Source organism: Diadema antillarum, unplaced genomic scaffold (assembly GCF_040938485.1).
Source record: "Diadema antillarum isolate AM-2024a unplaced genomic scaffold, OU_Dant_1.0 seq00001097_RagTag, whole genome shotgun sequence".
Lineage (NCBI taxonomy): Eukaryota > Metazoa > Echinodermata > Echinoidea > Diadematoida > Diadematidae > Diadema > Diadema antillarum.
Genome location: NW_027271914.1, coordinates 481988 through 552335, shown reverse-complemented (window position 1 = coordinate 552335; position 70348 = coordinate 481988). Strand labels below are relative to the sequence as shown.

General features: G+C 38.7%; 4 protein-coding genes and 2 non-coding genes across 6 annotated transcripts; 4 read left to right on the top strand and 2 right to left on the bottom strand.

The window, feature by feature from the left end:
• Positions 1–11835: 11835 nt before the first annotated feature.
• LOC139743568 (protein DEK-like) lies at positions 11836–25279 on the bottom strand. The gene is made up of 11 exons (XM_071654049.1): positions 25223–25279; positions 23433–23562; positions 22562–22714; positions 20941–21017; positions 19405–19502; positions 17083–17219; positions 16310–16515; positions 14862–15084; positions 14054–14112; positions 13254–13406; positions 11836–12252 (listed from the first exon to the last, which is right to left on the bottom strand). The coding sequence occupies exons 1-11, from the start codon at positions 25277–25279 to the stop codon at positions 12241–12243; spliced, it is 1305 nt and encodes a 434-aa protein (XP_071510150.1). The 3' UTR covers positions 11836–12240.
• Positions 25280–28179: 2900 nt separating this feature from the next.
• Positions 28180–28298, top strand: LOC139743583 (U5 spliceosomal RNA). The gene has a single exon (XR_011711766.1). It is a non-coding gene; the product is annotated as a U5 spliceosomal RNA (small nuclear RNA).
• Positions 28299–31758: 3460 nt separating this feature from the next.
• Positions 31759–31878, top strand: LOC139743584 (U5 spliceosomal RNA). Its single transcript, XR_011711767.1, has one exon. It is a non-coding gene; the product is annotated as a U5 spliceosomal RNA (small nuclear RNA).
• Positions 31879–33144: 1266 nt separating this feature from the next.
• LOC139743567 (uncharacterized) lies at positions 33145–33540 on the top strand. Its single transcript, XM_071654048.1, has one exon. The coding sequence runs from the start codon at positions 33145–33147 to the stop codon at positions 33538–33540; it is 396 nt and encodes a 131-aa protein (XP_071510149.1).
• An 834-nt stretch (positions 33541–34374) lies between these two features.
• On the top strand, positions 34375–38671 carry LOC139743566 (cytochrome P450 2U1-like). The gene is made up of 4 exons (XM_071654047.1): positions 34375–35046; positions 36233–36412; positions 37087–37234; positions 38463–38671. Exons 1-4 carry the CDS (start codon positions 34375–34377, stop codon positions 38669–38671), a joined length of 1209 nt encoding a protein of 402 aa, XP_071510148.1.
• Positions 38672–41384: 2713 nt separating this feature from the next.
• On the bottom strand, positions 41385–63564 carry LOC139743581 (ornithine decarboxylase-like). Its single transcript, XM_071654060.1, has 13 exons — positions 63388–63564; positions 60711–60844; positions 59498–59712; positions 57949–58045; positions 57228–57304; positions 52821–52993; positions 50879–51013; positions 49930–50095; positions 48971–49148; positions 47170–47303; positions 45894–46020; positions 44786–44873; positions 41385–43975 (listed from the first exon to the last, which is right to left on the bottom strand). Exons 3-13 carry the CDS (start codon positions 59603–59605, stop codon positions 43822–43824), a joined length of 1437 nt encoding a protein of 478 aa, XP_071510161.1. The 5' UTR covers positions 59606–59712; positions 60711–60844; positions 63388–63564; the 3' UTR covers positions 41385–43821.
• Between the last annotated feature and the right edge of the window lie 6784 nt (positions 63565–70348).

Genomic DNA, 70348 nt, shown 5'->3' with positions numbered 1-70348 from the left:
GTGCAGCACGGAGACGAACGCAACACGCTACCTCCCCCATTCTGTATCAAATGTAGTGACCCCCGAATAAGAATAGCGCTGGCTCAATGGGTCAGCGAAAAAACGGTAGGCTACAAGAGAGCTCCCTGTGCTTATCTCCTAACCCAAAATGGCTGTCCCAGCGAGCCAAGAGAGCTTCCGAATGGACGCATACTCTCAGTGCGCATGCGCATGAAGAGAGGCCAAAAGAGCCACGCGTCTTCTGACCTCTCTCCTCCAATCACCGCAGCTCGCGGTGACAATATTTGTGTATGATGCATACACACACACACACACACGCCACAGCGTCTTCTGGCCTCTCTCCTCCAATCACCGCAGCTCGCGGTGACAATGTTTGTGTATGATGCGTACACACACACGCACACACACACACTTGTCTCAGTGGTAGCATTGTCCCACACGTTTATGGATATAGCACCGAGTCTGGCATTGCGCAATTGCATGCACAAACTTCGGTCGTTCGGAGTTTACGTACTATTAGGGATGGCGATCGGCTGCCTTTAAGTCGATCTTGCATAAGTCAAATAATCGCCCAAGTCGAAGGTCTTATTCAAGTCCTCTTCTCTTGATATTCATTATTGCATTGATTGTAATCCCCCATAAGTTGAATTTTCTGTTAAAACTATTTCTTCAGTCCACATAGATTCGACTTAGGCAAGGTTGACTGTATTGCCTTACATAATACAATGCGATTTTCATCATCAGCAATGTGGGAAACTGCCAGCTTTTCTCTCAAATAGGGACACTACCTATTTTAAATTCCGTTGCTCTGTTTCTCAAATCACAAATTCAACTTGCGAAGTTATCTTGCTGGTCCAAATTTGCAGAGGTAACGGGTGTGCCAAACACATTGCATATACTTGGCTGTGTTGATAAAAATGTTGAGATCAAACATAAGTCGGAAAATCAAATGCAAGCCTCTGCATACTCAAATCTGATTGGTTGATACCTGATTTACGGTTGATTTTCTGACTTATGTTTGATTGCATCCTTCTTATGCAACAAGGTGTGAGGCCTCAGTTCATGCACTTGAGGGCGGGAGGCAGAGCAAAGTGGTCTTTGGGAGATTTGTATAATGTATGCGTGATGGAATCAGAAAAAAAAAATGAGGGCAACTTGGCTTGTCACTGGCTGATGTGAAGTGATTCAATGTGATAATGTGTGTCTTGATGCCATTTTTTAAGGAGTGTGTACATTTTTGTTTGTTTGTTGGGTTTTGGTTTTTTTGTTGTTTTTTGTTCTTGCATTTTATCTGTTCATTTTTTGTACTATTATTATTTGTCCATTGCAACCGAGATACTGGGTTACCCTTATACCTTATGTGACCCTGCACCTCAAAACAAACAAAAAGTTGCCAGACATGAATTTTTAGTTAAGACCATATTCTGAAAGAGCAGACTCTAAGCTTTAAAATGATGTGTAACTCAAATCAAATGGACTTTCCTAACCTATCTAAATATTGGAAAGAAAGCACAAACTCAGGAAAAGTGTGAACTGAGAAAAGAGGCTCTGAAGTACAGTGTCTATTCAAGCGCTTAATCTTTACCAAACCGTGCTGGCTGTGCGATGAATGGGACAAAAAACAGGAAGTAAACCACCAGAGTAACAACAATGAAGGGATTATCAGATTAAACTGAAATTAAGCATGCCTCATTAACACATTCTGTCCATAATTAATGCCAACTTTCAAAGCAGTAGCACTATCCTTTCAAAAGTTATTAGAGTTGAAAGTGAAGAGTGTGGACAAGGTTTTTCAGAAATGAAAAAGGGATTCTAAAGACACACCTAATCACACTATTCTACCAAAAAATGTTCGAGATAAACTGCTAAAAAAACACACTTTCCTGCCCGTTTTATGATACCAAATTTTAGCATAATGTAAAAGAAGACCCGCTCTTTCAGAAAATATGAAAAAGTCAAGTTCGGCTAGGTTGACCCATTTCACTTTAATATATTCAGTCCTCACGCAAAATCAGTGTGTGCAACTTTATGTTCGTTTTGACACAAAAAAAAAAAATTACAACGGTACCTTCCGCAAGGATAACTTTAAAAATAGTGAATCAATCCAAATACAATTTCAGGGTATGAAACTATAACTCATTTCCCACATCTTACAGAAAACCCCATTCGATTTGCTTCAGAGCTCAAAGAGAAATGAGGGATTTTGCAGAGCATGTCAGGAATCTCTTCCCTCAAGTTCTGTCTATTGTGTTCACGCACTAATATGCAGTTCCAAGAGCATCCAAGAGCTAAACTTGGAAGAATCAGACTCGTGACATGCTTTACAACAATCCACATTTCTCTGTGACTGCTTAACCAAATTGAATGGGGTTTTCTGCAAAATAGAGATAAGATGTTATATTTTGAGATCCTGAAGTAGCTTTTAGACGGTTAAATCATATTGGGTGTTATCAATGCGAAAATCTGATTGTAATTTTTTTGGGGAAATACTGTATGGCAAGGTCATCAATTTCACCTCATCATAACGAATACCTTGTAGATCTACAGTGGAAACTTGGTATAACAAGATCCTTGGGACCAAGACAATTTGTTCTTTATGTCAGATACATGTATTTTATTATAACAGTAGTCGATAACCAATACAAAACAAAGGGAATAGATTCATTGGGATCTGTATATTGAGTTTCCACTGTACTGAGAAAGAGACCAGCCAAATACCCATAGAATGTAACAGAAATCAGTACTGCAAAACTCGGCCTACCTCATAAGCAAGCTAGTTAAACACGATTTCCCTGTAGCTAGATTTGTAGTGCCAAAGTCCTGCACTAGAATTTTACTGTATGTCCCCCCCCCCCCCCCAAAAAAAACAAAAACAAAAACAAAAACAAAAACAAAAATAAAACAAAAACAAAACCAAAATGATAATAAAGAAATAGATAAAACGAAAATTACAGTGGGACCCTCCGCAACGATAACCGTATAAATACTGAATTCAAATACAATTTCAGGGTATGAAACCATAACTTATTACCCACATCTTGCAGAAAATCCCATCCGATTTGCTTCAGTGGTCAAATAGAAATGAGGACCTTTGAAGAGCATGTCAGGAATACCAAGTTGTGTCCATTAAGTTCACACATTAATATGCTGTTCCAAGAGCATCCTACTGCTAAACTTGGAAGAAACAGACCCATGTCATGCTGTACAACGATCCACATTTCTTTGTGACTGCTTAACCAAATTGAATGGGGTTTTCTGCCAAATGCATGTACATGTATAGGCAAGATGTTATATTTTTAGACCCTGAAATAGCATTCAGACATTTTAATCATATTGAAAGTTATCAATGCGGAAATCTGATGGTAATTTTGGGGGACATACTGTAAGTTGCCTTTGTTTGTGTGTTGAGTGCTCTTTGCCCCAATGTGTGCATATATTTCTGTATATCTGATTTTACTTCCTCATTTGGCGAGAGACCATTGCTCATATGCCAAGTAGATGGTGTAAAGGTTGCACAAGACTAAAGCATTAGATAACTTGGCGGTAAGCAGTGTAGTTTCCTTAGAGAGCTAGTAGCTATTGTAATATATTAAGTACACAAAAACATAGAGACCCCTTATCAGAGGAAAAAATTAACCTTGTCATATGTGGCGATGAATAACCATCCAAACCCAATCACAGCTTCAAGAAAAAAATTGACCCACAAAATATTACAAAATGTTTAGTTATTAATACGGTTGTACACGTACGTTCCGGTTTCACCTTTGGGAAAAATCAAGAAACAACAACAACAACAACACATACAAAAAGACAGAGTATGCATTTACTGCCATACTTGTTTCAATTTATTTTATTAAAAAAAGGTAATGTACAAAGAGGACTAAAACTTCACATTCATTATTATCAGCATCACACAAACCTTCAATTAAAAAGACGTCCCAGTATTTCTCTGACATCTCGCGCAACGTGCCGATATTCCCTCATCAATCTTGGAGTCTCCATATTATCTTCACAAAATGAAAATTATTAAAAATGAAAATAGCCGCTATAATAGCTGAAATGTTGCAAGAGCAAATGTTTTGTGTATACAGCAGAGTGACATGAAGTACAATGTGTAGGACTATGAGCTAGAGGTCACTGAAAATGGCACTCGGCGTTGCAGAACTGTTTAAAATCAGTTACTATGATAGACAACATAATAGTATGTGATGTCGGTAGCATTTTGAGGTGGTGACTGCCTGAGAATTAATAATCATCAGGCCTCTGAACACAAGCTGAACAGTGTGTGATAGACTGTGGACATCACACATCCATTGAAAAACAAACAAACAAATGTGAAATGACTCAACACATTTACTACACAAATGTATCACATTGTGGAAAACAATGGATATAAGGCATACATCTGGTGCTGAACAATCCACACAACCACTACCTGCAGTTGCCACAGAATTCAATTGCAGAGCCTTTTTTTTTTCTTTTCTTTTTTTTTTTTTTTTTTGACGCACCTGCCAACAGCCAGGCAAAAAAAATGAGCTAGCCGAAAGGGACATTTCTTGGAATCGAAAATGGGGCACATCGTAGGTGTGGCCCTAGGGGCCCACCTGGGGACTAATGGTGTAAGTTCTAGGGTGTGGGGTGCCCCAAAACACCCCTGCATTGGAGGGCTTTTTAATAAGGAACCCTAGCTTCACCAACAAACTAAATCTTCGACTTACTAGATTGTGAAGACTTGATTTTTTTTTTTTAAGCAGAAATGCCTACATGGTAGCAGCATCTGAAAGCAGGCCTGTCTAAAAGCACTACCATTTTGCCGTATATCTTTACATCTAGAGAGAAAAAAAAAAAGCAAGACAAGCCTTTATGAAGTAATCTGTATGATATCAGCATTGGGTGTGTTGATAACAGTCCTCTAGTTAATCAGGGAGGCTCAGCAAAGCTCCCCATGCTTTCTTCTCAGAGCTGACTTGGCAAATATCTCAAACGGGTAGCAGAGGCACGGTAGGAAACATTACATGCAAGTTTACCACGCGAGTGCGGTGACAGAGAAACATTCTCAGAAATACACTTTCTCAAAATATACATTCATTTCAAGTGTATCCGTGCATTGAAGTATACATGTATTTCATGAAACCACAGAGGCAGATTAGCACATATATACGAGAACACAAAACACACTTTAGCTCCAAATGATATGATTATGGTAGCTTTGTCTCATACAATATGTACGTTGCAGTTTGCATTGTCACAGATAAAAACAAATACATATTCACTTGTCGTCAATGAGAGATAATGAAAGATACTGTAATACATCTGTACAATGAATGTCTACACCACAGAACACAACCCTTGAGTGCCAGTGAGATCACATGGTTGGCACGAGTCCTCAGATCTTTCTCAGAATATTTTTTAAATTATTCTTTCACTGAATTGACAGCAAAATCAGAGGGTATATACATACAATTAGTGTACTTTCATTGCAGATGTTACAATGCATCAGGCTTGCTGCAATACGTTTTCTTTTGTCCATTTTCGTCCTTTTATTTCTGATTCTTTTTTCTTTTCTTTTCTTTTTTTTTTGGGGGAGGGGGGAAGAGGTTAGGTTTGTTCCCGCATGGAGCAAAAGCTTAATCAAACCAGACCATGTATTCCTGTTCATTTTATTCAAGTTGCTTGAGTAGATCCATGGGTACCCAAAAATGAGCAGAAGATTTCCATCTCTGAACTATTTCTGGCAAACAAAAACAACCATTCTACACTAGTACTATGTCACACCAACTTTGTGGGCTATGTCTTGTTACATTAATTCTTTAACCTTTCATTCTTTAATCTTATACACTACCAGGTATACACTTCTACTCACACTGCAATGCAGCATATGTTTTTGCAGCAGCAACATTGGTATTCGCACAATTTCTGGCAAAACTGTTACAGTTGCACAGCAAAGTCTTGGGGGGAGGGGTGGGTAGAAAAAATGCTTCTGAAAGAGCTAGACGCCAAATACACTACACCAAATTGCGGTGCAATAGACGGCCTGGCATAGGAGTATGCTTGCAGTATGTATCGGTATGTGCCATGCTTTTATGCATAGAAGACCCAGGACTGCGTCTGAGGGCACACTGGTCCTCTGTGTCAGATGCGTGTGCAAGGTAAACTGCTCGCGAAAGCTAACTGCAGAGAGAAAATTTACACGTCACACTGCAGTTGCTCAGTAACAGGTAGGGCAATGTGGCACTATCAAGCACCCAGGCACAGCAGGTGGCAAAACAAAAAACAAAAAACAAAAGAAAATGCAACGTCACGACATGTAAGTACATTGTAATGCCAAACCCACACTGCAACATACAGGAATACTGAATAACAGATGGGTCATCCAGAGCAATAGGATAACATGAAGAAAACACTACAGTTAAGCTAAAAATCTCGGTATAAAGAGACCCATGGGACTGAAATACACCTATTTTTGCCATTTTGTCATATTTTGTTTCTTCAGAGGCTTTTAGCACAATAAAAGAACAAAAAACAAAATAACAAAAGGAAACAGGAATTTGTTTCACTAGGACCAAAAAAAAAAAAAATAGTTATACAACAAACTCACACTTACAACAAGCTCCTTGGGACTACAAAAATCATTTTGTTTCTTTAAAAGTTTATAACAAAGTCACAAAATTTAGGGGGGTGGAGAGAAACTACATCATCCTGATTACTCTTTATTATGTCTGTGTTATCATGACAGTTTGTTGACTTCAGATCCTTACATCAAGTCTCTTCATATCAAGTTTTTCACAGCATCTGTGTTACTACAGACTTGAAGCGGCATGGTACACTAGTGCTCACTGGTATACTCCACTCAGCCTTCTACAACAATTTTTTTTTTTCTTTTTCTTTTTTTTTGCTCCCCATTCCAAAGGTGTGTGGCAGTTTGCAATCAGCTCCCATGAGTACAGCCAAGTGTTCAAGCCAAAACACAGATCCTAATTCTCATATACATGTACCTGCCGAACTGTCAATTTTCGCTCCAAACTGTACACATAATATGCATAAGAAATGTGTGGAAAAATGCTGTAAGAACAAGATTTCAGTTGTGTAATGATGAAAATGCGAGATATTAACCAACTAGATATATCGCTACGGCGACTAATATGCCTCCGCCATAATGCATGGTTCTCCTAATAGGTCTATAGTACAATGTCTTGACAATGTGTGATGACAGTTTCACACAATTGGCAAAATATTAAAATGACAGGTTTGACACAAATGTGCCGAATGTTCACTTTCCTAGAACTAGGTTCAATTGGATGAATGATTAAAATGTCAGAGTGCAGGTATTTGGGGAACTGATGATTTTTACTTGACTTTGACCCTTTTATAAGTTTATGCATTGAGTGATTTTTCAAGGTATTGAGAAAAATTATAATTTCAGTATCAAATGGGAAAATAGCATTATCTAAACCTGGCCTTTGACCTTTGACCTCACAGTTCAAAAGAGAATCACAGTTAGGTTGAACATGCATAAATATGTAAGTTTCATGATGATACTTTGAGTTACTTTTGAGATATGGAGGAAAAAGTGCAATTCAGCACTTTCACTTGACCTTTGACCTTTTGGCAAGAAACTTCCCACAGAATATATATTGGGTAATACATGTATACATCAAGTTTAAAAAAACAACTTCATTCATTGCATAAATATAAGGAAAGTAGTGATATTTTGAGGAGTTGACCTTGACCTTTGACCCCTGACCTTTGACCCACGACCCCCAACTTCCCTAGATAATCACTGCCCATCGGTACAAGCATATATACTAAGTTCCATGAAGATACCTTGAACCATTTGTGAGATATGGAGAAAAACATGAAATTTCAAATTTTTTTCACAAAATAACCTGTGACCTTTGACCCTGTGACCCTAAAATCCACACAAAGTATTATCCCCCAAGGATATACCCTCATACCAAGTTTGATGTAAAACCACCACACGATTCTTGAGATATCGACAAAAACAAAACGGGACGGACGGACGGACGGACGGACGGACGGACGGACGGACGGACGGACGGACGACCCGAAAACATAATGCCTCCGGCCACTTCGTTGCGGAGGCATAAAAAGGTTCACCAGATGTCCACAATCCCAGAACTTGCCCAATAGTGGTTGCAACATAATTTTTTCATGATCGACTGTCGATAACAAATTGAGCCACACCAATCTTCCGAGCTAGAGTAAATCGCATGCAGCTTGTTGGAAAATGCCATTGCAAAGGCTTGATCGATCGTCATGTGATGTTCTACAGTCCCACAATACTGAACAGGGAAAGCTATTCTGGAATAAAAGTTGTGTACTACGATCGAAATCATTCTACACTTGTGATCTCAAAATACTCCACAACAACTCATCCTCTTGGCAAATCGCATCAGCTAGGTAAGTTTTTTAGTGGACCCTTTCGATATATTGCAAGCAAATATGAAATGATGCAAGACAGATTCTCCAACCCTTTAGAGAACAATGTTTTAGCTTTAGGACCGAGATGAAGGCACATTTATTCAGTGAATTAGCATGCCTCCATATCTGCTACCTGCCATACCTGCCCTTCCTATATACACAGTTATCTCAAAGCAGAAACGACCAAAGAAAAGAGCCTTTCAACTTCCAAAACTTCCAGTTTTTGCAGAGAAGGTTATCGTGAATTACTAAGTTTTGACTCTCGCGAGTCTGGTGCAATTTTCAGAAGACGGTGTGTGCGAGATAGAAATCTCTGCAGCTGGACAATCTGCAACCAAAGAGCAATTTGGAGAGAGAAAAGGTGGGAGGAAAAAAAGAAGAGGGTTATCGATGAGAGAATATTCCTGAGTATATCATGGATGTTATAGTAAGTTGGATGTGAAGTTTTTACATTCCAACATTCAATTACATGTAGACTACATGCCTGCTATCAAATAATCTAATTCAATGGGGCTGTATGGAACTTTGCATTGCAAGATGGTTGCAATATTTCTGGCAAAACAAACAACAACAAAAAAAAAGTGGTAGAAAAAGTCAAAATGCCCATGACAATCATATCAGAATGTCTCGAACATTTTTTGTTCTTTTGCATTTTCTTTTGCATTTTTGCATTTTCAAATGCTGAAGACCTCATTTTACATGTGTTATCAAAAAAAGTGCCAATTGAGCCCAAATCGTATACTGTCCTAGTTCTGTGTGCTGCGATCCAACTGAAATATCACATAAAAAAGGTAAAACAAAGTATTTTTTTATCAAGAGTCTTACAAGTGTTTCCATGTTTGCTGCAACTGTGGCAAATTTCCAAGACACTAGTGGTAGCAACATATATACACTGTTCCTCTTTCAGAAGATAAATTGGCTGACTTCTCTCACTTGGCACCGCAACTTTGAAAAACCAGCACTACAAGTTACTAAAATCTTACACACACAATACATACATACATACATTTTTTTTTTTTACGCTATATACAGGAATTAGGAATCATTTACTCACGTACATTTCATTCATCACACCAGTACAGTCATTCTCAGCTTTTGGGCGTTCTATCAACAGAGTACCAAAGTGATGATATCACAGTCTTTTGATACAGCTTAGTGCTGGCTCCACACGAAATACCCTTACACACGGCTTCGGACAGTGGGTTGGAACTGGCTTAGCAACCGATGTTGTCACAGATCTATATTCGGGCTATGTGAGGTTGTTTTAGAACCAGTTTCCATGGCAACGAATGGCTACGATATCACACTTCAGTACTCGACACCCTTCCCACTTTAGGACTTCACCACCCACTGTGCCACACAAGATGATTATATCTGCTGGACATGATTATCACTTTCACTACTGGAAAACCAGAAATATTCTCAGCATGAAATTTTTTGCGAATTGGAGCCAACAACCTTTTTCGCGGCATGAAGTTTTTGCAAATTTCCACTGCCATTCAATGCACACAGTGCAGACAAGAATTTTCATGTGCATTTTTATTTCACGAATCTTGGCTCTCAAGGTCACAAAGTTAAAATGCACACAAAAAATTTCTGGTTTTACAGAATATTCTCGGGTGAACTCTTGGTCCAGATATCCGGTATTAAACAGTCTCCCTGTCACGATTACCATACAGGTCAACCGTGATCCCCAGATTTTCCTTACTGGATAGAGGGTGATCGCAGTGCAGACATTGCTGGGAGTTGCCAATTTGAGGATGGGTATTGCATAAAGATTTTAAACTTGCATCCCACGTAGTATCTCTCTTCTTATCAGTCCTTACAGTGATGTCATTTCTATTTAAAAATCAAATATGACATGTGGCGTTGGGTTTTCAAATAAAGAGATCAGGTTACCCAAGAAAGGCAGGCATGTTACATGTCGGGTCAGAGTATTCAGCATTGACCATCCACCCAGGGGACAAAACTGAAAATACTCTGCAAATTTTCTTTGGATTCCAATCCGTTCCATAATGGGGGGAGGGGGGGGGGATAGTTTTAAAGACTGAACAAAGACTATTAGTTGATATCCCATGAAACTCCCAAAGTACAATGAAATTGGGTAGAGGCTGATTGCCAAGTGGATGGGACTTTCTTTTTGAGCGCCACATTGGGCGAATTTGCAACATGCTCGAGCTGAATATAGCTTGGCTCCACACTACCCTATTCCAGTTACCTTCTGAGCATCTGAACTTGATAGGAAAATGAAAGACTCATGGAAGAATTTAGAATTTAATGTACTCCACATATTAAATGGCCTTTTCAATGCTAGTGATCAAGGTCCTTTCTTGAACTCTTTCCTTCCCTCCACTAGTTGTGTGTTTTCACTCCCTGGCTGTGGAATCACCAGTCCTGTCCTAACAATTTCCTGTCACAATATAAGTCACTTGGCAGTGTTTTTCAACCCAACATCGTAATAATTGATGAATATGTCAGAGTAGTTGATGGCACAAGGGCAAATAGATATGTTATATTTGAAGTATCATGTTGTACAAGAAACTCTCAACACTGGTCTATTCTACAATATTTATATGCAATCTTTGAGGCGGAAGGACTGTTACAAACACGACAATAGAGAAAGACAACCATAATAAAAATATCTCTTCTAGTGTTTGTTTGGGGGTTTTTTCACGCATTGCTCCTCCTCTCAAATAGTTCTAGAAACACATACTGTATACACCATATATTTAGCGATTTTGCGAATCGTAACTTACCCAACAATTTCGCGAGTGGATAAATTTGTGATCGTTGAGTACAGTATTGAACGAACAAAGGTGCGCATGCACGTTGCATTCACGTCGAGATCAGATTCAGTAATTTGGCATGTTGTTAAATCGTGAGCAGCATCTGACACTCAAAATTTGTGAGAATAAAAACCTAGCAAAAATACATGGCATATACAGTAATCCCTGCATGTGTTAGACAGTCAAGTTTTATTTTTACAACTCTCTGTTCATATTTACAACATCATGGGAGGGGGATGGTACCACAAATCAGCTGACAAAGAATGGACATCATAGAGGAGATATGATTAAATATCACATGGATCACCATTCAACTCTTGTACGTCCTCTCAAAAGATTAACGGAGGTACTGTCACCTGTATTGTGCCATAGGGTGTCCTAAAAAAACGTACAAGACAGAATCAAAAGTATAAACAGATTACACAGACGAATTTAAACCCACATCAGTAATTCACGGTTCACGGTCGGTGGATCTGTACTGAGGTTGAAACAGCAGGACAAGTGCCCAAAGAGATGCTGTATTTGTGAAACAGCATCCAAAGGAGAGGAACGAGACATTATCTCGCTCTTGGCATGAATTGGCACAGTCCAATACGTAGCAAAAAAAATGACAAGCAGAGTAAGGATGGGGGACAGAGAGTCAAATTCAACAATACCGAGAGAAGTTTTCGAGGAGTGGAAGTTGATAAAATAGGACACAAAGAAATAATCTACACACATGGAATTTCAAAAGTCTGCAAAAAAATCATGGTGGGATCTTCCAGAGAACAAACGTTCCACAGTGAGGAGTGGAAGGGAGAGCACAAAAATGATTTCCCCGATCAAGCAGACAATCGAGGCATCCATTCCCGAGAAGAGCAATTAGTGTGAACAGTGCCGGGGTGCTATGTTTTCCTGTCCACTGTTCCACGCCAGTGTTACAGTTCACTGTCACAGTTCCATCTGAGGGACAGAGTGCAGAGTCACCGGGGGACTGTTCAGGTGCGAAGTGCGTGAGGGCGCCGATCTGTCATCACGAAATGATCTGGAAAGGAGGAGCACGAGGCAGAGCGTAAGCACGAGTCAATGATACATTCAACTACGCATAAATCAACTACATATGTTGAATAATCGGCTAAGTCAATAAAAAGAAAAGAACCCAATTTACATTCACAGCCTGACATGTGTATTTATTTGTACAAGCAGAACACTGCAATCGCCAATGCTCAGGGTAAATTAATACTTCAGGCATAAAATGTATTGCAGACAGACAGCATGAAATTTGTACTTCTTACAATGCCAATCAAAATACAGTCTCTCCTAAAAGATGATGACCACTCTAATGGGTAAGGTTTACATTACCACAGACAATTGTTACAGATTTGGTTTGGACTAAATTCCATTGATACCACATACACACTGTTCCTACTGACACACAAAAAGACATGTGCATCATCTGTTTATTCAAGGGGGGACACAAGAGATTCAAATTTTAATCATGCATCTTGGTGGCAAATCTATTGGAAGCGTTTCCTTTTGGCTTCCCATAGACGAAAAACATGCATCCAGTAATTACTTGATGTACAGTAAATTTACTGGATGCATGGTAAGCTAGCCAATAGGCGTCTCTTACTGAGTGTGTGAACGCTTACTTAGTGCACAAACTCTTGCTACAAGTGCACGATAACAAGTTTACAACTGGCTATCATCAGTGAGGAAGTGCGCGGCCAGTAAAAATCAAACACACAGCTCTCGACCAATGAGAATGCAGAATTTTCTCCGCCCGTTCTATGTAATAGAATACCTGAATACAAAAATTACCCAAGTCCATTACAGAAAATTGAGAAAAAATAGAAATCGTGAAATAATTTCCTAATATCTTCAGTTTTTTCAGTTAGTGAAATGTTATTTATACAAATTTAAATGTAAAACATTCATTTGACTGATTATCTATCTTTGTACGACTTCGTAAAGGGCCTCCAAAGACGGTAGCCAAATTTGGACTTGGGTCATTTTTATATTCCAAGTATTCAATAGCTAATGTACCTCTCTAACAGTTGATTTGATGAAGTCCTTTTTGTGTTGCAGGGGGAAGTCTGGATAGGAGTCGTACACCCTCCGGCAAACCATCTTCATGGTGACCTCCTCCAGGTTGGCTCCGTCCAGGATGCTTTGGATCGTTTCCCTCAACTCTTTGTCCTTTACAAATTAAATGAAACAACCGGATATTCAGAGCAAGATGCTGCCGCATTCACGGTCGGAAATGAAATCTGTTTTGATTTCTTGATATTTTGTCAAAAGAGCATTGGAACAGTGCATACTGAAAGGACTTCAGACAGCGTTACTTCCACTCTGGTCTCAAGCTGAAAATATATGCAATTGTCTGGACTTTATCTTGTATTTGTTTGCTGACAGTTTATATTCTGCACTCTTCATTGCTCTATCTACAAAAAAAAAATAATAATAAATAAAAATAAAACAAATAAAATAAGTAAATAAACAAAAAATAACAACATCGGACTGGATTTTCTGTTCTTTTAGATGTTCCTCTGTTTTGGTCTGTTTGTTTTAGTTGGTTGCTTGTCAACCAGTGGTAAAAGATTCAGTCAGTATCTTGTCGATTGCTCAACAATCAAACACGCTGCAAAATATTTCATTTAGCTTTTATTTGATGAGTATTTGCTAATTTCCGCAGAGCCTTTGCAAGATAAGACAAGTGAGCACTGTGTGATCATCACCCGATTCTATGACCTAAAAACATTACAAAGTCTTAGATATTGACAGTTTCCTCCAACAAAAGATGACTCTTGACTGTTGACTGAAGTTGTCAAGCACACAATACTCACCGTAGGGGGGCTCTTGGATTTCTTCACCAGAGGCTCATCATCTGAACTGTCTCCGTCATCTGCAGAACACAAACAAACAGAAAAATCAACGACACTTTATACCGACAGATTCACAGCTTGAAGGACTTTATCCCCTGACATGCCAAAGATGTTAACTAGCACAGAACTTCCATCTTTATCAGGCCCACAGGTCATATGTGCGGGACAGAACCCATATTTGAAACTCAAAGCAATCTTTCACACACTGTACATGCAACAGTGTACTGAGAAAATGCAATACTTCTAACACAGCTGCATTCATCCTTCAGCCCAGATATGTTTCCAACAATGTCAACATCTGCTTTCTGAAATCAGCCGTAAAATGTCACATGAGTTTGAATAATTTTAGCAAGGATCCATGGATAAGAAATATCTATGGAGTTCATATTGCAGATTAGGGCAATACAAGAATGATATGCATTGTTATAAAAAAAAAAAATCACACACATACAAAATTCTAAATTTTAATAATGCCTCCGGCACCACTTCGTGGCGGAGGCATAAAAAACAAACATTTCACAAATGCAAATACATACTGGTGGTTACTGGTAGTTGGTGAGTTAAATGAAGGGTTAAGACCTGACTTTAATTGGAAGACTTCAGAAGTTAGCCGTCAATGATAAAGCAACTGTCACTGAATAAGGTTACAAATATTTCAATTCAATCTCATGGGAGACCCCTTTCGTCAGTGGATCCTGAAGATCCTCTGCAAGCTGACTTCTACAACAGATATTGAAAAAACAAAAATCGAATCATTTTGACAACTCACCAATCTCATCCACTTTTCTCTTCTGGGGCGTCTTCGACTCATCTTTTCTCTTCTGTGGTGTCTTCTTGGCCTTGGCGGGGGTGGATTTGGCCTGTTTGGAGGGCGACTTGACGGACATCTTCTTCTTCTTGGGGGTCTTCGTCTTGCCCTTGGGTGTGTCCTTCTTTGATTTTTCCTTCTTCTTTGGGGTGGATTTTGATTTGGTCTTCTTTGGTTGCGACTCCTGAGGGGTAAGGAATGAAAAATTGGCATTGATGAGTTACAAATTGTATGTGTGCGGTATTTACACTTTCAAGGATACCCAGTGTTTGTCATTCTTTCCGAGTCTGCAAAGCCATACAGTAGGTGGAGATCACAAACTGAAATAATATTGTTGTTCTTGTTGTTGTTGCCTAAAATGGCTTTAGCTGAGAGCTCATTGGCAGAATATGACGAGCTGGTATGTATGCCTTTCTTGAAAACATTTATTGTTACAGTGCGCAATACCAATACTTGCAAGCAGAGTCTAATTCGCAAAGCACACATCACATATCTACCTTTACACTGGCTTCTACTTACAGCCTGCTAACCAACTGTTAGCCTTTTACTCCAAGAGCCAGCCTACCACAGTCCTCAATCAAAAAAAAAAAAGCCTCAAATTCTCCTCACCCCCTCACCCCCCCCCCCCCAAAAAAAAAAAAAAACATACAAAATTATAGAATCAAGAGCCCTATGAACATTCTCCCTAGATAAGATAATTCAGAAATGGCTGGTATAAATAGGAGTAAATATTTCTTGCTCCAAAATGAATAATAAGATATTTTAAAGGACAAGTCCACCTTCACATACATATAGATCGGGTGAATGCAGCAATTTTAGTAGAAAACATCAGTGAAAGATTGGGGAAAATCGGACAATCTGTTAAAAAGTTATGAATTCTTAAAGCATCTGCGAAGCTACTGCTGGATGAGAAGACTACTGCAGTGTATGATGTCACATGCCTAGAATGATGTAAGGAAAATATCTACAGAATTTTACAAAATTTCATTCTTTTTTTTTTTTAAGTGTACATTTCCTTGAGTTGTCCCTGACATATGATAAGGGTAATATCATTCTCTCTGACTTCTGAAAAAGGGAAGTTGAGTGCTCTTTTATTATGCGAGAAAAGATAGAATATGTCCAATTTTCGTTATATTTTCATTATACTGTTCTACACATGTGACATCACAAGCCGTAGAAGTCTTCTCATCCAACAGTGACTGTGCAGGAACTTCAAAAATTCATAAATTTTAAACGGATTGTCAGATTTTCCTCATTTCACTGATGTGTTCTATCAATATTTCTGCATTCACTTAATCCATATGTATTGTATAAGAAGGTGAACATGTTCTATAAGAATAAAACTTTCACTGTTCCCCCTATTATCAGTCATTATGCCATCAGAGGCAGTGATTGACGTAGATCCTTACTCCTTCTGCCACACTCGTGTCCAAGCTCTCGGCGGTGGTGTCTCCCTCCGTGCCGTCTTCCGCCGTCGTGTCCAGCTCGTCCTCCTCGCTGACCGTCGAGGCGTCCCCTCCGGCCGCGGTCGCCTTCTTCTTCTTCCTCCCCGGGCCTCCTGACGACGGCTTCTTGGTCTTCTTCTTGGGCTTGGTAGACTTCCTTCCACGCTTCCCTGAGAGAACATGAGGCAAAAGTAAACTTTCCATTGGTTTTGAACGTCTTGGCAGGAATCCCCCACAGATCAAAAAATTACAATCTGCAGACAAGCATTTCGGATTTGCATTTTGGGCTTCTAAAATTTGGATGGAACTGCCATCTGATAAGGCAAATATAAATGTACATCTAGTACAAATGTCACTTAGAAATTTTAATTTTTCGTAATGGTTTATGTATTTTCCAGAGACTTTCAGCATCTCAACTCAACCTGCACAAAATTCTGTTACAGTTGTGCAAGACAGCACACCATGTTAAAACTAAATAAGTACCATTGATTGCAGTTACAAAGATCTCACTTAGACTCCTGATCACCCCCTCCCCCTTGCAAAATAAACAAAAAACAAAAGCAGCAAATGAAAATGACTGAATGACTGTAATGGATGCGATGCCATTTCTTTATCTCATTCTAATACTCTATGAATAGCAATGCCTCATTCCATGAACACAATGAGAATATTCTAAGAATTTGCTCTAAATAACTGAACAGAATTAAATGGCATATCCAGTCCTCTAGAATGTCTACCTTTTTCCGGTGGCTTCCTTCCCGAAGGCTGCGGGTTTAAGCAGAACTCCATCAATCTCTCCATCATCTTGTCCTTGGTACCCTTCTTCTCAACGTCCAGAATAGTACAGAGCTCCTTCTGCCCCTCCACGGTGAACCTTGTTGAACAAAACATGATAGATTACTCAACCGATGACCCCATCTCGGGCGCCAATGCAGTTCCGTATCCAAGTGGCTGTTTCAAATTCCCTGAGCTGCATGACAATGTGCCAAAATCATACATTTTCGAATATATATCACATCACTCACATGAATATGAACCGCAGTGGAATACGGGTAGTGTCGACATTGGCTCCAGCACTTGATGTCGTCACTCAGTACAATAACACACAGTTGCAGTTGGTAGCTACAATTGTAAGCTGCACACTTACAATGTAGTTAGACGATAACAAAAATCTTAAAACTCACTGCGACCATATTCTGTTTCGCGACTATATTAAAATATTGAAGCCAAAATGGGCAGTCCCTGGGCCTGTTGCATCAAACTTTTTACCAGAGAAGAACCCAGGTTACAACTGAAAACTCGCGTTAGCATGATTCTCCCATTGACTTTCACACAGGAAAAAGCTCTGTCAAAAATAACCCGAGTTTTCTCGGGTTAAAAATTTTATGCACCAGGCCCCCAGTGATCCAATGTGGTTTGAATCCATATAAAAGGATACATGATGGATTATATTTTGTGCAATTCTGACGCACTTTTTGTGACACAGTGAAATTCTCAATACTCATGTGGTTAGGATACTGTATTTGCACAACCTTCTCAATGTGATATTTTGTATTCAATACATTATTTTCTTCATTTGTGTATTTTGGATTACAGTAATGACTGGATAACCCATGAGGTTGAGGTTGCCCCCCCCCCCTTTTTTTTTCAAGTGGATTAAGTTGTGTAGCATAATGCATGGAGAGTATTATTATTTTACGAAATTACACACACTCATTATTAACTGTACAAACAGCACACATAGTACGTTACATCACACAATTATTAGGTTGGTAGGTCTCTAAACAAGTGAGGTTGAGCCATTTCCGAGGTATGGAAATTTTAGAATTTTTACTTGACCATTGACCCTATGGCCCAAAACTTTCCCTAGAGAATCTTTAATTGGTAATACATCGCACATACACTAAGTATCAAGGAAATATTTTCTGGCATAGCATAGATATTGGGGTAACAGTGACAGTTCACAAATTTGACCTTGACATTTGACCTTGACCATATGCACCCAAAAGTTGATAGGCACAACTTTGTCCACTCATACAAACATTTGCCAAGTTTCACTGGGATACCTCAGACAGTTTGTAAGTTATACTGTCCACATCCATTATGCATTAATTAGGAATGATAAACATCAATGCCTAACACAAAGGCGTGTTCACCAAAAATAACAAGCCCTTGGAGCAAAACGTGACCCCAAGGGCATGCTTTGTCATCTTGGTGGAAAGTTTGATTTAGTCCAAAAGCGAATCTCTGCAAGCCATACGTAGGCCAGAGAGAATTAGAAATGGACAATTGTGTGAAATCACGAACGCAACCACTTCACAAAATACTATATATGTGACCCTGCATCACAAAACCAACAAAAAGTCGCCAGACATGGACTTTTAGTTTAGGGCAGATTCTGAGAGAGCAGACTCTAGGCTTTAAAATGTTGTATAACTCAATTCAAATAGATTTCCCTAACCTATCGAAATACTGGAAAGAAAGCACACACTCTGGAAAAGTGTGAACTGAGAAAAGAGGCTGTGAAGTACAGGGTCTATTCAAGCACTTAATCTTTATCAAGCCGTGGTAGCTGTGCGACGAAAGAGACAAAACACAGGATGTAAACCACTGTAGCAACAATAATGAAGGGATTATCAGATCAAGCTGAAATTTAGCATGCTCTATAAACACAGTCTGTCCATGATTACCACCAACTTCCAAAGCAGTTGCATAATCCTTTCAAAAGTTATTAGACTTGAAAGTGAAGGGAGTGTAAAGGATTTCAAAAAATGAAAGGGGGCCTCTAAGACCTATCTGATCATTCTACTCTCCCCCCAAAAAAGAGCTGTAGGAAAACTGCTGAAAACACACTTTCCCATTCATGTTATGATCCTAAACTAAAGAATAATGTAGAAGGATAGCTCTTTCAGAAAATATGAAAAACTCAAGATTGACTCGGTTGACCTATTTTACCTTTTTTGAGTCCTCACATTAAATCAAGGGGTGCGACTTTTCGTTGGTTTAGTGATGCACGGTCACATATGGAAACTATCGAGACACATGTACACTGAACTCACTTGACCAGCAGATTCTCCCTCTTCACGTACTCTGGGTCGTCCTTCTCAAAGTTGAATCCGCTGAACTCCTTGCAGTTCCTTTTCGTCTGCCTCAGATCCTGCAGCGGGGGAGTGTGAACGATGCAACAAGTTCTCAGAGGGGAAGTCACATGACAAGTCACATGATTCTCATCTCACTACCTTCTCTATGGTGTGCACACACTCCCTTGCAAGCAGTGAAATCTTTAACCCGTTTAGGACGGACTGATTTTGCTACAACACACATTTCCCATAGACACCTGCCCGAGTATACTCGGGACTCGTCCTTAACGGGTTAACCTGCACACACATGCCGTTTTCCTGTTTTTGTAAGCCCATAATTACAATGAACGAATGCAACACAGATTCTTTCGCTACATTTCATTTCAGAGTTAAACTTTCATATATGAGAAGGAAAGGTTCAGGTAAACCATCATCTCACGGCCAAACTTTCGAACACGTAATGCAGAACTACAACTGAGGTGCCATTTCAGAGCCGTATTATCTTATGTATTCATGAATACATGCAAAAAGTATTAATGCAGTGCATTCTCCATCCTTTTGAATGGTGACCTTGAGTCTATGAAATGATTAGATGACTGATGCATTTCAGAGTGGTCATCCAAGATAGAAAAACGATAAGAAATTGACATCTACAGAAGGGATCAATGGGTCTTCAATGAAGGTTTCACAATAATCTGTGTCAATGAAAATTAGAATTAAAATAACATTGAAAAAAAAAGACCAGAACAGAGTCTCTCTGAAGAGGGAACTTTTCAGTTAAAAGATGTACATAGCTAATTTTGAGTGAGCCTAAATACCAATGTGCCCAGTGTTGTTTGCTGTCAGAATGGTAAGTCGTCAGTTGAGGCCAGAAATGCAGTTAACGTCTTGCACTTAATCCTATTCTATAGTGTCCAAACGTCCTTCAGAAGTTTCAACTTTCTTTTTCTACAGTGTCCAAATGTCCTTTATAAGTTTCAACTTTCAATAATAATACCATTAAATTTGTAATAATACCCAGGAATCATATTAACCGCAATCATCAATACACAGTTCAACAGAAACAGAACAGGGCATACAGAGAGTGTATGAGTCTAAGCAATAGTAAGATCAAATACATTATGTTTATTCCTTCAAACAGTTCTTGAAACAGATTAATAAAAATATTTCAAATCGGCAGAGTAATGTCAATTACTGCTGACATTTCAACAATCAGCCAAAAGTACAAATTGGATTGAATCCAATGTCTAATGAATTATAAATGTGAATTGCATTTCAGAGTTACTCTGGTAAGAAATTGGTATTCATTCTTGAATAATCTCTACTGAGCTACTTGAATTGCTAAGTGTGACAGATCACCTCACACCCTCTCATTTCTTTACTTTATAATGAATCAATTTCCGATCAGATCAAGATCTCTAATGATTTGGAAATAGCAACTACAAACTGTAAAACTGCAGTTCTCACTGTAGGGCAGAGATGTGCCAACTGAGGCAGAGTTTGAAGGCGACTTACCTTGACAGTCCTGCCAAAAAGGAACTTGTGCAGCGGCTTCAGGTCGGGGGCCTTGAACTTGTCCAACTGGTATGCGACTACGAAAATATTTAGAAAACAAATCACCAGTAATTAGCTATCACACAAGGTATCATTCCTGAACTACTGTAACTGCAGGCAAGTTTAAATGGACAGGGTGCTACAAATGCACTTCCCACTTACGAGAGGCAGCTGACACTGACTGTTAGGCAAGTAAAATGAAAAAGCACTTGCCCGTTATCAGAATGAGGCCCATGCTAGAAGGCCTATCTTGGCAAAAAGGAAAAATATTTTTTTGGGCCTTGATGGAGCAGGCAGTAAGATATCATCAGAATTAAGCACACTGATTGGAAAATGTAATAACTCGAACACAAGTGTGACTGCTAGTATATTGCAAATGTAAAGAAATCACAACAAATGTTATTTTCATATTTGACACTTAACTATGATACAATGAATGACAGAATACTGTCAAATGAGGAATGTTCGTGTGCTTTTTAATTTCGCGAGTTTCACGAGACCCAAGATTTGTGAACTTAAAATGCACACAAAAGTTCTTGTCTACACTATATGCACTGAATGTTAGAGTTTCATGCCGCGGACTAGGCCGTTGGCTCAAATTCGCAAAAATTTAACGCAGCGAAAATATTGTGTTTTACCCGTATCTGTCAACAAACTGCAAATGTTATATTTCCTTGTTGCGGTAGATTACAAAAAGTGCAATATATCTTAGTCATAAATCATTCTGCTTTTGCTAACTCTGTGCACAAGAGGTTGAGTAATACCTTTTGCATCAAGGGTGTAAACAAACTTCTGGGAAATGACCGTCACTATGACCACTTTCTGCAACTACAAACGATTTGGTTTGGTGAGTCATGTCTGAATCTAAATATTCTGATAACCTACTTTGCCTCATTCAGGAAACAATCTGGTGAACAGTTTGAGAACTGCCAAACAGATTTTTTTTTTTCACTTTTTTTTTTCTGATTGGATTCTCACCATAACAATTTCATTGATACCAGGAATACTGAAACCAATCTTGGCATCCTAAATCTTGGCTCTCATTGTGCCTACATTGTACATAGCCATTTCCCTTTGTCTGCTGGCTTTGACCAAATGATGACATAAATGGTATTCCGGGGTACCAAACAAAAATTAGCCATTTTGTTGAATTATTTATTTTTTTAAAAAGGTTGTACCCTGGGTGCCAAAAAGAGGAAATTATTTTGGTGCTGGAGCTAGCGCGCGCTAGCCACCGCACTGCACGGCACTAAAGCACACGCTAAGTAGTGGTATCGCAGCTTCCATGCACGCATAGTATAACATGCAGTGGCATGGGAATGACTATGTACACGCACACACAGTGCATGCATTTTTCTCTGGCTGTCCTCAAGTGGACGTGAGGTGGCGCTACACAACACGGTTACCCGGGGTACTACGGTACCCAGGGGTAACGCGTGATGCATCAAATGTGCAAAATAAAATGATCAGTTTACAATATGAAATTGTTTTTAATAATGCTTCCATAGGCAGCATCCTACAGGGCAGAGGCATAAAGACCTCACTCTGCATTATGTTTGTGCTCTCTTCTTCCTTTACTTACTCATTTCAATGTCTCCAAGTTTCACTCCCCGACCCGTCGGAACTTCAAACTTTTTCTCGGGTGTTTTTGGCGTGTCCATGACGACAAGGCGCTCCACCTTCTTGCGATCTCTCTTTCCAGTCATAATCTGAACCGGCGCCTCCACGGATCCCACTGCACAGAGAGGAAGAACGGGGAGAGAAAGAGAAAACAAAAACAAAAACAAGAAAGATTAGGAGAGAGCAAGACTTTTGTAGTTATGGCTTGACACCAAACACAGGGACTCCAACTCTCCCAATTAAATTTGAATTCTTTCCTTCTCTAGGTTTATGTATGCGTGTTTCGCTTTAAGATGTATTTTCTTCCACCGGACTTAAGAAGTTTAAAATGAGACTAATATAGCACCAGAGAGCATCACTAAAACTGCAGCTCCAAGAAATTGTCCAGTGAACATAAAAGTAGAGTTTCAGTGCACTACTGCACAGAATTATATATATATATCATAGAGTCTTCTGAGGTTGCTTTCATTTTTTGTTTGTTTATTCGTTCTTTAAGGGGGGTTGTCTGAGGGTAAAACTGCTCTATAATTTTCTTGATACCATTTCAGTACCAACACAATATGAATTGATAATAATGATGTAGCCTTTTTATCAAAAGTTTGAACTTGTTGAATTTTTTAAGCAATTGTTTGATTTTCCATAAATTTTTCTGATGTGTTTAACTGGCATTACCACATTCACTGAATCCACATACATTGTACATACATGTACGTGGTAGCTGGGGTATATCTGGTGAAAACTGCCCTTTATGTGGGAACCATGGAGTTTTCCTCATCTTTTTATGCATCAATTAGTTAGACTCTCTGTAAGCTGGAGTCCAGAAGATGACTTACATGGTAGTTCTTCCTCATCGGACTCCTCCTCTTCTTCCTCCTCCTCTTCTTTCGGTTCTGCCCCATCCGCCTCATCCACCTTGTTCTCCGCTGCTACTTCATCAGCAGTATTTGTGTCCATTTTCTCTTCCTGGTTAGTGAATAAAAAAAAAACAGATATGTCATGCAATCAAATAAAAGGGAATGTACTATGTACAGTGTATTTACAGCTGTAACATGTAAATGTGATTGTGAGATTCTTACCCATTTTGTTTTGCCTGCTTCATAACTGTCCCTCTATTACTCACAGTATCACCTAGGCTAGACAGAAAAATCTGTCTGTTCAAAGGGGTTTTACTGCAATTTTTTACCTATTGTAAAACACAATATTTTCGCGGCATCCCCGCATGAAATTTTTGCAAGTTGCCTCTAACATTTTGAAAGCATATATAGTGTATACAAGAAGTTTCGCATGCATTTTAATTTCGCGAATCTTGGCTCTCGCGAAACTATTTGAAATATCAAAGATTTGGATGGAATTTTCATGGGAAAGACACAGCTACCGGCTCGTCAGCACGCTAATAATGCGCTGCAATACTAAACAGATCGTAAACTGATCACTGACGAATGCACCCGTTCACGCGCCAATTGCATTGGTTTCCATGGGTATGCATCCCCCAGCTCCTACAGTATCGGGCATGAGAGCCTTTATTTTATAGTCTGTATTGGAGAGGGATTCCGTAGACCCAGACATTGTCTCCACACAGCCATGGAACATATTCCTGACAATAATACACTATACAGACTGATCTTTCACCGGGGGCATTCCATGAAGCATTTTGTCAGATTTTTTTTGACAAACTGTTACAAGCTAGTGAAATCCTTGCATCTGATTGGCTGAGAGCAAATTTGTCCGACAACTTTGTCGGACAAAATGCTTCATGAAATGCCCCCCTTGCCTGGTCTGACGGTGGACTCTGAGTATTACCAAACTAACGTTAAGCCCTCTCGCTAACTGCGACCAGCCCGAACGCGAACTGTGACGATATGTACAAGGAGCCCCCTGCCGTTACCCTCTTGCAATCATATTTTTCATAGACCTAAAAGTGTTAGATGGTCTAGTATTTAAATTTTATTTTCTATCTATTCTATTTTAAGAAAGGAAAACAAAATTAAGGGGGGGGGCACACCGTGTGCGCCATGCAACGGTATCAACTATCATGGGGGGAGGGGGGTATCAACTATAAACTCATCTTCCCCCGCTCGCTCGCTCGCTTCGCCAAGAATCTCACACTGTCTGTACCATATTAGACTGTAACGTTAGTGTAACAAAGTGTCACATGTGCCCCCTCCACCCCCCCCCCCCACACACACAAACAAACAAACAAACAAATAAAAAGTGTTTTAGCGCGCTTGGTTGCGATACAGTCAGTAGACAAATGCCACTAATTTAAGTCAAGCACATCTAACGTTAAATATAATGCACGGAAATTCAACTAGACTTTCTGTAATTCAGTGAATTGACCCAATTACTACCGGTAACAACACGCACTCCACACACAGCAGCATGCGCATGCAGCACGCACCGATTCGGAAGAAGTCCGGTCGCGCACGTCGCGGTCACAAATCACACAACGCTACGGCCTACGGCGGCAACTCCAGCCAACAAGCAAGCATGAAGCAATCAAGTAGACACTCAGTGTAACATTTGCATCCAATCTATCGTAATGTGCCACTCATCCACAAAACATATCTCACGTGAGCATCATGGAAGAGGTTCAGAGGAAAATCAGCGTTCCGAAAACACTCACTTTGGGTTCATTTTCCATTGTAATGCCGTTCTGTTGCTCCGAGGACATCGCAGACATGCACGTTTTCCCACACACAAATGATCGGCGTTTGCAAAATGGCGGCACCCATGGCGCGTGTGTGATAGCCAATGGGAAAAAAGATTCGCATAGTAAAGTGGTCGATCATTCAGGTAGCATTACCTGCAGTCAGCTCTCTGCTCAGCGACTTCTACGCCCTCTACGGCTACAGATTGTCAGTGAAACTTTGGTGTTGTGCGTACGAAACGTGAGAATGTTACAAGAAAAAAAATGAATACAGTTCAACAGTCTTTTACAAAGAAAACAAACAGATTTAGGTCCCATGTCTGTACGTGTATAGGCAATTCCAGCAGAGACACGTGTTGAAGACGAGAAAAGTCTTTGCACATGAATCAATCACGTCTTTTATAAATGGGTATAAAATATTTCACTGTATTACTAAAATTTTGCGAGGGTAAATTATTCATTTATAATCAAACTCTGATGGAGAAAGGTCATGGTTTAGCAATTCAGTCAAAAGAATACGTGTAGATATCATTATACCATACCACCAAGATACTAGTGAATATAGTGCTGAATATGTAGTAGTCATAAACCTATTATGAAGGTATATTGCTCTATGTTGCATTTCATTGTGTTTAGCTCTGTCCATGCCACGCTAATCTTTTGTCCATAGGTTTGTGCGCGAAATTTGTGCACATTTGACTCTATGATACAGAGAGGGTTAAAAGGAATTGCCAGAATGGGGGATACGACCACTTATTACTATTATTGTTATTATTATTATTATCATTATTATTATTGTTATCATTATTAATCTTATCATTTTCATTATTATTAGGCCAATAAAAAGGGTTTTTTTAAATTTCAGGGGAATGACGTTGCACAATATTTTTCTGCAACACTTTGTAGCGAAGCAAACACTGTAAAACTCAATATGGTGAAGTACCAAAAAAAAAAACTTGAGAAAACAACCGAATGATTAAAGAAAAAAAAAATCATGCCACTTTACCTGCGGAATAAATAAAAAAAGAAACACACAAGAGGAGAAATCTCCAAAAAAAAAAAATGAAAGTTGTGAAATTCGAATGAGAACCTGTGAAATACAGGAAAAGATGGCAACTGCACGGAAGCGAGAACAATTGCACTATTGGTATTGAAATATTGTGATATCGTAATCATGAAGAATCTTTTTTTTAATCTCTAGAGACGAGGACATTTTTAGGGTCAGTGGTGTTATGCCAATACAACTTTTTTTCTTGGCGTTATTATTGCTATCATTAATATCATTATTATTATCATTATTGTTATTATTATTATTATTATTATCATCATCATCATCATCATCATTATTATCATCATCACCATCATCATCATCATCATTAAACATGAAACAAAAACCAGAGTGAACATTACAAAGGGACATACACTGCTAAAATGCGATAGAAAATGAAAGAGGAATAGATGGTGACAACATGTGGGTACGAAAGTAAAGACATTTAATATAATATATTGCCTGTAGGCATGTGAATCCATAAAGGTTGCCCCTAAGGAACAATAACAAATGCAAACTATTTACAGACTTTATGTATTCAAATTTATTTTCGAATATTACACTGTAACCATTCATTCATTACCTTTAATTGTGGCTAATCTACGTATGTAGGCCTAAACTATAAATCATAATGTCAATTAAAAAGCATCAGACAAAAATTAATGAGATCCACAGTTATAATGATTTATTCTGAACAAAAACAAACAAACATTAAAGTATCTGTGTTTAATGGTACTGTAAACTAGAGATGTCGATGACAGTGTGGGACAAAAGTGTCACACGACCCCTTCACAAATTCGTATCAAAGATACCAAAATAAATTAAGGAAAAAAATTAATTAAATATCAGTAATGCAGTTTGGCAAAAAAAAAAAGAAAAACAAACGAACAAACAAACTGAATAGCTACAGATATTGAGTATAAATTCCTCTACAAACTGCATTTTGGTTGAAAGATGAAAGCTTTTCTCATGGAATTTGAAGGAACTATGATTCATTGGGTGCATGTACAGAAAATAGGTGGTTTTTTAGTGAAAAAAAAAAACAACAACTCGTAGTCTGGCTTTGCGGACCCTATAACAGAGTTTGAGCTGAAGAACCCGCCTTGGGAATTTGATGGATCCAGGTAAGTGAATTTGATGGATCCAGGTAAGTGAAGATGAAACACCTCATTTCTCCGAACTATTTTAGAGATTTTTTTTTTAGTTTTTAATTTTTAATTTTGAATTTTGAATTTTAACACACGTCTCTATGTGGAATTTATTATTTACCCGTGTGAGCCCGACACAAGCACGTATCGAAATCGTTGTATACAACGGTAGAGGGCGCTATTTCGCAAATTAGTGAATCGATCAAAGGGTGGTTGCTGTGTGCAGCGCTCTCCAGAGTCCGAGAACGCAGGGTTGATAGGGCATAATACTTTTCAATTTCTATTCACCTGATCTTACCATAACTTGTGATATTTGCAGTGGGTGTATATATATCTAATTCGTTTAATAGACACGTAAGTACATGTACTACGAATCAATCTGTGCCGTCTTTAAAAAAAAAAAAAAACGCGCCCGGGACATGAGGCGAGATGTGTACTTTGATCGACTGGCAGATTGCGGAAGTCATGATCGATTAATACGTTCTACTTGAATAATTGGTTATTTTTGTCTTTTTCTTTACTTGCTTGGCCATTGTTTGAGTATGCTGATGTTACAAAAACATTTTTTTTAATTAAAAATTAAATAACTTAAAAACCAAAAAATCACGGGGTCAGATACAATATTCAGTATCAAACAAGGAAAACAAGTATGATAATCACAATGATGAGTATGATAATATAACCATTCTTATAAATTTTTGTTCTAAATACTTAACTTATATAACTTCAATTATTCGTCACTCTGGTTTCTCTGCAATACGCATAAATCTTTCGCCTTTTACTAAAGATTTCCGTGCAGAGGAACACATTGATGAGTCTATAACGATTTTTCTCCGGTTTGCCTACTAGGCAGACCTTGCAATTACAATGCAAAGACAGATGTACAACACTTTTCTCGCACAAGGGAGGTGGAGTGTTTGCTATTCCACTTCTTGCTCATGCTCACGCTCTCGTGTTGTAGTAAAGTAACATATTCTATGATATAGTGTGAGCAATGCAGGGAGTTGAGGAAGGGGCAAAAATAACCCTTGTGTGAGGGATGCCAGCGAGGGAACGAAGCGACTGAGCTAAGAGAGGGTGTGGGAGGAGGGTATCCCTCTCCCACACTTGGTACTTTAGTACTGAAATTCAACAATCTGGTGCACACATTATGTGAGAGAAATGTTTGAATTTTTTTTTCATTCCAAACGTAATAAAAATTTATATTCAAGGACATTGCGAATGGCTAATTGTGGTATTAAGATTCTGTCGCCATTTTTTTTTCCGTGTGTCTTCATTGTGTATAAGTTTATGGAACACTTTACTGTACTAGGGACGACATTCTTTCCGCATCTCTTCAGAAATTAAAAAAAAAATGGGAGGATTGCTTTGAACAGAGGTTGCCGATAGACTCGTTGTGATCAAAGAAGACTTCTTTAAAGGGTGATGTGTACAGTTCTGGTTGAGGTGAAGATATAGCTTTTAATGTTTTGCGAGATATACTCAGAAACCACTCTATGAGATGTCAAAGAGCATGCAATTCTAAGGGGTATCAAAAGTTTATTTGATGAAAATCGGTTTTGAAATGGCTGAGATATCCAAAAACAAGGTGAAACAAAGAGATCCTAAAAGGCACGGCCTGTCGCCTTTTATTTATACATCATTTTTTTGGATATCTCAGTCATTTGAAAACCAATTTTCATCAAATAAACGCTGAATCCTTCTTAAAAATTACATGCTCTTTCATAAGAGGTTTCTCCTTTATAAACCTGAATCCCCATCTCAACCAGTACTGTGCAGTCATTTTAAATGAATTTATTTATTAACAAGTACCTCAAGACCACTTCACTTTATCTTATTCACATAGTCATAATCTACCTTGACATGCAGGCCAAAGTGGGGTATAAAAGTTATTTCATTTTCCTCAGTATATATTTATTGATTTCATTAAAAAATAATTCATGAATTTACCCATTCTGGATATAACTTAGATAAAAACAATACAGATACAATTTTAAAAACACACAAACAAATCAATTCTCAATATTATACTACAAATAATTGCTCTCCAGAATAGAAAAATAATTAATCAATCCCACGGCAGTAAATTCTTCACGAGAAAATATTGACACATGCCAACTAGTATGTTGGATCATACACATAAATCACATTCCACTTTGCAGTATACATCAACAAAAAAACATACATCGTGCAAATCTAGAATGAAATCATTCATAAGCCCAACCAGCCCTCCCCCTCTCAACCAAAACAAATCTTCATCTATAATTATCCTGAATAATAACCCCATTAAATGATATCAGTCTTACAATTTTTAACTAACCTGATCCTTCAAATCAAATCAAATCAAATCAAATCAAATCAAATCAAATCAAATCAAATCAAATCAAATCAAATCAAATCGAAGTCCCACCAACTCCCGATTTACCCAAAACCAGAAGCACACCTACACCCACACTCACACCCCCCCCCCCCCCACACACACACACATATACGCACACGCATACCCACACCCGAGCCGATACCGCCTTCCTTCTCGATGAAGCCCTTGATAACAAATTAGCATACAAAATATTACATAAAAACACATGGGCCCTATAAAAGCATCATCCGCCCGCAAGCCGATTGTTCTTTTGGTGGTTTTCTTTCTTTCTTTCTTTCTTTCTTTTTTTTTGGGGGGGGGGGCGGATTCGAGCTAAGAATGTCCCCTCATTGGTAGTAACGTTGTTGGAAGTTTCTGTACTCGAATTAACTAATACAGATATTTTGTTTTGTTTTGTTTTGTTTTATTGTTTCTGTGTACGATTACGGCAATTATTAATGATGTGAAGGCAAGTCGTTGATTATTATTCGGGGCGCCCCGTCCGCTGCAAAACAAGAGAAGATGGTACGTTGGCGCACTGAGTGGTCAGCTTCTATTCACCTTCTTGCCTCCTGGATGGCTTCTCGAAGTGTTGTAATAAAAGTCGCTGACCCTTGTTTCGTTTTGTTTCATTTTGTTTTGTTTGTTTCGGCCAGTACAGGAGTCCCCACACGGAACTTTCAGAACTCTGCATGCGCTCTCTTCGGTTTTTCGACCCATAGTCAACGTGCCTCTAGCCTTTTGCAAAGGCAGCTCGCAATGGACTCGAACACAGCGAGCGGTGGCCTCGCATACAGCGATCTCGAGAAGCGAGCATCGCTCCGCTCGAAGGTCGCTATCGATACACTCGCTGTGACTGTGCACGTCCACAGATTATTCCGAGCTGCCTTTGGAAAAGACTAAGGTGCATTAGTCTCTCCTTCCCTCTCTCCCCTCTCACTTTCTCCTTTCTCTATCCTGTGGGAAGGATTTGGGACGTTCAAAATGAAACGATGACGATAAGGATGGGGAAAAATATAGAGAAAGAAAGAAAAGAATGACATTGCAGGAAGGATAAAGTGGTGAACGCCATCGCTAAGAAGTAGTCCCTGTTCTTCTTGTTGATTTTGAACTTCAACAAGACTGACAAGACTCAGAACTTCCCGTAAAGTTCTTGAATTTTGAAGAAAAAAAAAGTGAACGTATTTACACCACACGCACCATTACTAGAGGGTGTGGTCTCCTATTCACACTGGACGGGTGTTGTACCATTGAAATTAACATCAGCGCAGTGTCAAAAATATCACCAGCTACAGTGTCAAATTAACACCATGAAAGTGCCAGGTCAACACTTTTCAACACCATCACAACATACTTTCTCCACTTGTCGGTGTGGTCAGTTAAACGGGACACTGGTTTCTGGTATTGATTTGCACCAGTCTGGCGCATGGCGTGGTGTGAAATCTAACACCGATCTTTTTTGCAGTGTAATAGAGGGCGCTGTTTTCTGAATATTCAATCGATCAATGCTATTTAATATCTGAAAAGAAAAAGTATTAAAAAAAACTGTATGGAAAACGTCAGGAACTCATAACAAATTGATATGGGGAGAGTGAATACTAATTGTTTTAAAAAGAATGTGTTCTCACTATCTCATAGAATACGATCTATAGTGATTTTGTCTATTGGTATACAAGGACTCTGTACAGTGTGCATAACATCATGATCGATTATTGATCATTTTCCAATAGTTTTGAAAAGTAGTTACTAGTACTATTCCATCTAACCACATCTTCAATATTGAAAGTGCGACGTTTAATAAAGAAAATTGCATTTTTTTTAAAAATGTGCAAAACTTGTTTTCGGAAAAGTTTTACAGATAAATTAATAAAATTATTTGCGTGGTCAGAAATGTAAGTCATAACCGTCCTTATATTTTTTTGCTAATTATATATTTATTATGTAATTCCACTCTCAGTCACTCTGGTTTCTCTGCAATACGCATAAATCTTTCGCCTTTTACTAAAGATTTCCGTGCAGAGGAACACATTGATGAGTCTGTAACGATTTTTCTCCGGTCTATCGATACGGTAGACCTTGCATCAAACATGTAAAGAAAGACACGTGAAAGTAAGACAAAAGAGAGCGATATGTTATATATCTACGACTTTTCATACTCAAATGCATGCTCCTTCGAATAAATACCAATGAAGCAAACCTCAAAAACATGACGAACTTCGTGTCACAAAATGACAAAGTGAACTCTCGTGGACATCCATATCATGTAACGCTGCTTAATGGTGAGACACACATGTCGTCTGCCGTTACTGCTCACGCTTACTCTGAAACAGTGTGCGAAAAATATGAGAAAATTATATTACAAATCACAATCAGTGACTGCACAGTTATTGTGAAAACAATTCACGACGAAACAAGGCGATCTCTTGATTCAGCCGGGAATGGTCAGGATATAGAATAATAACAATAAAAAAAGAGGTATCACATGCAGCTTTATACACTTTCTAGGATGATACTGTCCAGAAGACCGATTAGTGGGAATACTGGCATACCCATTACACCAATACCCACGTATGATCATCGATATCTCTATGTTCGATGTTGAGAACAGAAGCAATACAAAGCAGTAAAAACCTCGCACGGATGATTGGTGGGACTATTCCTATAGTCCTAGGATTCGTTTGATCTCTGCATTCATCCAAAGAAACGCATGACTTTGTACACGAATTCAGTGATCGTGCAAACTCTTTTTATTTGAATCATGTTAGACACATCCACAGTACACAGTCATGACATTTAGATGTTGTTTTTGATGTTGCTGTGTCATCATATATCTTGTACTTCTTTATATTAATTAAGTAACGGAAGTTGCGGCCTTTGTCTGGTTCATTTTCCGTGGCCGTGCTGATTGCCGTGAACATGAAGTAAACAGGAAAAGTGAACGTATGCAAAAACAGAAACAGACATTGTTCACAGTATTTTCAAAGATTATATGGCCATGATGGCAGAATCATTCTTGGCTGTTTAACATTATCCTCTCATTGTCTGCTTTTGTTGGAGGACGTCACAATAACTATAGATGACATTCTGCCTCCGCTAATTCACCACAGTGAAGTTTGCTTTGCTTGCATCGTAAGCAGGTTTCGCGTTCATCAAACACTATTCCTGACAACATTCAGAGAGAGACATATTTAGAATTAAGCAGCTTTTTGTTTGGTGGGATACAATTTCTTTCTGAAAAAAAAAAGAGAAGAAGACTTAACATTTTGTTTTTGAGACGTCTGCTACCATAACCAAGATTATATTCTCGTTGTCGTTGTATAAGGACGACGACATGTATTTTGCAATGGCTCTCACGGTCACCGTTGACTCATGGAATCTAAGCGACCTGACAAAGCTGCTGCTTAGTTTTATCATTGCCGTCGCCGTCTTCGTGATCGTGAGAGAACTTCAACTATGCTTTCGCCTACCTCCTGGTCCGTGGTTTCTGCAGCTCAAATTATTTGCAGGGCTTCTTCGTCGTTCGCCCGGAGGGGAAAGGCATGACGAACTCTTCGCACAACTCGCCAAGGAATTCGGAAAGATCTTCAGCTTCCGAAAAGGCCGAGATTTCGTCGTTGTCCTGAACGACCCCGAGATCATCCAGGAGGCTTTTATCAAGAAGAAAGATGTCTTCAATGACAGGAGGGGCCCAGCCATGTACGAGTGCATGTACGGCGGACGCAATGGTTTGTTCCCTTGATTAGAGCGCCATAGCCAGTTTGTCACTAATAAAACTGATCTGTGGATCATGAGGACATGAAATTCATACAAAGACGTAATTCGAGTTATCTATACTTTCATTTGAGATATATATATATCCCTCTCTCTTTTACATGTAGGGCCTATATATTGACACTGCTGTGGTTGTTTATGATCAGCGCCGTGCACTATTGTTATGCTGTTATGAATTCAATGCAATGATTTCGAAAGCACTATAAGGTTACATGCACACAATAACTGTAATAAATCCAAGAATGATTTCTTTCTTTTTATTTTTTTTTACCGACGATTACGCAGGAGCTTATTGGTCAGTTTGTAATGCATAGTTTTAGCTTAGAAGGCATAATCAATGACAAACATACACAACATGTTATTGGTTTAGTATAACGCGTAACACTGATTTCTACTGATAATGCATGCACGACCATGCGCTCTGACGAAAATAGTACCCATTAACTGTAACGTGATGCCTATCATTATTATGCATGCAGTCAATCACATTATGAAAACACTGTTTTGTTTAATATCATTATGGTATTTCATTGTACCAAGTCCTGCTAAGGATTAGATTAGATTAGATTAGATTAGATTAGATTAGATTAGATTAGATTAGATTAGATTAGAAAAAGTAGCAATACGTGTGATGTGATATACACTTAATTGATACGCTGATCTGTCATATTTTTGTCGTTTTCACCATTAACACGATGACGCAAAAGTTTAGGTTACTAAAATAGATTCGATTAGATTACAGCACGTGTCATGTTGTTGATTTAGGCCTATGTGTATTTTTCTTGTCGTATTGATTATCACCATGGTAACCGATAAAAAAGCTCATCGACTGCTTGGAAGTCACGCCCAGTCGTGGAAGACCACTCGTCGGGTGGTTGGCCCGTGTCTCAAGAACGTTGGCTCCTGGGGACGACGGATGGAGAGCATCATCAGCCTCGAGGCCGATCAACTCATCGACGAGCTCGCCAACTTTGGTCCCATCTCCTGCGACCCGCGCAACAAGATCACGCAGTCCGTAGCCAACATCATCTACGCCTTGGCTTACGGCCACCGACTGGAGTACGAGGACCCCAAGTTACTCGAAATAATCGATGCCATCGATACGATCATGGGACACTCGTTGTCGACCGCTTTAACGGACAGAATACGGTATCTGCCTTTCCTGTACTTACTGCCCAGCACGAGGCCGATGAGGAAGGCTTACGAGGTGATGAAACGGACCATGACCACGGCCGTGGAGAAACGACTGGATGCGACTGCAAGCAACGGTGAGGGCAGTACCATCATCGAGCGAATCATCGCTTCCTCGGATGAGGAGAAGGAGGGGGCAAGCCTCCCGGAGAGGAGGCAGATTCCAACGGAAGATATTTGGCGAGTGTTGTACGACGTCATGTTGGCCGGGACTGACACCACGTCCAATACCTTGTGTTGGGCCGTGTTAATTATGGCTCACCATCAGCAGGTGCAGAAACAGGTGTGTATACGCCGGCTACAATAGCACATTGAAGGGGTTCAGCAAATTATCCTACCACGGTAAACACATCATTTACAGTCACGACCTGCCTAAGCGGCCACCTGCAGTATACGACTATACTAAACACCCCACCCCCGAAAAATCATGTTAATGACCCTGTCTGATGGCGGCCAACTGTCTGTAACGGCCACTTTGTCGTCTCCCTTGGGTGGCCTTTAAAGCAGTGCATGGTGGATCTACGGGTGGGGGGGGGGGAGGAGTTGGGTTGTAGCTGTTGTAGCTCAGTGGATAAGACCAAGGATTATCAGTGACGATGTCCCTTGTTCGAATCTCCCGCACTCTGAGAAAATTGCAGCTTTACCATTGTCACCTTTGGAGCATCTGTAAGGGGCAGCTTTGCACCTTTCAAACCAGTGTCACAGTTCTGGTCTAAAAGATGCAAAGTTGCACCTGTAAAGGTGCTCCCGGTGTGTCAATGGTCTGCAAAGTTGAACCTATTTTTCTGAGTGAGTTGTGCGTATGTTTGTAGGCAATAGACGGTTTATCCTAATTGTCCATGAACCCTTCAGATGTTTTTGTTTCCCTTTTACATATAGCATCTAATGCTTCCATAGCGGAAGCTTTAAAGCATATCACACAGGTATCGGACTTGATTAGCATTCATGCCATTTTCTTGTATCTTTTATCCTGTATTCATGCATGATTGTGTCTTTTGTCATAATATGTTTTATGCCATGTAAACATGTAAATATAGATAGATGATAAACTTCAACTTCATTCCAATCACACCCAAGAACATGCACATGAATACACACGTGTATACTAACCAGGGCTCGATATTAGCAGTGTCCCGGTGGCCGGGGGCCAAGGGCCACCACTTCTGTGTCTGGCCACCAAATTCCCAAAAAGTTTGCCTTCTAGTGGCCCAATCGGACAGCTAAAATTCAAAAATAAATGTTAGCAATGGTTATATTCCTTTTTATTTCAGGCCACTACATTTCTCTTTTTGGGACCACCAAAATATCAAATTCAAAGATTTCAGTGGTCCGAACAGGGGCACCAGAAAAAAAAATGTTAGTGTCATTTAAGGCCTGCTAACCATTAGATATTAGACAAATTTCCTTACCATACAACTATAGCATAAGGTGATGATGGAACATTACGATGACCTCATTTATATTGACAGGTTCAGGAAGAGATAGACCTGATTCTGGCCGGACGAAAACCCAGTCTTCAGGACCAAAAGGCTATGCCGTTCACTCGAGCAACTATCATGGAAGTACTCCGATTGAGGCCCGTGGGACCACTAGCAGTGCCGCATTCTGCATCTGAAACGGCTGTACTGCGAGACTACACTATCCCGAAGGTAATCAAAAATACTGCGACTTGTAGGTGTAATCCCGGCCGAGTATAATTAGCAATCTCCATGTTAGTTCATCCAAAATTTAGTGTGATTTCGATATCAATAAACTCTGTGTCACTGATGGGACATTGACATTGCCTTATATCTTATATGAGACTCTAACTTGAAGACGGGGCAGTTATTATGTCAAGGATATTGTTAGTCATAATTTATTTCTTGTTCCGTCTATCTATCTATCTATCTATCTATCTATCTACTACGTATATGTCTGTCAGCTCATCTATTAATAACTTCATCAATTTATTTTGCGTAGATTTGTTTCCTTCTTCAATACTGTGCCGGGGAGGAAACCCTTAATAGCAAACATACGTACGTGTATTTGTATCGTGTGCAAGTATCTTAGTAAAAGTCATTTTTCTACATCAAGCATGTAAAAGAGCATTTGAATTACCTCCAGTACAAGGCAGGGGGGATGACATTGCCATTAGCTAATGGCAGTGACAAAATTGAGAGAATGTGTAGTTGTTTATTATTATTATTATTTTATTATTATTATTATTATTATTATTATTATTATTATTATTATTATTATTATTATTATTATTATTATCATTATCATCATCACCATCATCATCATCATCATCATCATCACCATAATCATTATTCAAAACTGACAGGGTTCCATCCTGCTCGGCAATGTCATGTTCTGTCACCACGACCCGGACCATTGGCATGACCCAGAGCTGTTCAACCCACACCGGTTTCTGTCCGGCGACCGTACGAAAGTCATCCGCGATCCGCCGGCCTTCCTCCCGTTCGGCGTCGGTAGGTCACAGGCCTCGATTATAGTCGAAAGCTCTAGAGAGTTGCTTATGATTGTTAGTAACAACAACTGAATGTTGTTAATTCCTCTCATTTTTTTTTTCAGGGTAAAATGGGAAGAGATTTGTGAAGTTTCGAGTAAAGTAATCGCTTGCATAGAGGATGAAGGATATAGGTAATGTTGTTTTCTGCGGGGAATATTCAGTTTCGAGAGATAATAATCTTACATTGTCAGTTACTGATGTGATAATCCATCCATAGGTCAGGCAAGTTCGACTGAAAATCATACATCTTAGTTTAGTATAGTGCCAACGCTATGCGTGACACGTGTGTACACCTACGGCATTATACACGTCTTTACATGAAATGGTATACGAAATTATGACACTCATTTTATTAGCGAGCTTTAGATTTGCGACGCGAACGCTAGATATATTATGACGACGCTAATTAGGCTTAAAATGGTGTTCTGCACGGGTGCTGTTCGTTATTCCGAAGGTTCGCTATTCCGAAGGTTCGTTATTCCGAAGGGTCCTTAATCCGAACCACGTAAATTCCCTATACCTACAGGTTCGTTAATCCGAAAATGAAAAAAGGGTCCGTTAATCCGAAAATTTGTGGCGTTATTCCGAAGGTTCGTTATTCCGAAGATTGGTTAATCCGAAAATGAAATTCGGAACAATGAACCTTCGGAATAACGAATCTTAGGAATAAAGAGCCTTCGGAATAACGAACCTTCGGAATAACGAGCTGTAACCGTTCTGCACATGCGCGAGGCAGCTGTTTCAATTGTTCAACACGGGAGGCTGCGTCGTCTTAGCGTTCGCGTCGCAGATCTAAAGCTATTATGTCTCTGAAGTGACGAAGAGATAAGTGATAGCTAAACGGGAAAAAAAAAGATATATTATGTTTATGTTTAGAACTAAGCGTTATCTATACATCGGATCCTTCCAAACGGCGCTTACAAGAACTTCGCGACCACCCACCACTATTATCTGGACAACATACATTTCGTTCTAAAAAGAGTTCGTTATAAGATACGTAGGCCTATTTACAATAAAATGGCAGAATAACGATGCAATGTAATTGGGACAATAATAAACTAAAGCAAAATAGATGTACTGTCCTGTTCAGCTCCTCCTTTATGGCCGTGCTTATGATCTACGCAGAGCGAACCTGTAATATTGTTCTTCTCCATCTTTCATAACTTTGCTTACGTCATCCACACAAGGTCCCCGGATGTGCATCGGCGAACAGCTCGCCAAGAATGAGCTGTTCATCGTCTTCACCAGAATCATGCAGCGGTTCCTCGTCGACTTCGCCCCCGGCGACCGCCCCGACGTTCTGGACAAAGGATGGATAGCGGGGCAAATTCTCCGCCCCAACCAGATGAAAGTCCTCATGATTAAACGGGACGTTACCCCCGAGAAGACGGACTAGTACTAGTCTGAAGACTCATTACAAGGCTGTTTTCTATGTCACAATCTAGGTTGCTTTTTTTTTTCCTCTCTCATTAATTTGTGCTTTGTCTCTGTGTTATAATTTATCTTATTTTTGTTGTGCTGAATCAAATGTGTTTTGTGTTTACCCATGTACATGTGCAATGTCTGAAATGCCGAATAAAATAATAATGATAATAAATAATAATGATAATAATAATAATAATAATAATAATAATAATAATAATAATGATAATAATAATGATAATAATGATAATAATGATAATAATAATAATAATGACAATAATGATAATAATAATGACAATAATAAAAATAATAAGAATAATAAGAATAATACTAATAATGATGATAATAAAAATGATAATAATAATAATAATAATGATAATAATAATAATAATAATAATAATAATAACAATGATAATAATAACAATAATAATAATAGTAATAACAATAATAACAATAATAATAATAAAAGGCAAAAATAGGATGATGATGACGCTTTGAGAAAACCATACTTCGTATAGTCCCGCCGTGTTATCTCTATACATCTAGTCATTCGTGTCTGTCTGTCTATCGATGTTGTTAATATTCATCTACCAGTCAGTCTTGCTGTTTTACTGTTCATCTGAGGTCGATTTATCTACATACACTCTTGCGATTTTATCAAAACATTGTGCATTTCCGTCTACAGCTATGTATAGTTATTGTTACATATTCAAGGCTGTACTTATAACCTTATCTCTCCTTTTTAACGAATCTAATGTATCTTGTATGGAAGTGCAGTAGTGCAGTGGTCAAGGCTCTGGATTTACAATCAGAAGGCCTTAGGTTCGATTTCCGTGTTCATCCTCGTCGGGTCGACAATAGACAACACAGGTGTTTTGTTCGTAATCCATGCAAATGGGATGAAACACGTGTCTAGGTTCTAAAGCGTTACAACTGGCTGTCTAACATTCCTTTACGCTATGAAGCCATCATGCTCGTTCTAAGATAAAATTCGGAGGCGAAGAAAAAAAAATCACATTTCATTGAATTATAAACTGTATTTCAACGGTAAATTTAGAACGAAATACATATACTCGAATTTCAATGGTTAGGAAAGATATCCCCCGTATGGTGGCCGCTATATATGGCTGAAATAAGTTACGGCGTTTAAAAGCCAAATAGGTCCCGAACACCGCCCTGATATTACAGACCCACAAGCTGATGGGGTTAATGGTAACAGAATGCTGGCTCTCTTCCAGAGCTAATGATACTACTGAGGCTACCAAATGTAGATTCAAACATCTATCTGGATCAATTAGTGTATGAACATTGCAGTTACAAGACCATGTATTTTGATAAGGAGGTACTGCATGAGCTGTTATTTTTGCAAATGAGGTCACAGACACTTTCGCAAGATGTTGTTTTCGCAAATTGGCACCCACGCTATGGTAAATGCACCACTACCGTAGCGCATGGCGACATTTTCGCGTGTTGTTAAATTCGCGATCCAACTGTGAACGCAAGCCCTCGCGAAAATAACAGCTTATACATAATATAGTACAGCAAGTACATGTACTTCCAATTGTTGATACTCTATGATATATGTAACTTCATGTGTGATTTCCATGGTGGGAGAGTAGATGTGACTCTTTTCTCAGAGAGAAGGTCCCAAGTCGAGATCGATCGTCAAAACAAAAACAAAAAGGGTAAAACTTGCAAATTCAATAAATTTCCCAATTCAGTGACCGATGTTGTTGAAGCCTCCAGCATTCTGATACTACTTGGTCTCTGGACACGTAGAAAGATGCACGATAACTTCTATCATGTTGCACCTCTGCACAGGCTAACCAGTTTAGATCACAACTCATGGCAACCGACCATTACAGTGCATTTCCCTTATAACGTAGTCCTCGGCACCGTCGGTTTTCTTTCGTTATATTGAAATTGTAGCTATACCTGAATTTTAAAGTGCATAAAGATATAGAGATGATAATTTTAAGACCTGAATTTTTACTTCGTTGTAACGAGAATTTCGTTTTTGCCATGTTCATTATAACGAGAGTGCACTGTACTGTATTTACTAAGTGACTCAAATTTGTGGTGTTTGAGAATGTAACACCTCTAGCTGTACCATTGCTTCCGAGCTAATCCGTACACCCAAATCTTTCAATTGTTGAAAGGGGTTTGAATGAACAATGTATATATAAAATAACTGTTACCATGGCAACAATGTAAAGAGATGTGAAACAGATTTGAATTTAATTTAATTTAATTTAATTTAATACTTGAGAGTTGATTGGTTTGCACCTAACTGCTACCATGGTAACTGCAACCACTGTGCACAGCACAGTGTAGTACAGTGATTTGTGTGACACGGCTCTGGGATTGCTGTTAATACTTTTGTATATACATTGTAAAACTTGAATATATTAAACAAATTCATTAACTGGCCTGTCAGCCATATACATGTATTTGTTTACTTTGTTCAGGTACTGTGTCTCTACAAAATCTGCATAACCAACATGTACACAAACACACACAAACACACGCACACGCACGCACGTACACATGCACACACACACACACACACACACCTGTACCTCACATTGTGGACCTATGATCCCATCTCACTATCATAGTATTTTTACAGCTTCTTTCATCACTGACAATTCTTGACATGTATACAAAAGCAATCGTACAAATGCTAGTGACATGAACCCCTTTATTTTACGCAATAATGATCAATTTTTGCAAATACACGTACCTCATACAATTCAACTTTAATGTCCCACAAGACCAATCAATAATATTGACAATAACCTGCCTTTGATTAAACAAATTCTGTATTTTCAGCTGATAAGCTCTTTTACCGACATCCATGCATATGACACTACATAATACTAATGTAAAATACACATGAGCATAATAAAGAAAGTCTTATCATTCATCTACAGATGCAGCAAAATCAACTTTTGAATGCAAACTGTACATGTACTGAAATGTTCCATCAGTATTTGGTATATCTTTCAAAGGTTCAAATCTCATCTCCCGATCCCATTCTTTTTCACAAATTCTAGATTTGATGAAACACCTTTTAAAGGTTCTTCACAGATTTTTTTTTTTCTAGAGTTCATTTTTCCCCACCTACATTATATTCAAACTTATAAACTTATCAGAAAACCCTCATGTACATACACCAGGCCTTAGTGAAGGACAATTTAACTTCAGTCTCAGCTCTTGAACAGAAGAGAAATCCCTGGAAAATAAAACCATTGGCACTTTTTTTTTCTTTTTTTTTAAGGCATGCAAACCAAAATTCAACCCTAGTGCAAGCGCCTAAAATATCCAGTTTTGATGGTTCCCATAGAGAACATCTCTTACAATCAAAACTCTATAAATTACGTAGTTCAGGTTCAAATGATATGTCTAGCCTCATTGCACACACAAGCATACATACACAGACATTCACACTCGGCACACAGAACATCCGATAACCTAACCCCCATGACATCCCTACGTAGTTAAGGTTACAAGTATCTCTGGAGTATTCCTCATTGGAAGATGGGGGAAAATGAACAAAAAATGAATCCTTACGGATTCTTTCTTTCTTGGGTAAACTCTCTACAGATTATTGAGTAAATTCTTCAACCACATAAATAATTGTTCTTTGTTAGGGAGCTTTACTCCTCACTGCACTCCAATGATGCAGCCCTGTACCAGTTACTGAGTCATCTCATTATATCATACTTACTGTAGATTAATAGCAATATGCGTTACACACTAATACTGTACTATATACACACGACACAAGTTCATTAGTTCTAATACAACCATGCCAGGGGTTGATGCAATAACAGTCCGATAGGTGCTGGTTCCAAAATGAAATAGCGCGACAAAAATGATGATCGTGAAAGCTATGGTTAATACAATACTCAGTACAAACTATTCAATAATACTTTCATGCGTACCGCCTCCAAAATGTGCTAAATACCGAGAAGCAATAAACAGTAATACAGTGCTTCTCTACAAGCCAGCTGCCTCATAATCAGTGTGTATACAATGCATTTATACAACTCGGTGGGATGCCTCTGAATTGAAGACACAATTTTTTTTTTTTTTAGAAAGAGGCTATTTTCTTATGTTTTCCATAAGATGTAGGACACATTGTCTAAGCCAAGTGCTTTATTTTTCTTTTCGTACTGCTTTGTAAAATGGTAATATGGATCGTAATCAAATGATTGGCCAAGAGCTTTCATGTGACGTCTGTTCTTTTGTCTGTTTTTTTATTTTTGCCTACTGACCCAACTTTATTCTTCAACAGGCATTGGTATACTAATGACTTGTACTAATGACTACTCGTCTGCACTGCCTGTGTATTACAAATTCATTGCAACTGTTTGTGTGTGTGGCTCAGTTAGCTTGGAGATGGTGTTGGCCTGGAAATCTTCCAGAAATGGCTGCCACAAAATTTAAATGACATCATTCTATAAAACAGATAATACACATTTCTCTGTCGGGCATCAGTAAAATCAACCACCCTCCATCACTTTTGAACAGTCCAAACACACTTTGCTCTGCCCAGTGTATTTCTGGCTGTTCCAAAGTTACTGCCGGGTGGATAATATTCACTAACACCCTGTGTGATGTGTATTAATGGTATACTAAGATAAGAACCACAATATATGGGCCCTTTTACTTCCACCACTTGGCTCAAAGATTTTTTTTTTTTAACAAGAGAGATACCAATACAGCAAAGGCACCTCAATCTAGATCAACTCCAGAGCTCCTTCAAAGTTCCTACAAATGCATTTTATACACAGCATTATCACCAATCATTAGAGAAATTAATGCCAATATGTCACAGAGTCAGACAAAAGGAGTAATATACAACAAACAAGTTTTTCAAAGAAACTACTGTTCTCTACATTACGAGCTGTCAAACAGTTCACGTCCAGTCTACTACAACTGACGAGGTAACAAGAAGCAAATTTCCCCGTGGGCGGGATATCAATTCTTGGAGAACAAAGGAATAATCATGGTTCTATTTTCATGTGTATAGACAACAGGGTGGATGAAACTGAGAAGGCATTGGGCCACAATTGCTGGACTCGTTTGTTCCCTCATGTGTCATTTTATCGGATCCTGTCAAATCTTCGCTGCGATGATGGGGCTGTCGTTCATGCCGTAGGGGCTCTTGAAGAGGGTGTCGTCCCCAGCCAGACAGGCAGCGTAGCCTTCGTCAGTCAGATGGCCACCACGCACAGACTTGCAGTCATCCAGCAGGTACTCAAGAATGGGCCTGGAATGGCAGCAAACAATGTTTTCAAAATAACTTGTCTCGAAAATTATCAAAAGGTGAAAAGCAACAGCTTCGGTGGACTATCTCTCGTGTGTGTGTGTGTGCTGTGACAACTTGGCAATCTACATCAACCATAAAAGGGACTTTAGTTCTTGGAGAACCAAAGAGTGTGTATGCATTCAATAAATGATGTCACAGAAATTGTCTCGGGTTACAAGACATCTTGGCTAAGCATCTTGGGTACGAATGCCCACTAGACTAAACCATGGTACGCCATAGTGTGTAAGTAAGGCAAGTCTGTAGTCAAATTACTCTGGAGGGGATACAAGTATGTTCATGGAAGCAAGCACACCTTGTTGCCCATTCCCTCATTTCTCTCAACACTACGGAAATGCCCCCTGTACTCTGAAGGGTGTCTAGTACACAAGTGAACAGTCGTCACCTTGTTGAACGGCTGAAAGATTAAGCCTACAGGCAGCGCTTTGTCTCCTTACATCATCGGTTTAGAGAAGGTTGAAGAAACAACTTTTTCAGTGCAAGCTGACAGCAATCATGCAGAATGTTTGGGATGAAAGAGGGCAAACAGCAGGCTCATAGATAAATGTTTGACACAGGAATCCCAAATAAAATGAAAGAGAGTGACCGAAAACCATTCATGAGAAGCTTGCTTGCACTCAAAAGGGCATGAAATTGGATACTGCTAGGGACTTCAGTCAGGATTTGCACCCCCCCCCCAAAAAAAAAAACCCCAACAACAACAACATGTCATCCATACAGACATGGCACAAGGACGATGAATCTTTGACTTACAGGTAAACGTTGGACATGACGTAGTAACCACGCGGTCTCTTGAAACCGTTGAACTCGGAGCTGGCACACAGAGTGTAGGCGCCCATGTCTGTTAAAAGGGGGGATGGGAAATTTGCTGAATTGACCAAGCAGTTTACAGAAAGAAAAAAAAATAGAAGAAGAAGACATTGCTTGCAGCAGCATTCATTCTTCGGCATGGTCTTCCTCAATCATATCTTAACACGGCTATCCATCCTATGTTCATATTGGCTTCGATAGACAAAGCAAATCAGAAAGAGTAGTCAAGATCTATTGAACAAGATGTAATAGATTTTTTGGTTTTGTAACATTTCACATTTTTCGAAGAAAAACCAATACTACTGCCAACAACATGTGCACAGAACAGTGATTAAGTCTCCCCTTGACCTACACCCCTATCTTTAACTAAATTAACTCGGGAAAATGAAAAGAAATAAAAAGACAGTCTTGTACTCTTGACATTAAATATTCATAGCATTGCAAGAACCCAGCAAAGGATGACTTTAGACAACAAAAGTGTTTTATTTGCTAATCTATTGACAAAAAATAAGGATATTTGTGCACAAAGCAACAGCAGTTGCAAACAAATGACATCCTCACATCTGCTAATTTGCATATCGTCGCTGGGGCGACAAGACCTCGTATCTACAAAATGTCAAATGTTCACGAGAGCAAAAAAACATGGCAGCCAAAGCACTGTATCCAATGGGATAGACATTTCTTTGACATGCTATGGTGGCTACATTTTTGGGGTAAGACATCTAGGATTTGGACAGGACATCACTTAACTGATTATCTGACCATTAACCCAGAAAAGTAATTTTCACCAAAATTGCAGATACAAGGTCTTGTCACCCCAGCAACGATATGTGGCTTGCAAAAAAATCATCCTAACTGGGTAAAAAACATGTGGAACAATAAAATTTCATAACACTCATTTTACTTCCAAGTTTGAAGAAAAAATAAAATTCCATTTGTATTTTTTTTCACTACCATTTCAAGTCAACTTAAACATGGCCTTTAACTACAAAGGGAGGTGGATGGAGGAGGAGATGGAGTGGGAGGAGGAGACAGAGAGAGTGTGACGTACCTCGGAAGACGAGCCACTCCCCGACGTCGAGCTCAGGCATGATGCAGTGCTCCATGATGCGATCCATCCCGTCGCAGGACGGACCCCAGATGCTGGTGGAAAACGTCTGTGTGTCTGCCGGGCGCTCCTGGAGGTCGAGACAGAAATACAACATCCTATTTATCGGTATGTCCTTTGCATTTGGAGGTCACAAACTCATGCTATCACATCTCACTACTGTAAAAGTGGTTTTTTTCACGTACAGAAACTTTCGCGGTTTCCATCGGTGCAGACTTTTTCGCGTGTGTTTAAATTTGCGTTCGGTAATGATAGCGTTGTACAAGCGACAAGTTCAAAACATTTTCATGTGATGTTAAATTCGCGGTTCAACCTCAAAGCGCGAAAAGCACGAAAATAAAACCACCGCGAAAGAAACCACTTTTACAGTATCATTTAGTAATTCATACGTTTTGTCCTAAAAACAGCTAAACAAAGGCAATACATTTGATAAGACACAGTGTATATGATGAAACATTTACTCTTTTGAAAAAGACACCTCAGTTTTGGGAATATGCTGAATCCCCTGCTTTCTCATGGAGGTTCCTATTGTTCTTTTGTAATTACAGTGGAGTCAAATCACAACGATACATTGTATACCTGTTTTAATGAGGTAATGATACAGGTCCCATTCCTTTCATATTCTTTGATATTTTTTTTTTTGTTTAATCCCTGATATAATGAGATTTCCAATAAAACAAGGAAATCCCGCAGGTCCCAAGCAGCATTTATCATAACAAGGTTCAAATGTTTTATTAACTCCATCAAGAAGGTTATGCTTTGCCGTGTTAGTTTGTTCATCCGTTTGTCTGTTTGCAACTGTTCACAAAATAACTTGAAAAGCTGAAAATTAGATTTGAATGAAACTTACAGGAAAGATTAATAATGACACAGGGAACAGATGATTAAATCTTGGTAGTGATACAAATCACTGTCTGGATCCAAGAATTTCTCTGATTTTTTTTTTAATAGATTCTTTATCATTGTTAAGTAGGGCCAACAACAAGGAATTCAAGTTGTGCGACTTTCAGGTGTGCATATGCACAATGAACGCGCACTCTCGGCACAGCAAGAAACTAAAGTCGAGACACTAGAAAGAGTTCTTCATCATTATTGGAAAATTGGGCCAGTTTCGGTGTACACGTATATGGGTGGAAGTGAGCTGCTTGGCAGAGGTCTGCACTCTGTGAGTGCTTTTCTAGTTTTTGAATGGGAAGTAGAGTGAGAAAAGGAAGCTCACGTTGAGAAGGACCGGCTCCACCGAGGCGTGGTCGAAGAGGAGGCAGTTGAAGGAGCCGTAGACGCCATCGTTGACATAATACATGAAGGCTGGCTCGTCCTTCTTGCTTGGGGCGACGCTGTTTGCCACGATGTCTATAGATAATAGAATCAATACGCTCTATCAATCGTCTGGTACAAACACACAGAGAATGGGTACACAGGGACAGCAAATGGGGTGACATCCCTGTTGCAATACAAGTGGGCACAAGTCTAAAACTTCACTGTTCTCTCTCACTGATAGTGAGCAAATAATCAACGTTGGTGAAGGTGATGGTACAAACTATCACTTCCGAGGCAGTCTGGATGTAGCTTTCTTTCCGAAGCGCAGCTGAGGAAAGATAGCGTACACATTCAGATCGCCGAGGAAGTGATAGTTTGTCTCATTGCCTGAAACTAAAAGTTGATTATTTGCTTTATATTCCATATCTAGGGTCCTAGAAATTCCCATTTTATTCCACATCTGAAACCGTTTTAGCTGTCTTTAGGTATCCTTAGGGCTTAGGCTACGTGTGCGCGTAGATGACAAAACAATGAATTTGCTGCGCGCACTGCGCGGCACCGAAGTGAAGGTGCGTTGCACTGTGTACTATCAAGTGACCTAGGTCACATGATAGTCGACAGTGCAATGCGCTTTTATTTCGTGCATACTCATCTTGCATTAGGACTGTGTGGAGATCAGCGAAACAAAAGGGACTATCAACATAGAGTGTAACGAACTTTTCTTCTCATGTGATGTGATGGGCAAAACTACGCTTCATCACGTGATCAGCTCTGGACCAATCCTATTGCAACATTCTTAGTATGTGGAATATAATCATAACTCGTAACACTCCTATCGTCTGATGAGAGTTCAGTATTATACTTCCCTCACTGTTTAATGGCACGTACAAGGCAAAGTCTTAGATGACAGCAAGGAAGAAGCAACTTGTAACAATAGCTCAGAGAAACCAGGTTTTCACTTTTTGACCACACACAACCACCGAGGCATTTCAGAGCGGCAAGTGAGTCATTCATCATAGCTATTGCATCTTCTATACAAACAAGCAACAAACGTCATAGTTACTCAGTACTACCTTTGGCATTTTAGATACTTGAACTTCTTCCTAATTTTCAGATGTATTCTATCAAATTGCTTGTCGGATGGGTAAAATACTTTAGGAACAAATCAACCGACTGCTTCTAGAATTTTGTGAGCCAAGATTCGTGCGAGTAAAATGCATGTGAAAGTGCTTGTCCATATAAAGCATTGAATGCCAGTAGCAATTCGTGGAAGTTATCATGCCACGAAAAAAAAAAAAAAAAATGTTTCATGCGGTCAATGTTTCTAGTTTTACAACAAAATGATCCTGCATGTTGAAGTTTTAATGGAGTGGCCTGATACAAAAGCTTTCTGCAATTTACTGTATAAGCCACATATTTTGCGGGTCTAAATTTTCGCGAATCAAGAATTCCCGACGATTTCGCGAGTGGCTAAATTCGTGATCGTGGAGTCCTGTACTGAGCGAACAAGTGTACACGCGTACGTCACATTCACATCGGGATCAGAGTCAATATCTTTGCGTGTCTTTAATTTCACGAACAGCACCTGACTTGCGAAATTTGGGAAAATAAAAACCTTGCAAAATATTCGGCGTATACAGTATTCATTTGCTTTAAAGTCCTGAGCTTGGACGACAGCACCACAGTGGTCCCACTAATGGAAATTTCTGATACGAGAGCCACAGTGTGAGCGAAACTATAAGGTAGAAATCTCAACTTACCATCGCTCTCAGCAACCTTGTAGGTTGGGATGTCCCTGGCCACCAGCCGCTTGGTGGTGACATTAACCATCACGGTGACGGCCGAGGCCACATAGAAGCGGCCCGGTTCGGCGATGATACGGACCCCGCATCCCACGGGGAAGCTCTCGTCGAGGGCCCTGTTGATGACTGATGCCATCTACATACATGCACGTAAGATGAACATGATTGCCATGAGCTCTCCCATCATTGGCTATATTCTAGGTTGTAGACGCCCTCTGCCAAATTGATGCTAGATTCAACATTATGTAAATCACTAACACCTGTTGACCACCACAAATAAGCTATATCAATTATTTACTGCCATGAGCATCATTCAACAACTGTAGAAAGCAACATCCAGAGTAACAATGGGGAAAAGATTCTCCCTGTATACCCCCTCCCCCACAGGAGTTCAGTACATACCTCTGTCACTGTTTAATGGAATGTACAAGGCAATGTCTTCATGCAACAGCAACTTGTAACAATAGCTCAGAGAAACCAGGTTTTCACTTTTTGACCACACAAAACCACTGAGGCATTTCAGAGCGGCAAGTGAGTCATTCATCACAGCTACTGCACCTTTTGAACAAAGAATCAACAAACGCCAATGTTTATACCTTCATGCATTTTAGATATTTGAACTTCTTTTAATTTTCAGATGCAGTCTACCAACTGCTTGTCACATGGGTAATATGCTTTTGGGTACAAACTGACCAACTGCTTCCTTGAATAGTGATATTTCACACAGTTAACCTAGTAGTACATGAATTTCTAGTTCCAACAAACAACAGGTTGACAAACTGATCTTGCTTGTTCAAGTCTTGATAGATTTGGCCTGTTACAGAATACTTTTTTGCAATGCACACATTTCCTTAAAAACAGATACAATTAATTCCACTGTATTTGAAAATATAAGTTAGTCTTCACATCAGTCTTACCTCTTCGAATGTGATGGGTGCCGAGGCTTGCCCGGGGAATCCCCCTCCGATGTCCAGGAGGCTCATGTTGTAGCCAAGGTCGGCGGCGAAGTCAAAGATCTCGCGAGCATTGCGGATGGACTCCAGATAGGTCAGGGCATCACGGCATCCACTACCGACGTGGAAGCTACCGAGGATAATAAATGCCAAATCCAACACTTCAGTATCATCAATAAAAATGGTGAAATTTTGGTTTAAAACGATTTGCAATCAAGTAGATCTTTATAACTTTTTGATTTGGTACGAACACAAAACCCAGTCAAGGTGATAACAGCTCAAACAAACTCGGGAAATTAGTCCTTTTTTTTCACAGAAGGCATTTTGTGCAGCATACACCATCAATCTAATTCATAACGATAGCTCAGAAAAACCAGGTTTTTACACTTCTCGACCACACATGCAAACGAGGCATTTCAGAGCGGCAAGTGAATTAGTCATCATAGCTATCAGATGCACTGTGTAAATATCTTTTATGAGCGTCAATCTTTACCACGGAATTTGTTCCAAGAAACGTTCTTTGTACTGTCAAAAGCTATTACACGATGTTTCTCCATCACGCACATTTGTGAAGAAACTTATGCATGCTTGACATGACCTGTTGTAATACCAGTTAAACTATTTGCTGTGATGAATGAGATTCCTCCTCTCCTAACCATGAAGACATGTGTGCGAGCACCAATTAGGTACAGAAATAAATAAGTGAAATGCAAATATGTTCTCTCAAAGAGAAAGAGTACCATTCATATCAAATAATCTGCATTTTTTTTTTCATCAAATTTCCTGACCTTAAAGGTAATAGCACTCATAAATATGGTAGAATATGACATGGCAAATGAACGGCAATGAGAATAGACATTATAAGAAGATCGGCGTGATGACGGAAAATACTTCAGAGAGAGATGCCACTCACCTGACGCCGACGACGTTGAGCTCGAGATCCTGAGCGATGCGGAGGAGGGCGGGGGCGTGGCGGGGATGACAGCCAAACTTGAGTCCCAGCTGGCACTGGGCTGTGGAGTCGTCGGTCAGAATGCGGAGCACAAGCCTACAGGGGGTCAAAAATGTAACATTAGAACATCCTTAAGTACACCTATCAATAGGGCGGGATGTGAATGAAGCCAGGTGGAATTCACATCGATACTAGCTCTATGGACAAGTGTAAATGCATGCTGCAGGCTTAATTCCATGAAGTGAATGACCCAAACTATTTTTGCGACGAAAAATCAGTCTAGACAGAATACAGTAAATATACAGACCTTGTAACTACAACAAGTCTGTTCGAATGCTGAGCAGGAGAGTATGCACTCGCATCCCAAGAGGAAAAAATAATTTCACAATCAGAGAAGCTTTAGAATGTGCTTGTCCAGACATTCAAACAGGCCTGCATTAAAATATTTCTGTGATCATGCGGTCTACTACAATATCATGGAGACTGTTGAATGCACCTCCAAATATGGACTTGTAATGTCATAAAATCTTGACTGTTTTTATACAGTAAGCTTTCATCACGGATTGGAGGGGGGAGAAGGATGCCAAAAATGGCATAGTTTCTTTTGGTCACCCCTTTGGCTTTTGCATGTTGCATATCAACTGTCCTATGTGCCTTAGTCTTGCAAAGTAGTAATATGATACAAGTATAAAATGGGGATTCTTTGACCCCTGAGCACAAGGGCTACATAGTAATACTGAGTATTTGGTGAACGGCTTGATGTTAAACTGACAGATTCTTCTTGAAAAGGGCAGGGGTAATTTCTCAACTCATATCTCTACTAGCCTACCACTGCTTTTAAGTAAAAGATATGCACGACCACATTTCTATCACATGGTAGGAGAAGACTAGTCCTGTTGCTATCAAATCTTGTGAAGGAAACAATAAAACTCATGCTACACCAATTATCTTCCCTATTTTTTTTTTCAGAGTAAGGAATTACTGTTATTTTCCAACAAATTGAGAGGAAATTTGTGAAGAAGTGGCAGGATGCAGCTGTGCCATCACATGACTCACAGGAAATGTTGCACGCAGAACAAACAGCATTAATGCCGACATGATCACGCTGATTAGTCCATATAGTTTAAAACTATTCGCAACTGTTCCGTTATTCCACTACATGGTTTGACATCATGACCACTAAGGCTTTGACTCTTATGGTTTTGACTGTTCTACTGCCTACTATGCCTTCTATACACCAACAGGATTCACAGACATTTCTCAGAACAAAAGTAACATGGTTTGTCCTATCTGCCTTGAAATGAAGGGAAAAAACTAAAAGAAAATTTAAGATATGGAGTACACTTAGTATGAAAAAAAAACTGTCTTTTTAATAACATGATCATGATGATGAAGATGATGAAGTCTTGTATAGCGCCGGTATCCGCCAAGTCAGGCGCTCATGGCGCTTGCTCCAAAATGAATACATAATTCAGCTTAAATTCAGCTTAAATAAACATGCAGTTAAAATTTACATGTAGGTCCCCTTTCTTTTATAAACAAAGAAACTGACTACATACAGAATATCCTTACTTTTTAATTTCACAGGCTCAGAGGCTATTAGTCAGCATGGCAATAAGGATATCCCTTTTCTATAAAGGTCAAACACCATCCTCCAATCACAACTGAAATGCTGGTGGCATACCTGCCAACCCTGAAACCTAAGAAATATGGACAAATGAGGAGAATATCTTTCAAAATAGGGACATTCCTAAATTTCCAGCACATTAACACCCCCACATTTCCACAAAAAATACGGACACATGATTAAAAATTTTCTCTCTTTTACTGGGATGGAAATAGGGACAGTCCCAATTAATAAGGGACAGTTGGCAAGTACATGTATGTGGTGGTAGTGACTCACTTTGCTTCTGGGTAGATCTTCTTGATCTTGTGGAGCTCAGCCTCATTGTCAAAGGTCATGAGGGATACGCTGTTGGTGGCAGCGAACTTGAGATGCGACCGCTGCTTGCAGGGATTGGCAAAGATGATGCGGGACGGATCCACACCCATGTTAAGCATGAGCTGAATTTCATTCTGTCGATCAAAAAAATAGCAGCGAACAGATGTGGTAATTCATCTATGTGAAGCACAGGAACATGAAATCTTGTCATTCACAGCAGTATTTGTTACCTTCAGCAATTAAAGACGTGTTTCATATTGCACAACTGAACATCACACAAAGTGGAAATGAAGAGGTAACGGATGTCCTATTGATTTGCATGAGCACCAGGGACACTGCCAATACTCTGCCATCAGGCACTTGAATGAAGTAAAGAATCAGACAAACAGTGGCATTGTAGATAAGAATTAAGATGATGGACTCCACATTACATCATTATTGTACAAAGCTGGAGTGTATGTGTCCCTTTTATTATCAGTAATTTCAAAAGAGTAACTATTTTGAGTGGATGTAATCTTTTTAACTATTTATCACTGCTGCATCAAAAGAAAAAAAAGACCACAATATGTACCAGCGATTATTGTTTGAGTAAAAGTTTAGTGAGGCAACACAAATAAGATGGATCAGTTTGTTGATCTCATCACAAGTACTGTGTAGACCCCTTAATGGGATATCGTACAGGAAGAAAAATAAACAATATTAATGCTCAAAGAGGAGATCAATTTCCCCTCGTGGAAACCAGCATATTTATTTATTTTTTGTAAACAATTTGCAGACTGCTAGCCGATAACATCCAGTCAAAGCATGTTTACACCACCTGAAGTGTTCATAAAAATAGTCATCCATAAAGTATGGCATCCTTCATTTCTGTCACACTATCACCACCCCAAAAAAAAAAAAAAAAAAAAAAAAAAAAAAATATGCACATGACGCCAGCATTCATAAGCTGGTAGAGTGTTAAGTTTGTTGTCATTGAATAATGACTGGCATGTGCCAATCATACAAAAATTGTACAAGTTGCTCACTTCACCACCCCGCCCGTACATGACATCTTTAATACCTGCAACATTTTCATGCCTTTCAATCAGGATGTTATTGTCTAGCTGTGCTTCTTTTTTTTTTTTTAAGTGAAAGTCATGATGGCACATAAATATTCACATCGGCCTTTAATAATTCTTCCTGCCTATTTGAGGCCAAATAAGAAATATCACATTAACTGCTCGTCACAAATTTCGAGGGATGACAATTTGATAGATCGAGACACCTACACTGTGGTAGTTATTCTTTTTCCTTCTTTTTTTTAAAGATTCTCAATACCAAACATGTTTCAAAACCTGCCAGTCATAGACTTTCACTGCCTACATAAAATCTCAATAGCACCGTACCAGCAGAACAGCACAGTATTGGCCAACAAAGTTTAATGAAAATCCTTTGTCATGAGGGGTTATCTTTCTGTGATGCATACTTACTGTAAAACAAGAAATATTTGCGTGCATTCTAATTTCGTGAGAGCCAAGATTCGCGAAATTCAAATGCACATGAAAGTTTATTGTCTACACTACTATGCATAAAATGCCAGAGGCACTTAGCCAAAATTTCATGCCGTGTTAAGGCTGTTGGCTCCATCCATTTCATGGATATTTCATGCGGCCAAAATATGCTTTACAGTAAAATACAGACGGTCTATAACATCTGAGATCATGAAAGAAAGTTGCGAGTGTGCGACTCGTATGACTTTCATACACCAGTCTTCTATACAGATCTATCATGAAGATACACCGTATGGATGCACAATGTGAATGAAATATACGTAAAATGAGTAGAAACTGCCAGACGTTTAATAGTCACAAGGCGTTTTCACATCAGCCCGATGTTTTGAAATAGCGCGCTATTTTCTGACTTGGGAAATTAACCTGATCACGAAATAGCGCGCTATTTGATAATGTGAACACAAATTAGCAAACTAATTCTATCACTCTAGTCGAGAAAATTTCTCAAGTCCAACTCGGGAAATTTCTGAAATAGCGGGATAATTGGCGAACTAGCGCGCTATATGATAATGTGAAAGCGCCTCAAGAAATTAGCGCAATGCATCCCATCATGCCTAGCATGTGTGACCCGATCGATTGAGGCAAACTGCACACAAAGCATGAGAAATTTTTGAAAGTGCACACATTACTGATGCTGTTTGCACACGTTCAGCTGTCGACTTAGCTTGAAAAAATTTCAAGCTACTTCTCTTCAGGCTGATGTGAATAAGAAATGAAATAGTGCGCTAATTCGCAATCGCGAAAAATATCTCGAGCTTGGATTTTTATCGGGCTGATGTGAAAACGCCTATACAGTGGTTTATCGAATATAAGTAAAGCTTATGCAAGAGCAGGGGCTGAGGCGTATACAAGTATTCACCCTTCACACCAACCTATGCTCATTATCTCTTAATCTTCATTGTGTACTGTTGGCTATACCCACAGGTACATGTAGCATGACACAGCTGTTTTACGGATGCCATCCAGACCGGACGTCTGTAATAATTCGAGTAGCTCTTCAATTTTAATGGTACCCTGATTAAGTTGTAAACACCATGCACACCACAATGGCATTCATGATTTTCATTATAATATAACAAGGTGGTTCATTCTGATGACTGAACAGGAGATGTTATCAATTGCTTGTGTATCTGTGCAGTATGTAACACAAATCAGGTTAAAGGGATGGTACAGTATTGGTGGAGATGAAAACCGGGCTTTAACTTTTTTGCGAGATACCAAGAAAACACTTATGAAATAGTACAGAGCATACCATTTTAAGAGGAATTCAAAGTTTATTTGATAAAAATCGGGTTTGGAATAGCTGAAACATCCAAAAACAAAGTAAAACAAAACGATCGTAATAAAATGTGGGTCCCACACTTTATTAGGATCGCTCTGTTTTGGATATCTCGGCCATTTCAAAACCAATTTTCATCAAATAAACATTGAATCCCTCTTGGAATTACATGCTCTTTCATATTTCATGAGGTTTCTTACTATCTCACCAAAAAATGATAAAACCCGTAAGTTAAGTCCCAACCAAAACTATACGATCCCTTTAACAGCACTTTCATCTATGGACTTATAACTATGATATGATATAATATCTGAGCCCTTTGTTTTATACTAGCTGAGGGACTAGGCATTTAGGACTTCTACAATAAAATGAGAATTTATACGGGTAAGCGATAAATCGGACTACTCGCAACAGATATGTAAATTTAGCATATTTCTGATGAAGGAAAGGAAAGGTTATTGCATTTAAAAACAGTGCCCTCACTTTGCCCTGTGCTCCATCGAGCTGAAATCTCATTGTTGCCGTTCCCCTTTATGTTATGGACAGCCCATACCTGTTCTCATTTTTTACGACAAATTTTGCAGACTGTACAATATTTCCGTGGAGATACAGACGCTTCCCTCATGCCACAGTGTAAACTCCCCGTCTGCCACATTATTCAGAGACTGCATCACATTAGTTTCACAAGCATGTTTTGGGGAAACACTGTTTTTCAAAAACGTACATGCCACTTATTATAGATTTTTGTCATGCCAAACATGCAATGAGCAAAGTTGTAAAGAAAATCCCAAGGTTTGCTATAATGTAAATTCTACGGAAAAAAAAAAAATTTCTGAAAAAAAACAAAAAACAGTTGCTTTATTATTGTAGAGAAATGACGTTTACACACGTAACAATGACAGAAACTTTGTAGTTACATGAAACCCAATATGGAACACCGCGTAATATTCTATCATCATACATTGCAAGCTAAATGTGAGAGGAACATAATCATGATATAATTTTTCATTGCACTAAGACATTTGGCGATTTATCGATTGGTTTGAGCGGGTTTCGGCGTTTGAACATTTGAGCAAACTATGCAAACTTGGCACGCCGTTGACCGAGTCAGGTGGGCAAAAATGGCACACAAGAGTTAATACACCCGTCATCAGTTCATCATGAGCAATGGGCTTTACTGACCTCTGAATCACACCCTTTTTAAAAACATGGATTAATCTGTTCAATAAAATAGTACACACTGCAGCCAAACAGAGATTCACATGTAAGCTCTGCAATGGCTTCTTCGAATTTGGTTGAAAAAAAAATACACATTCATTTGTACGCTCCAAAAGTGCACCTACAACGCTTTCACACATGAACATTTCTTTAACAGTTTAAATGAAGACCTATCCATTTTTGCAAATATCTCAGTTACAAGTCAAGTTCAATAGAAGGTCTGCAGTGAACTTTATCCACACATGCTCAGAGTGTAACTGTGATGAAGTGGCCTATTACATTCTCTTGGCACCATATGGGACAATCATACAATCATCTTACTTTGCTTGCGCAGTCAAAGCCCATGTTCATTGCTGTCATCAGCTTCAGCACGCGTGGATCGGGGTTACACTTCACAGCTAGGAGTCAAGAACGTGAAAATGGTTTGCACACAACTTCCAATATCATGAGGGACATGTACAATGCATAGCTTGGTTTGTTTTGTTCTGAGTTTCTTTCAAATTAAATCTCTACTGCCATTCTGTTTAACTGTGCAAAGTTTCACGTTAAAATGGCAGAAAACAATTCATCTGGAAATGCTTCAGTGGTCGTCATGCTTTGAGCAGGAGTCTGAAAGGAATGTTATTTGTCTATCTTCATGTTGTTAGGGGAAGGACCCCACAGACAAATGACAGAGAAGAAAAAAAAAAGAGAATGAAAGACAATGCTGATTATAGAATCTAATTATACAAACCAAATCTCCACTTTGGATTCAAACATGCAGTTTGCGTATCATCATGTATATTTTTCCAGTACGTTTATCAAGACAGGTTCTACATTTAAATGAGGTTGATAGCTTTCACCAATCAAAACTGAGAGACTACGCAGAGCAATACATACATCTTACATACATACATCTTACTGGGCAAGAATGATTTCTGGATCAGGGGAGATTTTATGTTTTCCTTTCAGCACACAAAGGAATGATATTTAAGTTTTCAGGCAAAGCCCCTGCAGTTCTGTAGGGGCTTGGCACTGCTCTGCTAAAGGTATCGAGGCCTACCGTAGTGGGGCTCCACGCGGGGCAGGTTCAGCAACCACTTCCTGTGCTTCTCGAAGACATCCCCAAGATCACAGATGTAGAAAGCATCATCAGGGTCCTACATGAAAAGCGGGAGGGGGAGGGCAAATAACGTAAAACAAGGAATGTTCGCATGCATTTTAATTTCGCAAATTTTGCGAGCCAAGATTCACAAAATTAAAATGCACTCACAAGTTCTTGTCTATACTCTAAGTATTGAATGCTGGAGGAAACTTGCGAAAAATTCATGCCGCAAAAAAGGCTGTCAGCTCCAATTCGCAAATATTTCATGCCGCGAAAATATCATCTTGTACAGTAAACCTTCATATCAAGATCATTGATATACAGCAAAACTTGTTGGAAGTATATATGAAAAGTTAATGACTTATTCCATTAACAGTTCTATCAAACAGCAAGTTATGTGCACAGCTGTATCTATTAATTGCCATGACAGGGAACCAACACAAATAACAGGTTTAGTGGAAGCAAATAAAACAGGCCATAACAGAGGTTAGAATGTCAGTGAAAAAAACCTCACATCAGCTTATCATTATTCCAAGTTATTTGTCACCAATTTTGCTTTGCACTTTGTATTGACACCTTCGGGAATATTTTGACAGTAAAGTGTTTGTAGATATAATCAAATTCTAAAAGATATTGATTTTCCTTCATCACATAACCATATGATCCCTACAGAGTTAGTGTGCCTTTCTATTTACACGGCTAAAAAGACACATACCAGTTGCACTTTTTATAGCTATAAAGTTCAATTCACGCTGAAAATAATATGATTGCTACAATCAATCATTTCATGAAAGTGCGATAAGGAATAAAATGGTGTCAGCAGATGGCATCCATATGATACTGTACACACCATATATTTTGCAGGGTTTTTATTTTAGCAAATTTTGCACGGTTTTTATTTTAGCAAATTTTGCAATGGGTACTATTAGCAAATTTCACAACACGCAAATACATGTATATGTTTTTAAAACTGACTGTGATCCAGACATGAATGTGATGTGCATACTGTACGTGCTGGTACGCAGTACACACTACATGAACAAGGTGCATGATACTATTAACACAATTTGGTCAGCCTTTATCTTGGTGCCCAAACTCACATTCTTCCTAAAAATCAGAGAATGCTACTAATTTCTTTGTCCATTGCTCTACTCAACTATTGCAAATCTAACCACTCGAAAATTGTAGGGATGTACCGATTCACAAAAATTAGAAGTGCGTGGCGTATACAGTACCGTACTGTAAAAGTGGAAATGTTCGTGGTGTTGAAATTTTTGCGCATTTTGCGCAACCAGAAACTAGCACGAAAATGAAAGCACGTGAATATTTTTGCTTGCCATATGTTTCTGTACTTGGTGTCTTGATTCAGTGGCATTAAAAACATGCGAAACTCTTCTTACTTGGCCAAGCGGGAAAATTTAGTGGCGCGAAAATATCCACTTTTAGAGTAGTTGGGTTGTTGAAACAGCGGATGATGGTTTAGGGAAGGGAAGGGGGTATGGCTCACCTCGCGAAGAGTGGGATCCTCGATCTTCCCATTGATAATGTCACTCATAGTTGTCTGCTTGCTATCAAACAGCTCTACCTTGAAGTTTTCGGTAATGAATTCTTCCATGATTATTCCTTGAGCAGTTTCTTTGAAAAAGTTTGTTGAGCAAAAAGAGGCAGCTGGCTTCTTGTCCAAATGTGAGGATAAATCAGTGCTAAGAGATACGAAGAAGGCTGCAGAAACAAGATACAAGAAAAGATGATACAGCTTTGAAAAACTGCTGAAGTACTGAATATTTACAAGTACATGTACAAAGGCAAAAAAAAAATCAGCAGACATTTCTTCTTTTCTTTAAAGAGGAAATCCATCCCAAAAAAATAAATAAACTTCAAAAGAAAGAGAAAAACATTCCTTACAGAATGATACAAAACTGGTCAACAAATGTTCTACACAAAAAAAAAAAAAATGTGAAATTTCAAAATGTCATATTCTTTATACATTGTATCTTATCCAAGTTTTGCCAGGGTATCATTCTGTGGGGAGTGTTTTTCTCTTTCTTTTGAAGTTAATCTATTCTTGCGGTGGATTTCCTCTTTTAGACACACACAAATATATCGAAAAAAAAAAAGTCTGACATTACTACCTTCAAATGGTACTTCGATAAGGGGATGAAGAATATAAAACTACTCGTTATGTCACTTTTACACAAATATGATCATCACAAGGACTTTTCTGTTCACTATCCTGTTAAGGCAAACTGTACCACATGCCATCAACAAGCACATGAAGAATAATGTTTGGAGTTTAAACTGAGAAGCAATGCCTTTGGCTCTCATCAAAGCACAAAAAGAGACAGAGACATACAAAAAAAAAAGAAAAGGAAAAAATCTACTTCCAGATCAACTTCACCATGTAACATAAGATATATAACGACTTTCTTGAATTTCTAAACCTCCTGGGCATGAAATTGAATATAGATAACAGCAATCCAGTTGTGTATGAGTAACAATTTAAATATCAAGTTTATGAATGGAATGCACTTAAAGACAGACACTTTGCTGTAAATGGACAATGCAAACATGACTAGAAGTTAAGCTTTCTTCTTTCCTTTTCATTTCTTTCCTTTCAGCAGTTAATTCAGCCTGCTTTCTTGTTGCCCAATTGAAACATAATACTGAGATATCCCATGAGGTTGACCAACTACCAGCAAATAGGAACAAAATGACCTTACACTGCAAACTGGAACCAGACCAAACCCAGCAAATATCAGCTGGGCTCCCACTCGGGCTCGAAGTTGACGTCTAGCTGGTCGCGGTAAAGGGCTCCCCCAGGCTCAGTGGTCCAGTACTTGTTGCAGTGTCCTCCCTGAAAAGAGAGATACGAATAAGTTGCAAATTTAATCATTCAACACTTTTATTGACAGCATACTGCAGACTTAATAAACAGGCTTGTTGACTTTAGATGCTTTTCCTACCAGCAGATTGGGTGGGCAGGTTGGATGACATCTATCTTGCAAATTTGCCACAGAAGTGCAGGTACTTACTGGCAACTTACATGTACAGTCAGCATCAATTAATTTGACTTATACTGCAGTATTCTCTATATAACACAAAATTATGTACACCGCATCACACCCGGTGAATATGAACAGAAATGATTATGGGTGCACAGATCGAACTTGCAGGTACTCTTCATATTATAAATGTTATCTTCCAATACTTTACATAGCTTGGGGCATCGGTTAAACATCATTAAACTGAAAGAATTAAAAGTGGAGAAAAGTTACCAACTTAACAGATGAGCCAGGATGTACAATGTACACATTTGTATGCAAAGGATGAACAGAAATTCCCAGACTGAATAAAGATTACTGCCATAAAAAAGTTTACAGTGCAATTTCATGTCATGTTCAAATGGCTTGGATGAATTAAACAAATAAGCACAAAAAAAATAAAAAAACTGTCTTTCTTCTTTTGTAAGACAGAGGTTGATATGCAATAGCCTCACAGGACTGCCAGTGACTGTACATTGTACACTGTGCATATGAATTTCAACTTCATTTCTTAGTTTAGGTACTATAGAATTAAAAAGGTAAAAAATGATAAGTTTTGTTTTTTTTTTATTCAAAATGATTGATGTATAAAAGGGGAAAAAACAACATTACAAATGATGACCTTCAGGGGAAAATGTTCTTAAAGGTGACCGCCAGATGATTTTCAGATTTTTATATATTTGCACAACTATAAATTAGTTATACATTGTACTGAGGACAGTTTCAGAATTTGTGATGACTGGGATGAAGAATAAGAATATTTTCAAAATTTAGAACAAACTGCAATGAACAAGGATGATGACATGGCAGAGTCACCAAAAGAATGCATGAGTTGGGGCTCAAGGAAGCAGAACAAAAGAAGAAGGCATGCATAGATTATACACAGGTGAACTCGCAAGCAAGCGGTATTGTAATGGAATTACACTGCTACATTTCTGAAATATGTGAACCTCCTATGTCATCATTCTTGTTCAGTGTAATTTGTTTAAGGTTTTTCAAAGTATTGTTTCTCTGCTCAAGAACCACAATAAATTCCACAAATCTATACATGGAGTTGTCGATTTCTGAATATGTACTACATGATGTGAAATTATGAAAATCGTCTGGAATGTCCCTTTAAAGGAGACCTCCAGATGATTAACAGATTTTTACATTTGAACAACTATAAATCAGTTATACTGATGACAGAGTTTCAGAATTTGTGGTAATTGAGATGAAGAATAAGAACATTTTCAAAATTTAGAACAAATTGCAATGAACAAGGATGATGACATGGCAGAGTCACCATAAGAATGCACGAGTTGGGGCTCAAGGAAGCAGAACAAAAGAAGGCATGCATAATTTTATACACAGGTGAACTCACAAGCAAGCGGTATTATAAAATACAATGGAATTACACTGCTACATTTCTGAAATATGTGAACCTCCCATTGTATGTCATCATCCTTGTTCAGTGTAATTTGTTTAAGGTTTTTCAAAGTATTGTTTCTCTGCTCAAGAACCACAATAAATTCCACAAATCTATGGAGTTGTCGATTTATGGTCTACATAATGTGCAATTATGAAACTCGTCTGGAATGTCCATTTAATTTGCGCACGCTTTTGGAAAAGTTGCGGCGATTCTGCATTTTTTACAGCAAAATTTGGGATTTTGGATGGATTTTTGGAGGTGACCAAGGCCAACAGACTTTCCTATTGTGAACGACAGTGCCAGTTCCAGTGGCAGTATGTGAATGTGATTTGCGTGTGTTGTGACAATATAGAAATATTTTGGTCATGGTGGAGACGGTCGACGGTACAACACAACCGCTCGATCCCAAGTCAAGGGGGCCCGGCCCGGGGGACCATCGTGAAGTGATCGAGACATCACTTCCAAGTTCCAGATCCAGCCTATTAACTATGCATGCCAGCACTACAGCAGAGTTTCAGACGACACTAAATTCTGTTCATTTCCAGCTAACTATACACAGCACAGTCGCTGTAGGTACGTCGCGACATACGTAGTATGATTATGTACAGCGACTGGGCTGTGTATAGTTAATTTCCAGCATAATATTGTCAACTGTGAAGATACTTGACATTATCATTGAGTGGAGATCATAGTCATAGTGATATCTATTGTCCACATCTACAAAGTCTGATGAAATTTGGAAATCGAGATACTGCAATGCGATGCTTGGTGATCGCAACATCGTCATGTATCTTTACAGCACACTGTACTACACACTGAGAAATGAACGCATGACATGGTGTACTGCGCTACGTTCAATACATTCCGGCCACGCCGGTTTCATGAATTCAAAATGCATGCCATACTTCTATATCAAAAACCCTTATTCTCGATTAAAATTCTTACCTGGACTGATGGTTCAGTCAAAAGAAAACGGGAACTCTTAAACGACGGAATTTTGGCGACTTAAAGGGACCACTCGAGACGAAAAATTACGGACATTTGGGCTTGATTACCAAGCCAGTAGCTCGTTTGCAACAGGTAACGAACGTCGTTGTGCAGTCTATGTACTGTATTCGTGTGTTGTGTGTGTAGATGTACAGTATATGCGTTTTTCCGTTCCCAGCAGTCTAGTCTGCGGGCGGCGGCGCGGGTTTACGGAGAACACACATAAGAACACACATAACCTGTGTATGCACGTGTGGGTTGCGTGCCAATAACTTGAGCACCTTTTCGATTGTAGTTCCGTGTAGATAGTATCGGTCCGAGATACTCGTATGCAACAGTATCGTATCGCACTAGTTTTTGGCTGGAGCCTTGACTTGGCGTTTGAATTCACTTTATACTTTCCACCTTTGTTCGGGTTTTTTTTTTAAACTCAAAAGAAGAAAATGATCGGTAAAACAGACATAAACACACTGAAATAGCGAACAACTACATCCATCGGTAGGTAATATAGAATGATAATATTCATTTATAACTACAATGATATACAAGAACGAGTATAACCAAAAATGAAAAAGGTGTTAAAAATTAATATATAGAGCTATGCTTGCAATTATTATTACTCAACAAAAAATGTATGTGACGTAAAACTTAGATACATGTGTGTGTTTATATAATTAGGGCCTATATATGACTATATGTTCGTATTCTATGACCGCTTGTATTTTATGTTGAATTGCCAAATAAATGATAAGTATTGATAATAATAATGATAATAATAATGATAATAATAATTATGTAAATGTATGTTTAAATTAATTGAAGTAATTAATATATATCAAAGTTATATATATACATGTATATAGACCTATATTAAAGTTAAATATATACAACTTTAAGATTTTTTTTTCTAAATAGTAGGACTTTTAAAACTGGCATACCACTTCAACTAAAACCTTATACAGTTCTGAAAACGATCTATAATGCACTTATTGCTCCATTCTTAGAATAGCGCAGGTGTTTTTGTTTGGCGATGTTCTATACGAATAAAATATAATAGACTGACTTTTAAATTACAACACGTTCAATAAGAATTATCAACGGCTTAACTTAACTCACACAACTTCACCAATTTTTCATATCAACTCTGTACGACAGATAGGTATAGACCGGCCCTATATAATCTCATATTTATTTCTTTGTCATGGCATGCACAGTATAAAGCTTTTGCCCAATTCTCTTCTTAATCAATTCACTTGGAATTGCCATGTTCATGCTTACCGTACCAGAAATGCTGATTATTTCCACAGGCCTAAAGCAGGGCTCGACACTAACGGTGGCCCGGTGGCCCGGGGCCACCAAAAATGAAAGTCGGGCTACAAATTTCAGAAAAGGGCAAATTTGGTGGCCCACCTCGGGCCACCAAATTTTTTTTTAAAGTGTGTTAATAAATTCTTAACTTTTTGCGCCGGAAATGCATAAATGCATGCATGCAGTGAGTGTGCGACTTATCCAAAAAAAAAAATGGACTTTTATCAATGTGGGTTTTTTTTTCGGGCCACCAAATTTTTCTCTCGGGCAACCAAAAATTTGAAATTGATGATTTTGGTGGTCCCATCGGGCCACCGAAAAATAAAGTTAGTGTCGAGCCCTGCCTAAAGTAAGAACATCATCAAAAACCTCTTCTTAAATAGTTTTCCTTCAATCAAGACACTTATCATGGAATTCATTACCATGCAGACGATATTCGCATATACCTATTTCATTATAAGATCGAAAATTTACGAAGAATGTTATCCAAAACTACTTATATATTTTTCATAACTTCTTCAACAAGATTGACTCGCACTGTATTATACCTATATACATCATACATTGTTTAACAAGTTACAACTGCTGATCATAATCCACTTTGTTTTTGTTTTTTGTACTGTTTCTGTATGTATATGCATGTATATAGTTTAGCTGTATATATAATGCTGTTTTTTCGTTCTTCCTTATGTATTAGGCCTATATTTTTGGTGCGTCATTACCCGGTGTAGAAAAGGAAGAAAAATGAGAACCTTGAAGCAGACTTTGGCAAAGAAACCTTAGACAGTTTTCTAAATTTTATTTCTTTTTAAAATATTTTCTTTTTGATACATATATTAGGGCAAATGTTATCACTTTAAAGCTTATAGCATCTGACAAATTCATATACTGGAAAAGCAAAATGTTTTTTCCGGCAATGATATGGCTCTCGTATCACATTTGTTAATTTCGTTGTTTTTAAAGAAAACTATGTATGCAAATTATCATTGCTAAAGCATTTTTTTCACGGGTTATCTCGTCTGGGTTAGCCTAATTGTAAGGAAAGTTTTATTTCTCGTCGACTGCATGCTCCCCTTGCAGCTTAAATTGCACTATGTTCATATTTTTGTAACCATACTCTGTATAATTTTTCATGATTGCTCATCATTGTCGCTGTTTAATGTTTTTCACGCTGAACAAATTAAATGAAATGAATGAATTCAATTTAATTCAATAATGCATTATGTTATGAGCGCACACAAACATAAAACTTTAAATTCAGGTAACATTTATGACAATAAACAGTGCATATCATGCAACTAGGGCTGTGACCAGTGAAATCAGGAGACACCACGAAACACACAGACAAGAAAAAAATACTTCTCGTGTATTATCTTATTACAGAATAATATCTGAATGTATATTTACATACTAAAGAAATATACCAAACAATATGAATACGATGTAGGCCCTATCAATGCTTCACCACGAAAGATCAAGAGCGCATCTATACATGATTTATTTAAAAGCAGAATCTGTTGCCCCAAACTCCATTGGCTGCATAGACCAGATTGTTTTCTATCTTCAAACCATGCACTCTATGCCACGAGTCCAAATTAATGTGCACACATTTCACACGAATTATGAAACGGGCTTCCGAACCATAAACAAAGACACAAACTAAAAAAAAAAAGTACCCCCACAGCGTCCTGCAAACACTGAAGTTGGGAAAGCCGAAAATGTCATTCTTTTTTTTTCCATAATCTTTTATTGATTCCATATTCAATACAATTTCATGATAAATCGAATCACATGTATTACAGAATCCACGATTCAACAAAACACAATTATAATGAAATCAAGCCAAGCTGTGCATTCGTAAAGGAAATACAATGCACTGAGAAAAAAAAAGAGACCCAACATACACTACTTACTTAATATACTTTCATTAAAATCAAATGGAGCTGTTCGGCGATTTGCTATCGATATGACGCTACAGAGAGTACTGGTATCGCTTAGTACAATCGATCAAATCGATAGCAGGCTGAGGACTATTTGGAAAGGTATGTCAGTGATACGCCACTGTTCCGTCAATGATCCGATGATCAGTACAATGGGTACAATGCCATCTATTCTGTCTTTAGAATGCACAGAATTCGTGGAAATGATTGTTTTGGGATGTCTTTTTAATATCGTGATGGGAAACTCATCTACCATAGATTTATTGTTGCACACTGGAGGCACTATGTTTTATAGGTGCACGAATATGCCGTATCTCACCTGATCGCACGTTGTTTCACCAGTGGCGGTAATCTTCATTATGACGTCATCCTGTGGCAAAAAAATCGGGAGTTCGATACACGTCCTGGCCCTGTCTTATAAAACTTGTGATAGATATCAATCAATCACAAATCTCTTGAAAGCTGCAATCAATCGCAACCTGTGATTGATTGATTGCAGTTCTCCGTCTTAATTTCAATCATAACTTTTTTATAAGATGGATTTGCATTCAATCGTAAAATTGTGATTGATCTGAATCAATCACAAGTCTTTATAAGACAGGGCCCTAAAAATGATGATGATAATTATGATAATGCATGATGATGATAATTATGATGAGGCATGACGATGGTAATTGTGATGATGCATGATCCGTTCGCGATACATGCGTGCGAATTGAGTTTATCAGTTCTCATCAACAAAATTTATTGTTTTCAAAAACATAGTTCGACATTTTACCGATATGTTTAAAATAAGAAACCTACATTTCTTATCAGAAATATTCACGTTTATTTGAGAGTTCACGGAACTGGAACTAGACACTTAGGTGATTCAGGGTACAGGCCTATATTACATGAGTGTATAAATTCATCATTCACATTTCACTATATTCTACTAATCAAGAGCGAAAGCAATATCAAAGTAGACTGAAACATTAGGATAATGATTATGATAGATTAAATGTCAGTAAAGTGCCAAGTGAAGGCAATAATACGGACGTGTAATTGTCGTGCATGTCCATCTTTCCCTGGATTTATCACAACCTGAGCTGCTCATTAACCCTCATTAACGAGTTGCTGTAAGAAAACTTGAACGTAATGGTTTTCATTGTAGTCCCTCATAATTACATCTGTGTAATTTTGAATTCTGTTACAAGGCTGGTTTATCCGTTGAAGTTATCAGCAGTGAAGGGTATGAAATAATGTTTGGAGCATCAACGTGTGTTATCAGATTTTACCCTTACGCAATTTATTCACAAAAAGAAAATTTTCTTAAAGTGATACATGAATCCATAGCAAGTTAACGATGTGTTTCTAACTATTACATGAAATATGACTTTCCAGTTCGTTTTGCTGGGACATGCTGAGTTGTCATCGTGCAATGTCGAGTTGAACAAATGAAAGGCGAGGAAAGGCTTGGCGCGTTGCAAGGACCAGCATCTCAGAAAACAATGTATTGATTGTTCATCACCGGTCACCGTTTGGATATAAATCTGAAATGATTGGAACAGACAGCAGAGAATCACACAGTGGCGGATCCAGAGGGGGGCGCAACCGGCGCACGCCCCCCTTTAATTTTCGTTAAAAACAAAGAAAATAAAAAGAAAAAAACTGAAATGAAACCCGGAAGTGGCACCAGAAATATTAGTCACGCCCCCCCCCCCCTTTACAGAATTCCTGGATCCGCCCCTGATCACATGAGTGTTAAATACAATGTTATACACCTACTCTGCACGTAATGAGTACTTACTTACATACCCGCAGAATGGTTTACCTTGTAACTTGTTAACTTTTAAAATAATTATGAATAATTACACTGAGATAACGATGTGCAGTGGCCGTTGAACATTTCTGTTCTGTTTTCCTTGCTTTGATTTGTTTGTTTGTTTGTTTGTTTGTTTGTTTTTTGTTATTACCTCCCCCAAGGAAGTTATGTCTTTGCCGGCTTTGATTTCTTTCTTTCTTTCTTTCTTTCTTTCTTTATTTCTATTTATTTATTTATTTATTTATTTATTTTTATTTATTTTTTTTTATTTGTCTGTGTGCATAATAACTCTAAGAGTTGTTAACGGATTGGGATGAAGCTTACAGGAAAGATTGATAATGACACAAGGAACAGCTGATTAGATTTTGGTGGTGATCTTGGAATTTTTAATTAATTTTCAGGATTTGCTATCTTTTGGTTGGTAGGTGTGAAGGTCATTGAACTTGGGCTTGCATACGCGCACTGAAAGTGCGTGCTCTGCTCGGGCGAGGCGCCGCGCAGCTCAAAGCTGATGACGTAAACAAAAGGGATCTATATTGGGAAATTGATCTCTGTGAAAGAACAAGATCAGTGGTGGGGAAGAGCTTCATGGTTTATTTAGTGGGTCTACATGGTGTTATAATCCCCCTTTCACATGTATATTCTTTTTGCTGTACTTTCATTAGTTCATCTTTCAATATATTTCAAGCCTCGTGTTATTTTGTGCACATGCTGGTTCTTCTGAGATCTCCTCAACAGATCAGTTATTACCAGTTGCTGAAACTCTTTTCATAATATACATGTACCAAGATACAAGTACATGTAGGCACCTAACACGCTTACATCAATGGCGAGATACATTATAATGATTCTACCTCTAGAGGGCAGCATTTACTTTGTCTTGATAGTTTGCGTTGACTACTAGTAATCTCTTTGCAATCTGATGGACTCAGTGGTTGTGCGTGTAGGTAGCGACTAGACTGCTGTGTATGTTACTTCCTCTGACAAACAAAACATCACAACATTGCCACAATTTCCATGTGATAAGATTGCAACAACATGCCAATATTCCTTGAGGTCATTAACACGATAATGTTCGTTGGCGATGTCTGATTTCTCGTGAAAGCTCTCGGTGACTTGGTTATCGCAAGGTCATAGCTCATTGCTTATAGCGGAAGAAACTCTTAGAACTGTTGAAAAGATTAGACAACTTCTGTAGATGGCTGCCAGAGTTTGAACGCGAATACTTCCGAGCAGGGATCACCTCCCTGTTCCGAGCAACTATTATAATCTATTGCGTATGGGAAATACATTGTTGCAATGAGTGTAACAAAGTCAACGAAGGCAGTCATAATGCTGATTCGCTCTTCTTCAACTAAGCTGATATTTCCCTACACCGTAATACTCTTCTCTCGATTATTGATCTGTCACTATCGGCACTGCGCTGGCAACTAATGTTTGCTTTTGATGGATTGATATAGGCCTATACCAATCCATCATGTTGAAAAAAAAAAGATCCGTGTGTTTGACAGCCATTAAGATGTTACTTGAAAATGGTAACATCCCATACGTAGAAAAAAGAAATACAACAGAATAGATAGGATTGTGATATTTACTGTTAAATATTCTAAATATTTGTCTGAAATGTGAAATGCGTAAACTAAATACTTAGCAATCATATGCAATAATTATTATGCTAAACATTTCTACAATCCTTACCACTCCTTTAGGCATTTGTTTCTATTTTGTACCATGGTATTTCCATGACATGCGTTTCCTTGAAGTCAACTCTTCAGATAGCCCTATTTAGGGTCGACCAACAATAACAGATTTACGTACAAACTTGTAGGTCTATAAACGAATTACCAATACTACATATTAGTGTAGC

Coding starts and splice junctions, on each gene's coding strand:
- LOC139743568 (XM_071654049.1), bottom strand. CDS start 25,279: ATGTCTGCGATGTCCTCGGAGCAACAGAACGGCATTACAATGGAAAAT. Junction 22,715..23,432: donor CGATGAGGAAGAACTACCAT/GTAAGTCATCTT, acceptor CTCTCTGTGCAG/TGGGATCCGTGGAGGCGCCG. Junction 16,516..17,082: donor AAGGAAGCCACCGGAAAAAG/GTAGACATTCTA, acceptor ATGTTCTCTCAG/GGAAGCGTGGAAGGAAGTCT.
- LOC139743567 (XM_071654048.1), top strand. CDS start 33,145: ATGGCTCTCACGGTCACCGTTGACTCATGGAATCTAAGCGACCTGACA.
- LOC139743566 (XM_071654047.1), top strand. CDS start 34,375: ATGGTAACCGATAAAAAAGCTCATCGACTGCTTGGAAGTCACGCCCAG. Junction 36,413..37,086: donor GAGACTACACTATCCCGAAG/GTAATCAAAAAT, acceptor CAAAACTGACAG/GGTTCCATCCTGCTCGGCAA. Junction 37,235..38,462: donor CTTCCTCCCGTTCGGCGTCG/GTAGGTCACAGG, acceptor CATCCACACAAG/GTCCCCGGATGTGCATCGGC.
- LOC139743581 (XM_071654060.1), bottom strand. CDS start 59,605: ATGGAAGAATTCATTACCGAAAACTTCAAGGTAGAGCTGTTTGATAGC. Junction 58,046..59,497: donor AGGATCCCACTCTTCGCGAG/GTGAGCCATACC, acceptor CTTTTCATGTAG/GACCCTGATGATGCTTTCTA. Junction 50,096..50,878: donor CTCAACGTCGTCGGCGTCAG/GTGAGTGGCATC, acceptor TATCCTCGGTAG/CTTCCACGTCGGTAGTGGAT.